General features: G+C 48.1%; 2 protein-coding genes across 2 annotated transcripts in view; both read left to right on the top strand.

The window, feature by feature from the left end:
• The first annotated feature begins 30,998 nt into the window (after positions 1-30,998).
• Positions 30,999-62,800, top strand: LOC142246483 (programmed cell death 1 ligand 1-like). Its single transcript, XM_075319545.1, has 4 exons — positions 30,999-31,849; positions 35,596-35,925; positions 43,197-43,472; positions 62,610-62,800. Exons 1-4 carry the CDS (start codon positions 31,804-31,806, stop codon positions 62,615-62,617), a joined length of 660 nt encoding a protein of 219 aa, XP_075175660.1. The 5' UTR covers positions 30,999-31,803; the 3' UTR covers positions 62,618-62,800.
• Positions 62,801-68,627: 5,827 nt separating this feature from the next.
• Positions 68,628-72,089, top strand: part of LOC142246482 (uncharacterized) — a 54,452-nt gene continuing 50,990 nt past the window's right edge. Inside the window, exon 1 of the mRNA XM_075319544.1 lies at positions 68,628-68,674. The gene's annotated coding sequence lies outside the window, so the exon portion shown is untranslated. The remainder of the gene's footprint in view (positions 68,675-72,089) is intronic.

The raw sequence follows: 72,089 nt of genomic DNA, 5'->3' as shown, positions 1-72,089 counted from the left end.
CATCAGTCCATTCTCCTTACCCAGCCTTTCCTCAACTCCCGCCCTCAGGAATTTCTTGCATTCCCACTTCAGGTGTCCGGGTAGGCCGCAGAAAAAGCAGTGAATTGTGCTTTTCCTGTTACCCCCCCCTGAATTCTTGTTTTTAGAATTCAACACCGGTCTTTTGTTGTTTTTGATTTGTTTTTCCTGGGATACCAATGTGTCAGTGTTCCCTTCTATCATGGCTATTTCTGATTTTACCTGATTTTGCTTCATTCGTCTACGTATTCTATCAATAAATGATGTGGCCTCTTGTAGACTTTCCATTCTAGAAGCTATTTCGAATGAAGCAGGGTCCAAATATTTAAACTTTTTAACAAAGGCCTTGACCATGGAAGGCGGTTCTTGATCAGATCCGATTTCCATTATCATTCTGTAGGCCTGTTCAAATTTGACTACAAAGACAAATGGACGCCTTCCATAATGCGGACATTTTTGAGTCACATTCGGATAAATATAATCTAACAAATGAACAGAGAAACAAGATTTTCAGGGTATGGCTTCCCTCCCACATGGCAAAAAGGTTACAAGCAACACCTAGGACTGACGAACACAATGACCTGATCCATGACACAAAGGAAGATAGGTTGAGACAGTTGATTCTCTTTACCACAGGAGAGTCTATCCCAACAGTCGAATTGTTAGAAAACCTTAAGACACACATACAGGAGGATCCATTTGTCTTTGTAGTCAAATTTGAACAGGCCTACAGAATGATAACGGAAATCGGATCTGATCAAGAACCGCCTTCCATGGTCAAGGCCTTTGTTAAAAAGTTTAAATATTTGGACCCTGCTTCATTCGAAATAGCTTCTAGAATGGAAAGTCTACAAGAGGCCACATCATTTATTGATAGAATACGTAGACGAATGAAGCAAAATCAGGTAAAATCAGAAATAGCCATGATAGAAGGGAACACTGACACATTGGTATCCCAGGAAAAACAAATCAAAAACAACAAAAGACCGGTGTTGAATTCTAAAAACAAGAATTCAGGGGGGGGTAACAGGAAAAGCACAATTCACTGCTTTTTCTGCGGCCTACCCGGACACCTGAAGTGGGAATGCAAGAAATTCCTGAGGGCGGGAGTTGAGGAAAGGCTGGGTAAGGAGAATGGACTGATGCCAAACACATCCAGTGCACCTCCCCCATCTTCAGCACCTCCACCTTTATACACGCCCACTCATACTGACAACAGAAATAACCAACCACCATTATACACGCCCACTCATACTGACAACAGAAATAACCAATCACCATATGCACCTCTGACCAGACAGATAAGAGAAATGACCATACAGGGATTGCATGGAAGGGGCAAGACACCTGCTGCTCTTCTCCCTTCTCCATCATCCTGACTGGCAAAGCCGGTCCCCAGGCTCCATCCACTGGAATTTGTTACTCGAGTTTCAATGGATAGCTGTGGTCGACCATTTTTAAAGGTAAATCTTGAAGGTCAGGAAGTAACATTTCTCCTTGATACAGGTGCGCAATTGAGTGTCACAAATGTTGATTTACATTTAAAGCCAGATTCCCCTGTATGTACAATTGTTGGTTTCAGTGGTAAAAATGGAACAAAGGTGACTTTAGCGCAGGATGTTTCTTTGGAAATACCTGTTTTTTTTAAAACGAAAATGGATATTTGGTGTTGTCAGGATACTGAGAATATAATTGGCACTGATTTTATGGAAAAGCATGGCTGGATTATTGATTTGGGTAACAAAACAGTTTGGAAAGATTCTAACGGTTGTAAGGCGGTAGTTATTGATCCAGATGAATATAGTCATGTCGGGACCATTTGTTTGACCGATGTAGTGTCAGCAGATCATTTGTGGCCTGAAACTGGTGGTGACGAAGTATTGACTGAGTTAGTACAGCGGTTTCCTTCTTTATGGGCTCAGTACAGGAATGAGGTTGGAACAATGAAGGATGTAGTTGTCAAAATTGAAGGCCGAGACCCACCTCCACAGCGTCAGTATAAGTTGCCTCCGGAGTCAGTTGCTCCGATGTCGAAGATTATACAGGAATTGTTGGCTCAAGGTGTGATACGTAAGGCAAATTCTGTTTGTAACAATCCATTGTGGTGTGTTCTGAAAAGCGATGGTAGCTATAGGATGTTGTTGGACTTGAGGATGTTCAATAAGTGTACTCCCAATGTAGCACCGATTGTAGCTGATACACATGACATGATGTCGAGATTGGATGCTAAGGCAAGGTATTTCTCAGTGTTGGATATCAGTAATGGTTTTTTCAGTATACCGATTGAGCAAAGTTGCCAATATAAGCTTGCATTCAACCACCTCGATCAGCAATATGTATGCTGTAGGCTTCCTCAGGGGACAAAACGTTCGCTAGCGCCTGATGAAAAATGCTTGGCGACATACTTGCCCCCTGAGGAAGCCTACAGCATACATATTGCTGATCGAGGTGGTTGAATGCAAGCTTATATTGGCAACTTTGCTCAATCGGTATACTGAAAAAACCATTACTGATATCCAACACTGAGAAATACCTTGCCTTAGCATCCAATCTCGACATCATGTCATGTGTATCAGCTACAATCGGTGCTACATTGGGAGTACACTTATTGAACATCCTCAAGTCCAACAACATCCTATAGCTACCATCGCTTTTCAGAACACACCACAATGGATTGTTACAAACAGAATTTGCCTTACGTATCACACCTTGAGCCAACAATTCCTGTATAATCTTCGACATCGGCGCAACTGACTCCGGAGGCAACTTATACTGACGCTGTGGAGGTGGGTCTCGGCCTTCAATTTTGACAACTACATCCTTCATTGTTCCAACCTCATTCCTGTACTGAGCCCATAAAGAAGGAAACCGCTGTACTAACTCAGTCAATACTTCGTCACCACCAGTTTCAGGCCACAAATGATCTGCTGACACTACATCGGTCAAACAAATGGTCCCGACATGACTATATTCATCTGGATCAATAACTACCGCCTTACAACCGTTAGAATCTTTCCAAACTGTTTTGTTACCCAAATCAATAATCCAGCCATGCTTTTCCATAAAATCAGTGCCAATTATATTCTCAGTATCCTGACAACACCAAATATCCATTTTCGTTTTCAAAAAACCAGGTATTTCCAAAGAAACATCCTGCGCTAAAGTCACCTTTGTTCCATTTTTACCACTGAAACCAACAATTGTACATACAGGGGAATCTGGCTTTAAATGTAAATCAACATTTGTGACACTCAATTGCGCACCTGTATCAAGGAGAAATGTTACTTCCTGACCTTCAAGATTTACCTTTAAAAATGGTCGACCACAGCTATCCATTGAAACTCGAGTAACAAATTCCAGTGGATGGAGCCTGGGGACCGGCTTTGCCAGTCAGGATGATGGAGAAGGGAGAAGAGCAGCAGGTGTCTTGCCCCTTCCATGCAATCCCTGTATGGTCATTTCTCTTATCTGTCTGGTCAGAGGTGCATATGGTGATTGGTTATTTCTGTTGTCAGTATGAGTGGGCGTGTATAATGGTGGTTGGTTATTTCTGTTGTCAGTATGAGTGGGCGTGTATAAAGGTGGAGGTGCTGAAGATGGGGGAGGTGCACTGGATGTGTTTGGCATCAGTCCATTCTCCTTACCCAGCCTTTCCTCAACTCCCGCCCTCAGGAATTTCTTGCATTCCCACTTCAGGTGTCCGGGTAGGCCGCAGAAAAAGCAGTGAATTGTGCTTTTCCTGTTACCCCCCCCTGAATTCTTGTTTTTAGAATTCAACACCGGTCTTTTGTTGTTTTTGATTTGTTTTTCCTGGGATACCAATGTGTCAGTGTTCCCTTCTATCATGGCTATTTCTGATTTTACCTGATTTTGCTTCATTCGTCTACGTATTCTATCAATAAATGATGTGGCCTCTTGTAGACTTTCCATTCTAGAAGCTATTTCGAATGAAGCAGGGTCCAAATATTTAAACTTTTTAACAAAGGCCTTGACCATGGAAGGCGGTTCTTGATCAGATCCGATTTCCATTATCATTCTGTAGGCCTGTTCAAATTTGACCACAAAGACAAATGGATCCTCCTGTATGTGTGTCTTAAGGTTTTCTAACAATTCGACTGTTGGGATAGACTCTCCTGTGGTAAAGAGAATCAACTGTCTCAACCTATCTTCCTTTGTGTCATGGATCAGGTCATTGTGTTCGTCAGTCCTAGGTGTTGCTTGTAACCTTTTTGCCATGTGGGAGGGAAGCCATACCCTGAAAATCTTGTTTCTCTGTTCATTTGTTAGATTATATTTATCCGAATGTGACTCAAAAATGTCCGCATTATGGAAGGCGTCCATTTTATCATCATATTTGGGTATGTCTTTAATGATTTTCATTAATTGGTCATGGATTTTAATGTTAAGACGGGCGGCCTTATCATGTAACTTCTTTTTCCGAAGTTCCTCCTCATTCAGAGTCCCGTCCTCGGCCGTATCCAGCCCGTCCGGTACGTCTGAACCTAAACCTGATGCAGGTGACTGGGAAGGATCTGTCTTGTTCTGTCTCGTATTAACAGATACATATTTAATATCTTTCCGTAGTTTTGATATTAAATCTGCTCTTGTATCCAACTGATCCTCCAGATGTTCGATATGTTCTGCTAATATCGAACAATTTGGACAATCTGTTGTCTCTGCATCTGTGACGTGTGTGTCTGTTGTATTGGGCGTGTCTGTTGTTATGGGTGTGTCAGTCACCATGCAGATAGTGTGTGCATATGGCTGTGCCCCACCCACCATGGAGTTGTAAGTGTATACCATACCCAATAAATTCTGTATCTTTTTCTGTAACCGATTCACAGTAAAAAACTTCTTATCTAACTTAGTATTCTCAAGTTCACATTGCCGGTACAGATTTGACCATAACTGTGCGTCACTATGTGTATGATCAAATGAATACTCTACATGACAGTTACTAAAATAATCATGAATAAAATCCATTTCTCACCAATATGTGATGCTTGTCCTTGAATGGCTTCAACCGTCTTATGGATAGATGGTCCTGAGATGGCTCCAACCGTCTTTTGGATGGATGGTCCTGAGATGGCTCCAACCGTCAAGGCTTGACACATACGACCTCCTTGCAGCTTGTCACGTTAAACCTCTCTTAGGTTATCGCTGTGGACACAGTGTATCGTCGTTTGCCTGCAGCACTTGGACAGAAATTACTCACAAACTCACAGACCCCCCTTCTTGGACAAAGGGCAGGGAATGACGTGAGAGAAAAAAGAGTCCTTATCGCTGTGAATAGGCAGCGTGAAAAAAATCACCTCGCACAGAAAACAGCTGTGTTTCACAATCATTCAGGCTGGTGCTCGCCAAATGTTAAATAATGGGTTTAGGGCGACAACTGCATAGCCAGTATATAAATGATTGGAGCGAAGATAGGTCAAAAACATATTATGGATTTATTCAGATAAGAATTGGAGGGTTACAGTCATTAGAGAAAAATAACTGTCTTGGCTTGAGTTAATAGATGGATAGACAGATAGAAAAAATAACAGTTCATTTATCTTACATCGCTGTAGTGTGTAAGCCGTCTCGGGATGATCTGTAGATGGTCTGGTCGGATGAGTCCGTCTTTCTCCTCCCTCCTTCTCCTCCTTCTCCTCAACCTTTGAAGTGTGGGCTTCTTTTATAACCCAAACCCCTCCTCCTGATTGCCCTTATCTCTTTACATGGTAACACAAAAAGTAACTATCCTAATTTAGTTGAGCATTACATCATGTCACGTGGTACGTTTTACCCGCGAAATAAGTGTACTTGCGCACTAGAGACTTGTAACAAAACCTACTTCAACTTATATATATAAACCCTTTGAAGCTCGCTGAACTTTGACCTTAAAGAAACAGTAAGAAGTTCTCATAGCTATTTCAGCTCTTAGCCCAACATTCCAAACAGAATATAGCAATATGCTGACAACTTTGATGAACAATGTCAGATGGCTTTGATGAACAACTAGCAGATGGCCTTGGTTTTACCATCTCAAACTCTTGGTTAACATTTTCCAACTTACAGACTCTCCTTAAAGGGATGGGCGAAATATACATACATTATATGAATGCATGTAATCCAGTCTATGAATCAAATCTCCATAAACTCACTATTTTACCGACCCACCCTGTGACTCCCCGCTCCAGGCTCTTCTGCCGGTACTTATACCTCTGTGGCTGAGTTACACACAGTGCAGGCAGCTTTCTCCTCAGAAGACGTCTCATGGCTTTCCTATTTCTTCTCCTGTCCCTTCTGTTCCTGCAGACATGTAAGTGTTAATGTGTTGTGTGTGGATTTGTGTTCTTAGAAGTCGGGGGTCAGTCACCCCAATGTTAGGGCTCAGGAGCTGAGGTGGCTCCTTCCAGAGAAGAACATCTACCTCTAAGCAAGGACCAGAGCTTGCTCTGATTGAAATACTTCTTTCAATCTCTGAAAGTGATTTTCGAAGAAGGATGGCAACCCCATGGCCATCCCCCTTCGACACAATCATGGGGACCTCCTGAAGATCCCAGTCACTACCATCTTATTTCTCCTGTGAAGTTGTGTAAGAAATGCATTTGAAGAGGGATGGTGACCCCCATGGCCATCCCCCTTCGACATGATTATGGGGACCTTCTGAAGATCTCAGTCACTACTATATTATTTCTCCTGTGAAGCTGCTGCAAAAAATTCAACAAAAAGTTATAGAAATGTCTTATGTACCCTAAAATTTGTATCCAAGCTCTTACATGGCTCCATTAGTCGAGAAATAAAAAAGTTTTGGATCTCAGAAAACTGCACAAACCATATTTTTGCTAATTACAGGGCTTGTCCGGTAATTTTATATCAATGACCTATCTTTAGAATAGGTCATCTATATCAGATTTTTGGGGTTAATATTCGGTGCCGGAAAGGGAAAGCGGGGTTAATGCTGCGCTGCCGCCGAATGAAGAAAATGTTGATTATTAATAATTGATACTTGATGTATTGTTGATTCCGCCTTTGGCCCTGAAGAAGGGGGACTGGATCCCTGAAACGCGTAGACCTATGAAATAAAAGAAAATTATTAATAATCAACAATTTCTTGATTCGGTGGTAGCGTGGCATTAACCCTGCTTTTCCTCTCCAGCACCGAATATTAACCCACGTGGGCCATTACGTTACAAGCCTTCATAGGGGTTGTGACTTTCACAACCTCAATAGATGAGTGCAATATCGTGCATACTGCATTTTAATATCTGGTAAGACCCTATTTGTGCTCCTTTTTCCTCAGCTTTGCTTAGATTTTTGAGGGTGTGACACTCATCACCCCGCGGATCAGCTGTTTGTGGTGCTGTGGCTGCCAGATCTGCTAAGTTGTGGACAGAAACGAAACAGCCACGCTCCGCCAACTGTATAGGGGCTGTGGTGGGGTCCTGCACACCCACCCCCAGTGATTCCAATACACTACACAGTTTAAGGAGCGATGCTGTTTTACTATGCAACTGGGCACATTAAGTCACCAGTGCCTCCAGGAACAGCTGATGGGTGGGGTGATGGGTGTCGCTCCCCTATCAATCTGATATTGATGAATAATCATTCTAGAAGTACACGACAACCCTTTTAATAACCAGGTGACATATTATATGTAACATCACATATTTATAGACATGGTGACTGTAATCACTTGTTTATCAGCTTCTCAGCAGATCGGAATGGAAGTACAGTTTGATTGTAATCCGAATCAACAGCGTCAGTTGATCTGCGTAATTGAATCATTCTGCCCTTTCCCCATTGAGGTTCAATGGTCAAGAGATGGAATACCACTGCAAAGTACCGTTATTGCTGGTAATCCCCAGAGAAACCCGGATGGAACCTACACTGGGACGAGCACCCTGACAGTGACACCCACTGAGGAGAACAAAGGGCGCTCCTTCTCATGTAAAATCCCACAAAAGTGTCTACAGAAACTTCTCTATTAAGACTTCCAACTGGTGTAAGGTAAGATCATGACTAAAGGGGCCACTTGGGACTTCACAATTGTTGGCCAATGCTAAGCTGAGTAGCTGACTCTTGGTGTCCACATAAATCATCTCTATGAAGGTACCGCAGTTCTCTAACGAGTCTCCTTAATTATTTATCAGGCAGGTTTCCTTACATAAGTACCTGTTATATGGCCAGGGATTCCTGTAATAAATGTACCTGGGAAGATCACCAGATCAATAAGATCCACAGTAAAAGTGGTGTCTACAGTACAAATTCCTTCGTAGGTGTCGTCTATTTCAGCTTTTAAACCTAAAAAGAAAAACACAAAGATGTGAGAGCGGCTACAAGTGAGGATCAGGCGATGGTCAAACATGACAATCCATTCAAACTTTTTGCTACCTCTATCCTGGTCCCATCCTCTAATAATGTCCACTCATCCTGGTCACTTTCTTTTATAAACTACCTCTTCCTGGCTCCTATCCTGTAACAGTGTCCTCCATCCTGGCCCCTTTCTTTTATAAATTATTTCTTCCTGGCTCCTATCCTGTAACAGTGTCCTCCATCCTGGCCCCTTTGTTTTATAAATCATTCCTTCCTGGCTCCTATCCTGTAACAGTGTAACAGTGTCCTCCATTCTGACCCTTTCTTTTATAAACTATCTTTTCCTGGCTCCTATCCTGTAACAGTGTCCTCCATACTGGCCCCTTTCTTTTATAAAATATCGCCTCCTAGCTCCTCTCCTGTAACAGTGTCCTCCATCCTGGCCCCTTTGTTTTATAAATTATTCCTTCCTGACTCCTATCCTGTAACATTGTAACAGTGTCCTCCATTCTGACCCTTTCTTTTATAAACTATCTTTTCCTGGCTCCTATCCTGTAACAGTGTCCTCCATACTGGCCCCTTTCTTTTATAAACTATCCCTTCCTGGCCCCTATCCTGTAACAGTGTCCTCCATTCTGGCCCCTTTCTTTTTATAAACTATCCCTTACTGGCTCCTATCCTGTAACAATGTCCTCCATCCTGGCCCCTTTCATTAATACACAATACTTTCCTGGCTCCTATACTGTAACAGTGTCTTCCATCCTGGCTCCTTTCTTTTATAAAATATCCCTTCCTGGCTCCTCTCCTGTAACATTGTCCTCCATACTGACCCCTTTCTTTTACAAACTATCCCTTCCTGGCTCCTATCCTGTAACAATGTCCTCCATCCTGGTCCCTTTCATTAATAAATTATACTTTCCTGGCTCCTATACTGTAACAGTGTCTTCCATCCTGGCCCCTTTCTTTTATAAAATATCCCTTCCTGGCTATTATTCTGTAACATTGTCCTCCATCCTGACCCCTTTCTTTTATAAATCCCTTCCTGGCTCCTCTCTTGTAACAGTGTCCTCCATCCTGACCCCTTTCTTTTATAAATTACCATTTCCTGGCTCCTGTCCTGTAACAGTGTCCTCCATACTGACCCCTTTCTTTTACAAACTATCCCTTCCTGGCTCCTCTCCTGTAACAGTGTCCTCCATCCTGACCCCTTTCTTTTATAAAGTACCCCTTCCTGGCTCCTGTCCTGTAACAGTGTCCTCCATACTGACCCCTTTCTTTTACAAACTATCCCTTCCTGGCTCCTATCCTGTAATATTGTTCTTCATCCTGGCCCCTTTCTTTTATAAACTATCCCTTCCTGGCTCTCCTTGCTCCTCCATACCATTGGAACAGTAAATGCCATGTGCCGTGGTTTACCATGGAGGCAACTTGTGAGACGTGGAACGCACGATGAGCAACAAATACGGGGCCCAAAGTCTTGATCTCCATATTTGCACTGAAAATGCATTACATATCTTTTCTTCCCCATTGGTGTTCTGCTCCTTTTCTGTGATTTTAGAGTAATTTTGCCACATATATCCATAAACTGTTGGGAAGGTTTATGCAACTGACAAGTTACAGAACGTCCTATGGCACAAGAACAACAACAGAATTACCATAAAATGTCGAATAATAACAGTATAAAGTAAAAGAAAATTTAACGATAAAAATACACCTGATATTCACTTAGGACAGGAGATAATGAAGGTTTTTGGTTTGTAACCCATAAAATCCCAAAGTTCGCAAATCCATAAGGTTAGTCAAAGTATAAAAAACAAATCGACTTCATAAGAACAGAGCAAAGTTATAACAATCCAGCAGCTAAAAGGCAAAAGTAATTTATGAAGGGGCAATGGTGGCAAAAATGATTGGAAACCCCAAAATTATGGAAATTTGGTGCCCGATAGGAAAATTCTGATTGCAGATTTGGAATCGGCACACAAACATGGTTTAATAACCCCCAGGACTCGTCTGATGACATCTTTGCTGATCAGTGATCTGGGTTTTCTTCTAGGACAATAGAGCACGAAGGAAAAAGGAAGATGGAGGACGTTCCTGGGATTCCTTCATCAAAAGTGGTGCTATATGCTGAAGGCAATGAGAGGGATATCTGATCTCTGCGTCTGATCAGACGCGAATATATAGAAATAAGATGCTTCCTTACGATATGTTACAATGTTGGGGTTACAAAATAAAAAATTCTCAAATGCATTCATTACAAAACCTGTTTCTGTGCAGATATTATACACACGTCTAAGGAGTACTTTGCACGTTGCGACATCGCACCTGCGATATCGTCGGGGGTCAAATCGAAAGAGACACACATCCGGCCCCGGTAAGGACGTTGCAGCATGTAAAGCCTAGATGAGCCGATAAACGATCGCAAAAGCGTTGTAAATCGGTGATCTGTGTAGCGTCGGCCATTTTCATAATGTCGGTACGATGTTGTTCCTCGTTCCTGCAGCAGCACACATCGCTGTGTGTGAAGCCGCAGGAGGGAGGAACATCTCCTTACCTGCCTCCACCGGCTATGCGGAAGGAAGGAGGTGGGTGGGATGTTTACGTCCCGCTCATCTCCGCCCCTCCGCTTCTATTGGCCGCCTGCCGTGTGATGTCGCTGTGACGCCGCACAACCCACCCCCTTAGGAGGGAGGCGGGTCGCCGGCCAGAGCGACGTCGCAGGGCAGGTAAGTGCGTGTGAAGCTGCCGTAGCGATAATGTTCGCTACGGCAGCTATCACAAGATATCGCATGTGCGACGGGGGTGGGTAATATCATGCTTGGCATCGCTAGCATCGGCTAGCAATGTCGCAGCGTGCAAAGTACCCCTTAGATTTATCACATATGGGACTCCCAACAGAGCGAATAGTGACCGCGGTACATGAGGAAACTGACAGACTGAGCGCTCTCACTCCATCAGCCCATCAATCTCCCATCTTGGTTGCTATGGCAATTTGAGGCCTAGTTACAATGGCCACTGTGTCTGCCATGTACCTTTGCCTATTAGATCCATTTAAAAGTGACAGAGTCAGGTAATACCCAGCACTACAGAAGCATCCTAGTGTATCCCATCCCTTATCATCAAGATCTCGAGGAGGTAATACATATTGGAATATTTATAGTTTCCCAAACATTATTTTTTGCATAAACACGATCGACCCCATGAGGCCAATGAGTTGCCATGTCACCTGGCAGCCTGATGTAGAGCGTCCATGGCGGCCATGTTGGTGCTTCTACGAAGCTCAGGAACAGGCTGAGCTTCACAAGAAAACCTGTTTAGACCACTGTGAAATACTGTGGTACAAGATTTTTTGTTTAAGTTTTGTAAAAAATAATAATTGGAGTCACTGGCCTCCTTTACTTCAGTTAACAATAAAGAAATGTTGACTTGTGGTTCCAGCACCGACGATGTCAGTGTGATGTGAGCCTGAGCTCCTCTTCCGTTGCCAGCATGTTACAGCATTATAGCGCCGGTCTCTCTGCTCCAGCAAACATCACGGCGTTGGGTGAACCGTGATCCTTCACTCCTGCTGTCAGTTTTTAAGGATTGATACCTGGCCTCTACTGCCCCTCAGCTTGAAAAGATGCTACCAAAATGGTGCCGACTTCTTCACCAGAGGGACAGAGCCCGGGCATGGAGGATAATGATGAGGGTGTTCTCCGCTCCAGCTCAGCCTAACCATATTGAACTGAGGTGGGTGAACCTCTATGGGTTGTTACTCGCTGGCAGGTTACTGCCAAATTACTCCCTGAAATCACACCAGGAGTCAAACTGTTTCTTGATGGCCACTGTTTTTTGTGACATGGCTTTTGTGGTTTCTGCTGTCCCATTCCCAGAGAAAAAAGTGTGAACAGCACTGTTGTAATGCCCCTGAACTAGTCAGAGTGTCACAGGGCACTGCACGTCTTTTCTTGTCTGGTGCAGGACTCCATCCCTCATGGTTCTGGGATCCTAACTTTTGGTATTGCTCCATCAGCATGCAAATGCTAACCGCACCTCACACCACACCCTGTCAGGCACACCAGTGGGTGGTCTAGCTGGAACAGGGCTACCCGCCTAGGGGTTAGACAGACTGGTGGGAGGGGCAGAGTTAGTGCAATGGTAGCCCTCAGTGAGTGAGGAGAGAAGTTCTCCGGCACTCATAAACACCCCAATAAGAAAACCAGAGAAATAGATGTATTCTTGTTTTTTTTATTCAATTGTTATTGTAACAAAGTCCGAAAAAAATTCTTTTGACGTTTCGTCCCCTGGCCTTTATCAAAATCGGACCATCAGATGGACTGACAATAGAGATTAGGGTTTCGGTTCGCAAGAAAATGTCAATCGAAGCCTGTAATGTTGTTGGTAATATAGATGGATATGTGAAGCAGTGAAGAGGTGGATCACATGACTAGAGTTGAGCGCGGTTCGAGGTTCTCCAGTTCGCGGCTCGAGTGATTTTGGGGGCTGTTCTAGATCGAACTAGAACTCGAGCTTTTTGCTAAAGCTCGATAGTTCTAGATACGTTCGAGAACGGTTCTAGCAGCAAAAAGACAAGATAATTACTAGCTGGCTTTCCGCTGTAATAGTGTAAGTCATTCTGTGACTCACACTATTATGAAATTTCAGCGTATAGTGTGCGGGAACAGCGCATTCAGATCACTGCTGTTTGGATAATGGCGATCGCCATTTTTTTTTTTCCCTTGTCTTCCTTCCCTAAGCGCGCGCGTGTAGTGGGGCGGGCCAGCATGTCAGCCAATCCCAGACACACACACAGCTAAGTGGACTTTTAGCCAGAGAAGCAACGGCATGTGTGATAGGATGTCCATGTCACATGTCCATGCATTATAAAAAAGGACATTTTCCTCCAGCACGCCATTATCTGCCTTCTGCGTCTTGGTGTCAGTCACCGCTGGTGTAGCTCCTGTCTCCGATACTGCTGTGTACGCTCTATACACAGCGCTATACAGAATAGGGATAGAAGTTTCTATTAGTCCTTGTAAGGGCTAATACCGGCAGGGTCAGAGCCATAGGTGACAGTCAGGTCCGTGAAAACAGATTTTAACAGCTACACAAGATGACAGCGTCTGTGTAGCTAAGGTCAGGGATTTCCTCCCTGCATTTCCCCATTAGGAGGGATAGAAAGGGAGGCTTCCTTTCCCCTACCCAGACCCACAACCCTGCCACTGTACCCTCCTGCCCTTTGCACACTCAAACTCATTGTTACTAAGCCATTATACTAGCAAACACTGAGTAAACTTAGTGGCATCCTAAAAGTGGCTGTTGGACTTCCATTAGTGTCCCACTGGTGCAAACCTATGTGCAGCACCTCTGCATTGCACACTCAAACTCATTGTTACTAAGCCATTATACTAACAAACTATGCTGCCAGTTTAAGGGCCGTAGTTGCATTGTCAGGGATAGTTATTGTTGTTTATTCTGCTGTTAATAAAGATAGACCACCGCTGCACTCTACACCACCTCTCAATTTTTACTACCACATTTTAAGTGCACAATCTTGTTGCAATCAAAATGAGTGGCAAAATGACAGATGCTGGTGGAAAGGGTAAGAGGCGTGTTTGAAAAGGAAAAAAAGGGTTTGTCCGTGGGGAAGGTGGCAAAGCTCCATTAACATCTGCTGAAGATAGACCATCTTCCAGCAAAAGTAAGATGTCTACTACTTACCGTGGACAATCCGATGTGCTCCCTTTTTTACGGACACGAACAACTGGAACAAAGGTAGATGATGGCCAAAAAAAGAAAATGCTTGAATGGATCTCAAGTGGTCCAACAAGTGCCCTCTCCTCCACCTCAACTACCGCATCAAAAAACACCAGTCCTCTGAGTTGTCATCCCAATCACACTTGCTTTCTCCCAGCTCTGAAGTCTCCATCCGCCCTGCACAGTATGGTGGAACTGAGATGGCTGAGTCTGCAGAGCTGTTCAGTCACACTATAGCCTGGGAATCAGAGGTCTGCTCCCAAGCTACAGTGAGTACAGACCAGGAAATGGTCTGCAGTGATGCCCAGAACCTTTGTGACTCAGATTCAGGCCGTGATGACCAAGTTTCTGAGCATAATGTTGACCCTTATTCACAAACTGAAACACCTGTTGTAATAGACAATGAGGAACATACTGATGACGATGAGACGCAGATACCAGATTGGGATGACAACTTAAATATTCGGTCAGGGCAAGAAGAGGCTCGGTCTGAGGGTCAGGGGATTGCAAACACAACAATTGATGAGGAAGTTCTAGATCCCACCTACTGTCAACCCACAGTCAGGCCCTCGAGGAGGTCAACAGAGACGGTGGAGGAGGATGCAACTGACGACAAAGTTACCTTGCGCCTTCCTGGACAGAGCCGGAGTACTGGTAGCACGTCTACAACTGCATCCTCAGCCACCACTGTGCCTCTGAGCACTAGTCGGGGTGGATCAGCAGGTCGCATGCCCTCTAAGCCTTGCCTAGCCTGGTCCTTTTTTGACATAGCAAAAGATCGCCCAAATTATGTGATCTGTAAAATTTGTCGTGATTATGTTAGTAGAGGGCAAAACCTCAGCAGTTTGACAACTTCTTCCATGAATGGTCACATGAATAAATATCATATGTCCCAGTGGGAAGCTCACCGTGCTGCAATGCGGCCTAGCGGAGCGAACCATCCACCGCCTGCCCCTTCCAGTGCATCCGCGCGCTCTTCATCTTCTAGGACTGTGGGGACAGCTGTCACACCTGGTTTTCCACGCACAACTTCCACCACTGTAACCGCAACAGGCAGTTTGCTTGGTAGGTCGTCAGTTGGTTTGGAAGGGGAAACAAGTGTGTGTGTACAGCTCTCTCAGACATCGATAGCACCAATGTTGGATGAAGGCAAAATCATGTCTACGCCTGCACTTTCCTCACAAACCTGCATTTTTCCAGGGACACCCTACTCAACACCGTCTACACACAGCAGCCAGATCTCTGTCCCTCAGATGTGGACAAATAAAAGGCCATTTCCTGCGACCCATGACAAAGCTAAGAGGTTGACTTTATCCCTCTGTAAGTGACTCGCCCACCCCAGGGCTATGGGACACCCGTTGCCGGGCCGGACTAGTCCGCTGGTAGTCAGTGGTGGCTGGGCCCGGCTCCGTGGCCCTGGTGGGTGTCAGTAGAATATGTGGCTTGATGAATAAAGTTTGTGTTCGTGACGCCACCTGTGGTCTGCGGCTATTAAGCCGCCGCTGCTGTGTGAGGCCTCCGGGGTGATGATATGGCAGCAATGGTGGTACTGCTCGCCACAGGTGGAGCGGAGCCCCGGGGACACTGTTAGTGCTCGTGAAAGTCTATGGTGTTGTGTGGCTAACACGGTGCAGGGCCGACAGGCAATGAAAGAACCAGGCACAAACAACAGTCTCTTTACCTTCTCCTCTTTTACTTTAGGAACAGTCCAATCCTGGGAGACCGTTACAGGTGGTGAAGGGGATCCGGTCGGCCTGGAAGTACTTGGGGTGATCTTTCTGGCCAGCTGAGTATGAGGCCTACTCCTGTTCCTTTCTTTACTACGATAGGACCCTGCTTCTCTGGATCCAGCAATGGCCCTCTTTGCTGCTGGGACCGGTGGTACGTCCCTTTCCCTCTGTGGTAGGCTGCACAGGCCCTCTCTGGTGCTTCTCTGCTGGAGTCCACACCGGGCCCTGATGCTGCAGCTGTACCTTCGGGCTGTTTATGGGCCAGGTGCTTGCAGCTCTCCTGCCCTTCGGATTCGGTAACCAGGGAGTATTTTAAGCCCTGGTGGCCACAGACTCCGATGTCCGAGTCTCTTCTCTGCCTCTCTGCTACTCCTGCTTCCCTGGGCCAAGCTGTTCCAGCTCCAGGCCCCAGATCCACAGGACAGCACACTCTTCGTCTGCTTCCTTTTACTTCTCTCTACAGACTGAACACCACTTCCTCCCTCAGGTCAGACTTAAGGAATGCTCCCTGGAATTCCAGGTTCAGAGCTCCCCCTGCTGGCCGGAGGGAGAACTGCGTTGGATGTTAAACTTGCTGGCCAATGGACCTCCCAATTACCTCCAGGCTCAGCATTAACCCTTTGGGAGGGCAATGCTGTTGTGGCGACCAGGTCCTGGGGCGCCACATAAGCTCTTGGCTACCGAAATGCTGCCTTTCCGCCTGGTGGACACACGATTTTAGAGACCTTATGTCTGTCGCTGTGCCCCAGTACCAGATGCTCAGTCGCCACTACTTCTCTAAGAAAGGTGTGCCCGCGCTACACCAGCATGTCGCACACAACATCACCGCTTCCTTGAGAAACTCTGTGTGTCAACGGGTGCATTTCACCACCGATACTTGGACCAGTAAGCATGGACAGGGACGTTACATGTCGCTGACTGGGCACTGGGTAACTATGGTGATAGATGGTGAAGGGTCTGCTGCACAAGTCTTGCCGTCCCCACAACTTGTGTGTCAATCCTCTGTCTGTCCAAGTCCCGCCACTGCTTCTGCCTCCTCCACCTCGTCTGGGTCCTCCACCTCCGCCCCAAGCCTGCGTCAAGCCACCAGCGTTCTCACTGCGCAGAAGGAATCACGCACCCCTCATTACTATGCTGGCAGCAGAGCGCAACGACATCAGGTGGTCTTTAGCTTGACATGTCTTGGAAATAGGAGTCACACAGCGGCTGAGTTGTGGGCAGCTCTGGAGACTGAGTTTAATAAATGGTTGTCTCCACTCAACCTGCAGCCTGGTAAGGCCGTGTGCGACAATGCTGCAAACCTGGGTGCGGCCCTTCGCCTGGTCAAGGTGACACACGTGCCTTGTATGGCTCACGTGTTGAACCTTGTTGTCCAGCAATTTTTAACACACTATCCCGGCCTAGATGGCCTTCTGACCAGGGCACGAAAACTCTCTGCTCACTTCCGCCGTTCAACCGCCGCAGCTGAGAGACTTGCATCGCTCCAGAAGTCTTTCGGCCTGCCGGTTCATCGCCTGAAATGCGATGTGGCGACACGCTGGAATTCGACTCTCCACATGTTACAGCGACTGTGGCAGCACCGCCGAGCCCTGGTGCAATACTTCATGACGTATAGCCTGGGCCAACGAGATGCAGAGGTGGGGAAGATCACCCTGATGGAGTGGTCTCAGATCAAGGACCTATGCACCCTTCTGCACAGTTTCGACATGGCGACGAATATGTTTAGCGCTCACAATGCCATTATCAGCATGACAATTCCAGTCATTTACATGCTGGAGCACACGCTAAACACTATTCGGAGTCAGGGGGTGGGGCAACAGGAAGGGGAGGAACTACAGGAGGATTCATATGCGCAATACACAACAACATCACCAAGGTCCAGACGTTCATCATCACCAATGCGGCAGGCATGGGACCATGGGGGACAGGGATCAACAAGGGCGCATGGTAGCAGGCGAAATGTTGAGGAAGGTGCAGGAGAACATGTAGAAATGGAGGACGAACTGGCCATGGACATGGAAGACTCAGCGGATGAGGGAGACCTTGGTCAAATTTCAGTTGAAAGAGGTTGGGGGGAGATGTCAGAGGAAGAAAGAACGGTTAGCACCTCTATGCCACAAACACAGCGTGGACTTGGTCCGCATGGCTGCGCAAGACACATGAGCGCCTTCTTGCTGCACTACCTCCAACATGACCCTCATATTGTCAAAATTAGAAGTGATGATGACTACTGGCTTGCCACACTATTAGATCCCCGGTACAAGTCCAAATTTTGTGACATAATTCCAGCCATAGAAAGGGACGCACGTATGCAGGAGTATCAGCAGAAGCTGTTACTCGATCTTAGCTCGGCTTTTCCACCAAACAACCGTGCAGGTGCAGGGAGTGAATCTCCCAGTTGTAACTTGCCAAACATGGGACGGTCTCGTCATCTTCAACAGTGTACCCGTACCAGTAGGACCGTATCTGGTGCTGGTAACAGCAATTTTATTGAATCTTTTCATAATTTTTTTAGACCGTCCTTTGCAAGGCCACCAGAGACAACAAGTCTGACACATAGTCAACGGCTGGAGAGGATGATACAGGAGTATCTCCAAATGAACATCGATGCCATGACTTTGCAAATGGAGCCTTGCTCATTTTGGGCTTCAAATCTTGAAAAAATGGCCAGAGCTCTCCACTTACGCCTTGGAGATTTTGTCGTGTCCAGCTGCCAGCGTTGTCTCTGAACGTGTCTTCAGTGCTGCTGGGTGTGTGCTGACAGATAAGCGCACGCGTCTGTCCAGTGACAATGTGGACAGACTGACGTTCATCAAAATGAACAAGTCATGGATCCACAAGGAATTTACTACCCCTGTGTCATCCTGGGGAGAGTAAATGCTTGTGGATTTGGAATGTGCTTGATGCAAATCTAGCTGTGAAGTGTACAACTAGGGCACAAGTGCTGCCACTGAATGGGTGGGTGTGTGTGGGGCCAAATTTTTTGAAAAAAGGGAGACTCCGCTTGGAGTCACCTTGCGGTGTTTTACATGATTTTAGAAGGGCGTGCCATGCCTCTATCTGTGTCTCCTCCTCTTTTTCCTTGTCCAGCTCTTTTGTTTTCGCATGAGTATATGTCCTTGTCACTTTCCCATGTGTTTGTGTTGTGTTGTGAGTTGTTTGTCACCTTTTGGACACCTTTGAGGGTGTTTTTATTTGTTTGTGATTGCCTGCCATTGTTTCCTATGCGGTTCGAGTTCGGTTCGTCGACCGTTCGCCGAACCGAACTCGAACGAGACGTCCGTTCGGCGAACCGAACTCGAGCCGAACTCGAGCCGAACCGCGACCGGTTCGCTCATCTCTACACATGACTATGAATTGACACAGCCTGCAATGAACCTGTAAAGGATGCGCGGCAGGATTCTCCATGACACTTTTCCTGACACTATGGCATAAGACCTCTTCATTTTGGGACTAATTCCTCCCTCCAGCCGTCTCATGTCCTCACATTTAATAGGAACCGTCTTATCCTATTTCCTTATTCTAAACATATTAATATAGAAAAATATTTTTCTAGTAATCCTGCAATGTGATGATAGTATATCCAGGTATCTTGGACATCAGAACCCCATTTAACACCTACACATTGTAATCCATGGTCCTCCCTTATTTTTGATCTACATATACCTTTACAGGTTCATTGCAGGCTGTGTGAATTCATAGTCATGTGATCCACCTCGTCACTGCTTCACATATCCATCTATATTACCAACCCCAATACAGGCTTTGATTGACATTTTCTTGCAAACCGAAACCCTAATCTCTATTGTCAGTCCATCTGATGGTCCGATTTTGATAAAGGCCAGGGGCCGAAACGTCAAAAGATTTTTTTTCGGACTTTGCTACAATAACAATTGAATAAAAACAAAACAAGAATACATCTATTTCTCTGGTTTTCTTATTGGGGTGTTTATGAGTGCCGGAGTACTTCTCTACTCATACATATTTTTCTCCTGAGCACCTTATTGGTGATGCAAGGTTATATTCAATTTACTCAGATAGTGAGGAGCTGGAGGGAGTTGGAGCTCCCTGGGAGACGTTGGCTAGGTCGCAGACGGTGGTCTGGGACCGAAGGAGTCAGAGACCCGGTCGCAGGGTATTGGAGAGAGGAGCCAGGCTTAGTTTTGGGGAACGGTTGGCACCGGAGTACCTAGTATCCGAACCGGTACCGAGCACGGCGGGGTACTGGACCCTAGATCAGGGAGTAGCTTCACGCAACCTGATAATTAACCTGTGGAGGATAGTCTCTTTATGAACGTTCCCCAAGAGCTCAGAGATCGAAGGCATCAACACAACGAGGGGGATAGGGCTTTCCAGCTTATGCGGCCCACTGAAATGTCAGCCATTGAGAGCACAGCTTCCCTACTTAACAGTGGGGAGCAGGACCCCGACAGCTTCGAGCATAGGGGTCACAGCGAACACCAAAATACAGTGCATGGAGGCAAAGTACAGGTTATCAGCAATACCAAATGGAGTGGATTCCCGGACGAGCTCCCCTGAAGTGGCAGCAACACCCAGAGACTTGGTTAACCTTTGTGTCAGAGTCTGCTTTGCAGTCGCATCACTACCAAAAGTGCCTGAGTGTGTCCTCCCCTGCTTCTAATCTGCACCACACTCCCCTACACCTCCATTCATCCAGAGTCGCGGGGCCTCCCTACCCGTGGAGGGAACGTCATCTGGCTGCCCCAACCCATCTCCCCCGGGTACTCCCATCGGCAGCGGCGGTACTCCCTTTACCGCGAACCACGGGTGGCATCACGAACTCTTATCCCCTGCAAATACCCCCTTCTCATTTGAAGTGGCCGTAAGCCCCCGTGTCCGGAGACCCTCGAGCCACAGCAGACCCCGGATCCGAGTAGTTCAACCGCTGCAGGGGCGGCACACTGTGATCATCACACCCACTGAGGAGGACATAATAGAGAACTTTTCCTGTAGAGTCCAACATAAGTATCTACAGGAACCGCTCCAGGAAGATCTCAATGTATAAAGATAAATTTATTATTAAAGGGTCAACTGGGACTTTGTAACTGATTAGCTGTAGTACCCAGAATAGTAACTGTCTCACTGTCTCTCTTCCACTCCCCCTCTCTCCCAGTCTCTGTCTGTCTCTCTGTCTGACTTTTTCCCTGTCTGTCTCTCTGTCTGACTTTTTCCCTGTTTGTCTTTCTGTCTGTCTGTCTCTGTCTATCTCTATATCTCTGTCTGTCTCTATCTCTCTGTCTGTCTCTGTGTGTCTGTCAGTCTGTCTGTCTCTGTCTATTTCTCTCTCTGTCTCTTTGTCTGCCTCTTTGTCTCTTTCTGTCGGTCTCTTTCTCTGTCTGTGTCTTTCCCTGTCTGTCCCTTTAACAGTCTCTTTCCCTGTTTTTCTGTCTCTATCTGTCTCTGTCTGTGTCTGCCTGTTTCTGTCTGTCTCTTTCCTTGTCTGCCTTTGTCTGCTGTTTTCCCTGTCTGTTGGCCTCTTTCCTTGTCTGCCTCTGTCTGTTTATCTATGTCTCTTTCTGTGTGTCTCTTTCCCTGTCTGTCTCTTTCACTGTCTCTGTCTGTCTATCTCTGTCTCTCTCTCTATCTGTTGCTATCCGTCTCTGTCACGCTCTCTCTCTCTGTCTGTTTCTCTCTCTCTCTGTCTGTCTCTCTCTCTATCCGTCTCTCCACCGATATCATATTGCCTCGCACATAAGCTTCTTATACTAAGAATGTCCTTTGTTGCCTATAGCAACCAATCACAGCTCCTATTAATGACCTGCAACTTCCAGCTCCATTGACTTTAATGTAGACAGGTTTTTTGGTGAATAACTGTAAAGCGTGGAGCTAAATTTTCCCCTCAAAACATAGTCTATGACGTTCCTGAAGTCACATAAGGCGTCTGTGCAAAATTTTGTAATTTTAAATGTGACGGCGCAGATTCCTTTAGCGGACATACACACACATACATACCTGCATACATACACTGAGCTTTATATATTAAATGGCCTGACTCCTGGCACCGCCATCACCAATATGAAGGTGCTGTGGTTCTCTAACGAGTCTCCGTTGTTCACCAGTCGGGTTTCCTTACTCTAGGTAGCATCTATAGGTGCAGGGATTTCTGTAACAAATCTGCCATGTAAGTTCCCAGGTGAAAAAGATCCACAGCAAAAGTGATGTCTGCAGTAGAGATTCCTTCCTAGGTGTCATTCCTTTCACCTCTGAAAACAAAAAAAGAAAAACATGAGATGAGAGCGGCCACATCTAAAGCCACGATTAAGCATACGATATCGTATGCGATGTGACCCTCCCCATCGTATGTGCGGCTTGTTCAATTTGTTGAACGTGTCGCACAAACGATTATTTGCCGTCACACGTACTTACCCTTCCATACGACCTCGATGTGGGCGGCGAACGTCCACTTCCTGGAGTGGGAGGGACGTTTGGCGTCACATCGATGTGACGCGGCAGCCGGGAAATAGAAGCGGAGGGGCGGAGATGAGCGGGACCTAAACATCCCGCCCACCTCCTTTCTTCCGCATAGCCGGCGGGAGCCGCACGACGCAGGTAAGATCTGTTCATCGTTCCCGGGGTGTCACACACTGCGATGTGTGCTACCTCGGGAACATTGAACAACCTCACGTTCAATTTTTAGCAATTGAACGACGTGTATGCGATGAACAGTTTTTCGTTCAATCGCAATCACACGTAGGTTATACACGCTACAATCTTACTTACGATGCCGGATGTACGTCACTTACGACGTGACCCCGCCGACACATTGTAAGATTTATTGTAGCGTGTAAAGCCCGCTTTAGAATCAGAGACGGTGACTCTGGAGAAGTCTCTTCTCTATAGTTCTGTTCTTCCATTTCTGCAGACAGAAGCTCGGCCTGGATCATCGATGTAGGTTCTGACCCTGTGATCAGGGTCTTGCTGGGGTGTCTGGGGCACAAAGGGGAAATCGACTCTAGGGGTCCACACTACAGCGATATACAAATACCTGTTAGCCGTTATCTTGGTTATAGTGGAGCGTTGGCTGTAGAGTACAGGCGGCTCCGGTACATCTCCTGTGCGTACACCATAACTCTGGTGTACAATTATGATAGTTTACATACAGTGTGTCCACCCATATCCTGTCCACCGCCAGAAACTTGAGAACGGCGGCAGCTATAGGCATAAAAGTGGTGTCTAGGTATAGTAAAGTATCCATGCGCTACGCAATGAAACCACCTATAGCGCCAACTGGTGGAAAACAACGGAGTTAGTATTTTTATCTCGAAAACGGAACAAGATAGAGAAAAAAAGTGAAATACAAAGTTGTAGGGCATCATCAATTCAATACGAATCGACACCTTGCATACAGAAATGCTATGATATGAAACCCATGACCCCTCAAAACATTGAATGCTGGTCACGCATATGGCGCTCATTTAACTTTGATGCTGAAAGTGGTCAGCGTCAGCTGCAATGCACATCTGGCCTCTGCACAGCATACTGTATCTTGCTGCACGTTGTGCAATATGGTAAGTGAGACGTTTGCACAAGCATCTGTGATACGTCATCGTAGGTCCTGCAATGTTGGTGGAGGAGTCACATACACCTGCTGTTTGATGTGACCTCACAGAAAGAAGTCCAATGGGGTGAGGTTAGGCAAGCGTGGAGGCCACTCCACACAGCCACCATACCCAATGACTTGTAGGAAGGTCTCCATGACATATCGCTTCACGTCCGCAGCCTTGTGAGTTTTACACGTTCTAATCATAGCATTTCTGTATGCAAGGTGTGGATTCGTATTGAATTGATGATGCCCTACAACTTTGTATTTCACTTTTTTCTCTATTTCGTTCCGTTTTTGAGATAAAAATGTTAACTCTGTTGTTTTCCACCAGGTGGTGCTATAGGTGGTTTCATTGCGTGGCGCATGGATACTTTACTAGACCTAAACACCACTTCTATGCCTATAGCTCCCGCCATTCTCAAGTTAATGGCGGTGGACAGGATATGGGTGGACACTCTGTAGATTACGTATATTATTGATTGGAGGAAGTTCACTCCATTCATCCTCTGTGTTGCTGCCAGGAAAACCAAGCACTGCCACTGGCAGCCTCATCGGGATGGAACAGAGCAGTGGTTGAACATGACGATCCATCCTACTTTTTCTCACTGAAGAACCCCTTTAAGTAAATCTTTGAGCTTTGTAATAGTATGCGACAAGGAGAGGTTAAACTTCCATGTATTTAAAGGTAACCTAACACCTGCCCCATGTCCCATAAATCTGCCCCATGTCTTTATCCCACTCTTTCTACTGTTTCCAACAAGATCCTTTCTACTGTTTTCAGTCTCGTTATGTAATTTGTCCGTCGGAGAATTTTTTTTCTGACATCTCAATACAGAATAACCACGACATGATGGGGAACAACATCCAATGTGGCTGTAGAAAAAGGTATAAAAAAATAAATGATCTGTGTTTTCTTGTAGGACAATAGAGCAGCCAAGGATGTTACTGTGAGGACCGGAGAACGAGGAAAAAGGAAGATGGAAGAAGAAAGATGGAAAAAGGAAGCTGGAAAAAGGAAGATGGAAAAAGGAAGATGGAAAAAGGAAGATGGAAAAAGGAAGATGGAAAAAGGAAGATGGAGGACGTTCCTGGGATTTCGTCATCATGTGCAAAGTTATAACTGAAGGCAATGAGCGGGATATCTGATCTCCGCACTGCGCCTTATCTGATGGGAATATATAGGAATAAGATGTTTCCTCACAATAGCATTGCAGTTACATGTCGCTATGTCTATAAGGAATTAACACAGAAAATACCAAATATGTCTCAGAAGAAACCATTACGAATCCTGTTTCTGTGCAGACATTACACCGTTGCCTATTGGCTCCTTTCCGGGGCACTTATAACTGACAGGTTCCGGTAATACTCTGTACTACAAAGGTCATGCAGTGCATCTCCTCTACGAAATGACTTATATTGATGCATCTACTTCTGGCTTTGACTCAAAAAAAATTTAGCAAAAAGTACAGTGAGGTTTTACCAAAAAATGTTCATAAAACCTTTCTTAATCCTATAACGCCACAACGAATACATCAACTGAGTCCGCTCCGCACAAGGCAGATGCTGGCTAAGTTACGTAGCCGATATCTGCCTCTAAAAGCTCTACTATTAACCCCTTTAATAGTGCTGTCAATCACTGATAACATCATTTAAGATGCACAATCCAATCTAGGGATCTAGTTTTGTGCTGATCTAACCCTCAAAGTGCCAATGTCACCTGGAAACCTGTTGAAGAGGCTCCATGGCAGCCATGTTGGTGCATCTATGCACCCCAGAAACAGGCTGAACTTCATAGCAGAACATTAGTAAAGCTATATACTGCAATACTATTGTATAGCAATATATACCATAGATATAAAGCAGCATGTAAAAGTTTGGGCACCCCTGGTCAAAATTACTGTTATTGTGAAAAGTTAAGCAAGTTGAAGATGAAATGATCTCTAAAAGGCAGAAAGGTAAAGATGATACTTTTTTTTGCATAAAATACAAAAGAAATTACCTTTAGCATTTTAAAAATTATAAAAAGGAAAATAGACCAAAGCCAAAGTTTTGACACCCTTGGAGATCTGTGTGCTTAGATCCCTTTGACTGAGGTTTCAGACCTTAATTAGCCTGTTAGGGTTATGACCTTGCTACTATCATGGTTAGGAAAGGCCGGGTCATGCAAACCCAGCCTCCTCTAACCTTTTGCCAAAAAACAGCCGCCATGGGCTCTTCTAAGTCTTTTACATATTATTTCATCTTCAACTCGCTTCTCTGTTCCCAATAACAGCAATTTTGACCAGGTGTGTCCAAACTTTTACATTCCACTGGATATTGTAGTACAAGGGATCGAATGATCCCAGTTTCAAGTTGACTATGAAGATTGTAAAGCTTTTAAAATATTAAAAAGCAAAAAAATAAATAAAATCTTCTGCCTTCTTTTCTACAGTTATAACCCCCCCCACCCCCCAAGAAATGCAATGTACAAGGGATCAAATGATTACAGTTTCAAGTCCACTATGGCAAATATAAAGCTTGCAAAAATATTGCAAATACAACAGAAAGCAAACTAAGTCACACAATCCCGAGGCTTGTTCTGGTACAAACTGTGCAAAACTCGTCCTCTGTGTTCTTGGATGAGGCTGAGCTGATCCCGACCAAGTCTAACAGCCGCAGAGAGAGAACAGTGCCTGGAGCCGAGTGCACCTGACAACACCCAATGTGATTATTCTCCTATTTCTTACATTTCTTGGTTTTTATTATTGGAGAAAAGGAGGTGGCGAGTCTAATTTTTTTTGCAATATTTTTACCAACTTTACATTTGCCATAGTGAACTTGAAACTGTGATCATTTGATCCCTTGTACTACAAAATACAGTGACATGTAAAAGAATGAGAGAATGTTTTCAGGCACTTTTTTTCCTTTCTGCACAGTGACGTTCCCTTCATATCATTAGTATTTGGTGGCATTGCCCTAACACTGTGTGACTTGGGTGAACATTTTTGGTTCTTCCACAAGCTTCTCACAATAGTTGGTGGAATTTGGGACGATTCCTCCTGACAGATCTCGTGTAGCTGAGCCATGTTTGGTGTTCGCTCGGGCCTTTATTTATGGACCTTTGCCCATAAATTTTCCATAGTTTTGAGATCAGGACTTTGTGATGGCCACTCCAAAACATTCCCTTTGTTCTCCTTAAGACACTGTGTAACCAGTTTGGCAGTAGCTTTGGGTCATTGTCCATTTGGAAGACCCATTTCCACCCAAGCTTTAAGTTCCTGGCTGATGTCTTGAGATGTTCTTCAGTGTTGCCACATAATCTTCTTTCCTCATGATGCCATCTATTTTGTGAAGTCACCAGTCCCTCTTGCAGCAAAACAACCCCACACCATGATGCTTCCGCCCCCGTGTGTCACAGTTGGGATGGTGTTCTTAGGCTTCAAAGCTTCTCCCTTTTTCCTCCAAACGTAATGATGGTCATTATGGCCAAACAGTTCAATTTTAGTTTCATCAGACCACAGGACGTCTCCAAAAATTAAAGTCTTTGTGCCTGTTGCATTTACAAACATTAATCTGGCTTTTTTTTCTGTTTCTTTTGGAGTAATGGCTTCTTCCTGACTGAGTGGCTTTTCAGCCACAGTTGATACAGTACTTGTCTCACTGTGGATAATGACTCAATCTTACCAGCTTCCGCCAGCATCTTCACAAGGCCTTTTGCTTTTGTTCTTGGGTTGATCTGCACATGTCTGACCAAAACACGATCATCTCTGGTACACAGAACCCTTCCCCTTCCTGAGCGGTATGATGGCTGGACATTCCCATCTTGTTTGTACTTGCGTATAATTGTTTGTACAGATTAACGAGGCTCCTTCTGCTTTTGGAAATTGCACCCAAGGATGAACCAGACTTGTGTAAGTCCACAATTCTCATCTTGTGATACTGACTGATTTCTCTTGACTTTCCCATGATGCTACACAAAGAAGCCGTGTGTTTCAGTTGTGCATTAAAATATATCCACAGGTGTGTCTCTAATTAACTCAGATGTTGCCAATAAACCTATCAGAAGCTTCCAAAGACATGACATCATCATATGGGCGGTCCCATATTGTTTAAAGGCACAGTACACTTAAGGGCCATTTAGACGCTGCGACATCTCTAACGATATATCGTCGGGATCACAGTGTTTGTGACGCACATCCGACGTTGTTAGCGACATCGCAGCGTGTGACAGGCTGGAGTGACCTTAAACGATCACAAAAGAGGCAAAAATCGTTTGTCTGAGAGAGGTCGTTTATTTATGAAAAATCGTTGTCTGGTCAGTAGCGATGTTGTTCCTCGTTCCTGCGGCATCACCCATCGCTATGTGTAACACCGCAGGAGTGACGAACATTTCTTTACCTGCCTCAGCCGGCAATGGGGAAGGAAGGTGATGGGCGGCATGTTCCAGCTGCTCATCTCCGCCCCTCCTTTGCTATTGGACGGCTGCCGTGTGACGTCGCTGTGACGCCACATGAACCGCCCCCTTAGAAAGGAGGCGGTTCGCTGGCAACAGCGACGTCAGTCAGGGAAGGTAAGTCCATGTGACGGGCGTTAGCGATGTTATGCGCCACGGATAGCGATTTGCCCGTGACGCACAAATGGCGGGGGCGGGTACGCTCGTTAGCGATATCGGTACCGATATCGCAGCGTGTAAAGTACCCTTTAGTGTATGGAAATGTTTGACTTTGCAGAAAAGTAATAAAAATGCCTTAAAACATTCCCTCTCTATCATTATTCCGGCACTTGGCAAATAGAAATAATTTTGGTTCCTAATTGACCTAAAACAGGAAAGATTTATTCTGATTTTATGTCAGATAATGAGAATAACCTGCAGATGTGTCTGTATAGAGCGGAGGGAAAAACCTGCAGATGTGTCTGTATAGAGCGAAGGGAAAAACCTGCAGATGTGTCTTTATAGAGAGTGGAGGGAAAAGCCTGCAGATGTGTCTGTATAGAGAGCAGAGGGAAACACCTGCAGATGAGTCTGTATAGAGAGCGGAGGGAAAAACCTGCAGATGTTTCTGTATAGAGAGCGGAGGGAAAAACCTGCAGATGTGTCTTTATAGAGAGCGTAGGGAAAAACCTGCATATGTATCTGTATAGAGAGCGGAAGGAAAAACCTGCAGATGTGTCTTTATAGAGAACGGAGGGAAAAACCTGCAGATGTGTCTTAATAGAGAGCGGAGGGAAAAACCTGAAGATGTGTCTTTATAGAGAACGGAGGGAAAAACCGGCAGATGTGTCTTTATAGAGAGCAGAGGGAAAAACCTGCAGATGTATCTGTATAGAGAACGGAGGGAAAAACCTGCAGATGTGTCTTTATAGAGAGCGGAGGGAAAAACCTGCAGATGTATCTGTATAGAGAGCGGAGGGAAAAACCTGCAGATGTATCTGTATAGAGAGCGGAAGGAAAAACCTGCAGATGTATCTGTATAGAGAACGGAGGGAAAAACCTGCAGATGTGTCTTTATAGAGAGCGGAGGGAAAAACCTGCAGATGAGTCTTAATAGAGAGCAGAGGGAAAAACCTGAAGATGCGTCTGTATAGAGAGCAGAAGGAAAAACCGGCAGATGTGTCTTAATAGAGAGCAGAGGGAAAAACCTGCAAGTTTTTCACTCAGAGATGTTTTTGACTCTATCAGGGTCATTTACCAGAATGTGCCCGTTGATACGCGACTTTTACATAATGAATATGTGGCGCCCCTGAGGCTCCAGTCGCCACAGAGGTACTGCACCTCAGGCTGAGGTGTGGTATCCGATTCCCGGGTAAGGAGGAGGTCGCAGCTCGTTGCACACAAGCACAGACACACTCTTTATTTAGCAACACACCATCAGGCCATGATTCTTACACAGCCAGCTTGGAGGTGGGGTTAGCTAGTGGGTGGACACTCAGAACTGTGTGGAGAAAGTGAAACTAGTCAGAACACCTCAGGAAGAGACTGGAGTAGGACATGGAGGAGACTGGTCTCAGGGGACTGGAGCTGAAGAAGCTCACCCTAGGACCAAAAGGAGAGAAGGGGTCCCAGAGCCCTCGGGAAGTGCGCCATACACCTGTGGTCTCATTCCACAAATGGCATACCAGAGTGGAGGGACTTGGTTGCATCGGGGCACCGGTCACTAGACTAGTAGAGAATAACCAACAAGCTCAACTAGTAAACCGGAGGCTAAGGATACTGCAAGTACTGAAGCCAACACCGCACACATCCAGTGAAAAGGTTACCACATAGGGCCAAGGGACAGAGCTTCAAGCCACCTGATGGTCCGTGGACACCGGCTCAGGGCACTGTGTGTGAAGGCGCAGGGCAGGAGGGAGAAGCCAGTGGAAGAAGACAACCAGGGAAGGAACATAAAGAGGTGCACCGGGTTGTACCTCAAAACTATCCGGGGATCGACTGGAGCCCATCACAGTGGGACCCAGCACTCTGGGGCAACATCTGTAAACCTGGAACTTTCAACAGTGAGTAAAATCTTGAGACTACAGTTAGGTCCAGAAATATTTGGACAGTGACACAATTTTGGCGAGTTGGGCTCTGCATGCCACCACATTGGATTTGAAATGAAACCTCTACAACAGAATTCAAGTGCAGATTGTAACGTTTAATTTGAAGGTTTGAACAAAAATATCTGATAGAAATTGTAGGAATTGTCACATTTCTTTACAAACACTCCACATTTTAGGAGGTCAAAAGTAATTGGACAAATAAACCAAACCCAAACAAAATATTTTTATTTTCAATATTTTGTTGCGAATCCTTTGGAGGCAATCACTGCCTTAAGTCTGGAACCCATGGACATCACCAAACGCTGGGTTTCCTCCTTCTTAATGCTTTGCCAGGCCTTTACAGCCGCAGCCTTCAGGTCTTGCTTGTTTGTGGGTCTTTCCGTCTTAAGTCTGGATTTGAGCAAGTGAAATGCATGCTCAATTGGGTTAAGATCTGGTGATTGACTTGGCCATTGCAGAATGTTCCACTTTTTTGCACTCATGAACTCCTGGGTAGCTTTGGCTGTATGCTTGGGGTCATTGTCCATCTGTACTATGAAGCGCCGTCCGATCAACTTTGCGGCATTTGGCTGAATCTGGGCTGAAAGTATATCCCGGTACACTTCAGAATTCATCCGGCTACTCTTGTCTGCTGTTATGTCATCAATAAACACAAGTGACCCAGTGCCATTGAAAGCCATGCATGCCCATGCCATCACGTTGCCTCCACCATGTTTTACAGAGGATGTGGTGTGCCTTGGATCATGTGCCGTTCCCTTTCTTCTCCAAACTTTTTTCTTCCCATCATTCTGGTACAGGTTGATCTTGGTCTCATCTGTCCATAGAATACTTTTCCAGAACTGAGCTGGCTTCATGAGGTGTTTTTCAGCAAATTTAACTCTGGCCTGTCTATTTTTGGAATTGATGAATGGTTTGCATCTAGATGTGAACCCTTTGTATTTACTTTCATGGAGTCTTCTCTTTACTGTTGACTTAGAGACAGATACACCTACTTCACTGAGAGTGTTCTGGACTTCAGTTGATGTTGTGAACGGGTTCTTCTTCACCAAAGAAAGTATGCGGCGATCATCCACCACTGTTGTCATCCGTGGACGCCCAGGCCTTTTTGAGTTCCCAAGCTCACCAGTCAATTCCTTTTTTCTCAGAATGTACCCGACTGTTGATTTTGCTACTCCAAGCATGTCTGCTATCTCTCTGGTGGATTTTTTCTTTTTTTTCAGCCTCCGGATGTTCTGCTTCACCTCAATTGAGAGTTCCTTAGACCGCATGTTGTCTGGTCACAGCAACAGCTTCCAAATGCAAAACCACACACCTGTAATCAACCCCAGACCTTTTAACTACTTCATTGATTACAGGTTAACGAGGGAGACGCCTTCAGAGTTAATTGAAGCCCTTAGAGTCCCTTGTCCAATTACTTTTGGTCCCTTGAAAAAGAGGAGGCTATGCATTACAGAGCTATGATTCCTAAACCCTTTCTCCGATTTGGATGTGAAAACTCTCATATTGCAGCTGGGAGTGTGCACTTTCAGCCCATATTATATATATATAATTGTATTTCTGAACATGTTTTTGTAAACAGCTAAAATAACAAAACTTGTGTCACTGTCCAAATATTTCTGGACCTAACTGTATGAATCATCTGGTGTCTTTTCTACACAATACAGTCCCAATTATTAATAGATTGTTAGCATTATATGAAGATATCTACCAAGGTTAAATACTGAGAATTCTTTTAAATAAATGCTTAATCTTGGTTTGTGTCCAAATGAGCTTTGACAATTGGAAATATGTCTCCCAGTGACAAAACAGTAAATTATTAAATTGTATCAACCCCGTGGCTCTTCGCTCTTCGCTCCAGGCTCTTCTGCCAGAATTTATACCTCTGTGACTGTTACACACAATGCAGGCAGCTTCCCACTGAGAAGACATCTTATGGCTTTCCTGGGTGTTCTCCTGTCCCTTCTGTTCCACCAGACATGTAAGTGTTAATGTGTTGTGTGTGGATTTGTGTTCTTAGAAGTCGGGGGTCAGTCACCCAAATGTTAGGGCTCAGGATCTGAGGTGGCTCCTTCCAGAGCAGAACATCTACCTCTAGCAGCAAGGACCAGAGCTTGATCCAACTGAAATACTTCTTTCAATCTCTGACAGTGGTTTTCGAAGAAGGATGGCAACCCCATGGCCATCCCCCTTCGACACAATCATGGGGACCTCCTGAAGATCCCAGTCACTACCATCTTATTTCTCATGTGAAGTTGTGTAAGAAATGCAATAAGAAGTGATGAAAATGTCTTATGTGCCCCAAAATTTGTATCTAAACAAGCTCTTACATAGCTTCATTAGCCGAGAAATAAAAAGTTTTGGATCTCAAAAAGTGCACAAACCATTTTTTTTTCAACATTGTGAATTTTTTGTCAGGTCATTTTTAACCACACAACGAACGCTGTTAAAAGGAAACCAATAAAACAATTTTTAGTATTTGGTATATGGAAAAATGAATTCTGTGATTCAAAACTATAACTCATTCTACAAAAATCAGGACTTGTACTTCTGCTTCGATGAAAATGACAAAACTTCCAACATGTTGGGTAATTCAGTCTGATCACTGTACAGATATTGTTTCTTACAACTGAACGTCGTCACAACAGATCCTTTAAAGGTCCATGATTAAGGGTGATTCTTTTCATCTGAAACGTGTAGCGCTGGTCATGTCATTTGCGGTACCTGCATGCTGAAATAAACCTGTCCTGGTGTCCTTCACCTGAAGAGCTGCATTTCTTCTGTTTTTTTCGTATCCATTGGGCTGTGGCAGTGCCTATCCGTGCTCGAGGGGAGAAATTAGGAATGAGCACAAACACGGTGAGCTGATCAACTATTGGATTGTGGGATCCATTGTCATCAGTTAACGGTATATTCTAAGTTGGGACACAAACAGTATCAAGGATGTCAGCGTGTCTGGGCTGGGCTCACACGTTTGATTATTTGGTCTCGATCTTTGTAAAATCTACAATCTTATTTTGTATTTTTTGTTATATTTTCAATAACTAATTGTAACACACGCGGCCAATGTACGAGCAGCGAGCAGGATTAGTAGACCCACTGGACCACAGGGGGACACGAACCTACCCCTTAAAGGGAGGGCAAAAACTAAGTGCCCACTGCGAGGTGGATGCCACATACCGCTCCCAGGGCAGGGATCAGGACTTTAGCAGCTGACCCCCAGGACAGGTGACAGACTCAGGAATAGAAGAGTACAGGTGTGGTGACTGAGACAGGGTGGACAGGCGGGTACAGACAGGAATGGTGGGCACGGCAGGAACAGATAGGTATGGGAAGGCAGGCACTGGATACAAGCTCAGGACCTGACAAATAGCTAGGTTGCAGACTGAAACACTAACTGACTAACTAGAGGCATTGCGCAGGCACCTTCCTTAATGGGAGGATACCTTAAATACTCTGTGCTTCTCAGCCTGTGGCATTTCCTGGAAATAACACGCTGGCTGGAGGATGGGTGGTGTGTGCACGCATCTTAGATACACTATCCTGTGCAGCATGTACAGGGCCCGGGAGGGGAAGGAGGCAGCAGAACACGTGTATGGCGGGAGACGTGCGGGGGAGGATGACACCCAGCCGGTGATGAGAAAAGGCCGCTTTACACGCTGCGATATCGTACCCGATATCGCTAGCGTGCGTACCTGCCCCCATCGGTTGTGCGACACTGGCAAATCGCTGCCCGTGTCGTACAACATCGCCCGGACCCGTCACACATACTTACCTGCCTAGCGACGTCACTGTGACTGGCGTACCGCCTCCTTTCTAAGGGGGCGGTTCGTTCGGCGTCACAGCGACGTCACTAAGTGGCCGCCCAATCAAAGCTGAGGGGCGGAGATGAGCGGGACTTAACATCCCGCCCACCTCCTTCCTTCCTCATTGCGGGCGGGACGCAGGTAAGGTGAGGTTCGCCGTTCCAGCAGTGTCACACGTAGCGATGTGTGCTGCCGCTGGAACGACGAACTACATCGTGCCTTAAGCAGCAACGATATTCGAGAAGAGACCCCCTGTCACCGATGAGCGATTTTGCACGTTTTTCCGACGATGCAAAATCGCTCATAGGTGTCACACGCAACAACATCGCTAATGAGGCCGGAGGTGCGTCACAAATTCCGTGACCCCAACGACATCGCATTAGCGATATCGTAGCATGTAAAGCGGCCTTAAGTCGACGTCGCTGTAGAGACGCCGACTCCAAACTAAGGTCCATAAAACTCATCGCTAAACTTTTATGTATGTCAGACAAATATAGAGAAAAGAGGATTTTATTCTGGTCTAAACCTTTTGGGTTCTGGGTAACTAGAAAGTATTAACTAGAAATAGGGAATAAAATGAGCATTTTCTTTCAATATTTAGTCTATTTTCTCCTATATGGAACCTTATGATGCAAAAAAATCACCTGACAACACAATTCTCCATATCATTACGATCATCGTGACACCAAATACGTAAAGTTTTATTTATATTTTAGTAGTTAAAAAAATCAGAAATTTGAAAAAAACAAAAGTTTGGTTTGTGCGGCCATTTTTCAACCTCCATAACTTTTTTATTTCTATTGATGGAGCTGTGTGAGCAGTGGCTTTCTTCCATGGTGAGATGCAGGTTCATCATTTGTGGTACGTGGGACATTTTGATCACATTTTATTGTATTTTATTGGGGGGAGGCACGGTGGCCAAAAAACAGCAATTCCGACCTTTTATTTCTTCATTGTTATAGATTGTACTTTGAAGGATGCAGCAAAATGTTTATTTTTTATTTTTGTTTATTTTTTCAATTTCTTAATTTTTGACATTATAGATAGGGGGTTATTTTAAACTATTTAAACCTTTTTTACAAACTACATTTAAAAACATTTTAATATTTTTTTATCATTTTTTTAGTTTGACTGGTGAACTTAAACCTTTGATTAATGAATTACATGTTCTATATACTGCAGAAAAATAGTATTTTGAGGAGAAAAGAGAAGGAGGGACTCAGCTCCGATGCCAGGGTAGAAAAATATATCCAATGAAAATAAAATGTAGAAACTTTATTCGATGATTAAAAAATCCAAAATTTCAACGATTCCATAAAAACGTCATGGCTTGACGCGTTTCGGACAGTAAAAGTATGAGTAAAGTTCTTAATCATAAGCCTTATGATTAGGAACTTAAACTTATGATTAAGGACTTTACTCATACTTTTACTGTCCGAAACGCGTCAAGCCATGGCGTTTTTATGGAATCGTTGAAATTTTGGATTTTTTAATCCTCGAATAAAGTTTCTACATTTTATTTTCGTTGGATATATTTTTCTACTCTGGCATCGGTGCTGAGTCCCTCCTTCTCTTTTTTCCTCAACGTTCTTACGGACTTGCCTGTCTGGTGGACTACGTGCATCCCATCCAAACTGAGACAGCACATATACGGGTGAGCTGATACTATTTTTCTGAGAAAAAAGTATTACAGTATTTAGGGAATGTAGTTGTCTCCTGTGAAGTGCAGATAAAGCCACAGGCTGAGCCTCATTGAAGTATACACATGCCGGTGATGGGGGACCCATAGGACCCGGTGATGATGGTGTTGGGAGTCCTATTGGTGCCTGATCCCTTTCACTGGCTTAAAACATGAATACTTAGTAGTCAGTATATAAATAACTGGTGATTATATCATGAGTATATGTGTGATTGTCCGCAGTGTCGTCACTGAAGCTGATTGGATCCTGCATATATGTCGGCAGGCTGGGATCTGATGCTTGGCTTCCTTGCCTGTTCTCCGTGGACAAACCTCCTGTAGATCTCAATCATCTCACAATATTCTGGAGTTTTCTAGATAAGGAAATCCTGAGCTACGATAAAACTGTGCGGACAACATCTCCCAGATATTCCCTGTGCACAGAGGCATTACTAACTGGTGTAGCTGATCTGACTATTTCTAATGTGCAACTACCTGATGTAGGAACATACAGGTGCTCAGTGATCTACAACTTGGAGAGGAAGGAGGAGAAGGTCCTGTTTAAGGCTACAGGTAAGTCCATTACTTTATTTTGTATATTCAGTCTGGAGCAAGAGCGTCACCTGTAGAAATGTCGACTCTTAGGGGCACTTTGCACACTGCGACATCGCAGGCCGATGCTGCGATGCCGAGTGCGATAGTCCCCGCCCCCGTCGCAGCAGCGATATGTGGTGATAGCTGGCGTAGCGAAAATTATCGCTACGCCAGCTTCACACACACACTCACCTGCCGTGCGACGTCCCTGTGGCCGGCGACCCGCCTCCTTGTTAAGGGGGCGGGTCGTGCGGCGTCACTGTGACGTCACACGGCAGGCGGCCAATCGGAGCGGAGGGGCGGAGATGAGCAGGATGTAAACATCCTGCCCACCTCCTTCCTTCCGCATAACCTACGTAAGCCGCAGTGACGCCGGTAGGAGATGTTCCTCGCTCCTGCGACTTCACACACAGCGATGTGTGCTGCCGCAGGAGCGAGGAACAACATCGGACCGTCGCGTCAGCGTAATCATGGATTACGCCGACGCTGCACCGATGATACGATTACGACGCTTTTGCGCTCATTAATCGTATCATCTAGGCTTCACACACTGCGATGTCGCATGCGATGCCGGAAGTGCGTCATTTTCAATTTGACCCCACCGACATCGCACCTGCGATGTTGCAGTGTGCAAAGCCCGCCTTAGGCGGGCTTTGCACGTTGCGACATCGCAAGCCGATGCTGCGATGTCGCACGCGATAGTCCCCGCCCTCGTCGCAGGTACGATATTTTGTGATAGCTGGCGTAGCGAAAATTATCGCTACGCTAGCTTCACATGCACTCACCTGCCCTGCGACCGTCGCTCTGGCCGGCAACCCGCCTCCTTGTTAAGGGGGCGAGTCGTGCGGCGTCACTGCGACGTCACACAGCAGGCGCCCAATTGGATCAGAGGGGCGGAGATGAGTGGGATGTAAACATCTCGCCCACCTCCTTCCTTCCGCATATTCTACGGAAGCCGCGGTGACGCCGGTAGGAGATGTTCCTCGCTCCTGCGACTTCACACACAGCGATGTGTGCTGCCGCAGGAGCGAGGAACAACATCGGACCGTCGCGTCAGCGTAATTATGGATTACGCCGACGCTGCACCGATGATACGATTATGACGCTTTTGCGCTCGTTAATCGTATCATCTAGGCTTTACACACTACGATATCGTCTGCGATGGCGGATGTGCGTCACTTTCAATTTGACCCCACCGACATCGCAGCTGCGATGTCGTAGTGTGCAAAGTACCCCTTACAGCCTTGGCTGCTATCAGTGAGGTAATTAACCCTAGAATGCATACCTGGGGCCTTGCAGGCCTGCTAGGTCACTTGTTTTCTATGGTAGATTTCTATAGTTGCGCGTTCTAGGGTTAATGGTTGTCTGCAGTGGTGTATCTACAATGGAGCAAGTGGGACATTTGCTCCGAGTGCAGCAAGCAGGTGGTAATCAGATTACCTAGTGCGGCGGTCCAAGGTGTCTACTAGGTGACAAAATGTATGGGATTTGGCTACTCTCTGAGCCAGTTGTGAAAATGACAGCCAGCTCAGAGAACATTTCAGATACCGGCTTCCTAAAATCAAAATGTGCTTGTGTCTTTTCGATGCAAGTACAATTTAAGCGCTAAACAATGGCACTTCTAGATCAGAGCAATATCAGCAGCGTGATAAGGTCACATGATCATACTGCTGACATCACTCCTGCGGCACAAAGGAGGAAGATGGCAGTAAGGTAAGAGCTCCAATGGAGCCAAACTTACCAGGAAGTTTTCTTTAGGGGGATCTTGTGAGGGGACGGTAGGAAGGGACACGTGTGAGGGGACAGTGTGGAGGGGATAGTTGGATATAATGTTAAGAGGACTCTATTGGAGGAATAGTGTGCGTAGACAGAATAGGGGAGAATAGTGTGAAGGGACTGTATTAGGGGTAATGATGTGTTAGGACCAAGAGGACGGGTAGGCCCAGGAGGTGGATCCACTGGGCTGAACACCTCACCGAGGGCAAGGTGCCTGGTAGCCGGAGCACTACAGGTAGCAGGACAGTCCGTTCAGAGGAGTGGAGTGAAGGAGTCCCTGGGACCACGGAGTCTCTGAAGGTAGTCCGGGTGACGGAGCTCAGGTTCGGAGGCCGAGATGACGTCAGGCAGAATCCGGAACCAACGGAGCGAGGAGGTGGGTCACCACACGGATCCAGGGATCGGAGATGGTAGGGACTGACGGGATGGCAGACAGTCACCGTTCGGGGATCAGGAGTCGTCAGGACCGGTTGGCGAGACGGGGGCGACTCTACAAGAGAGATAGGTGAGTATGGCACAAGACACAAGGAGACCTGACTCCTAGCTTAGCAAACATGAAGAACAGGCCCCGCCCACTTGGAAAGGATCCCCCTATATACCCTGTACCTGATTCTTCAATATCCTGTTGGAGGACACTGGCCCTTTAAGAGAGGGTCAATGACCGCGCGCCCTAATGCGCATGCGCGAGGCCCGGGTGCCAGAAGCCAGAGCAGGATGCGGTGTACAGGAGGCAGGAGTGCCGGGCTGGCTCAGGACAGCGGAGGAACGCCGGGACCGGGGACCGGGTTGCCTGGAGGACGCAGGTGAGGGAGCATGGAGGCTGAGGAGCGGGGGACCGGGGAGCATGGCACGGGAGTGGGGAAGCGAGGTCCCGGAGCATGGCAGAGGAGCCGGGAAGCATGGCAGGGGAGCCAGGGAGCGTGGCAGGAGAACCGGGGAGCATGGCACGGGCACCGGGGAGCATGACATGATGTGAGGAGACGGAAGACGGCTCGGTGGAACTGAGGTGGACCGGGACAGGGTAGTGGCCCGCCGGTACTGACCCGGGGAACCGACCCGGAAACCGGAGCACAAAGGGGGGTACTCAGACCCTGAAGCTAGGTCCAGAAGCTACTGGGGACTAGCTAATTAACTGATTGAGGCTAGGACTTTAGGTCCTTTCCCACCCAAAGTCCCGATTGAAGACAACAGACCACTGAGGGGGATAGAAAGCCACCACCACGGCAAAGAGATCCCACGGGCCAGCGTCTGCGGGCAAAGGGCTCTCCCGATATACACAAGGCCGGGGAGTGGACTCCCGATGCTGAAGCGCAGGCAGTCCACCGATACACAACACGGTGCAGGAGAAAGGCAGAGACCACCAACCGGGTGGGGACCAGAAGCAGCCGGCTGCGGGCACCGACCACTATCATCTTGGTTTACCAGAGACTTGTGTGTGTTACTAATCGTGAGTACAACAGTGCCCTCCGGCCGCGCACCTCCCTGCACCGCCCATCACACAGAACCCAACGGGTCCCAGGGCCACCATCCCTACCCACGGAGAGGTTAACATCTTGTTGCACAACATCTCCCCCGGGTACCCAGTAACCGCAGCGGTGGTGTCCACCTTTACCACAACCCGTGGGTGGCGTCACAAACTCAAACACGGCTCCGGCCGTACACCTACGTCTCCTTAAAGTGCCAGTCCCCTTTCAGATCGGAGTGGACCACGGGGGCCCCTGGGTCTGGAGACGCTCGAACCACCACCCAGCGAGTCCGGATCCGAGCGACTCGGTTGCCGCCGAGCGCGGGGCGGTACAGAGACAGTATGAGGGGAATGCTGTGAGGAGACATTGTGGGAGGGATTAGTGTTAGGGGACAGTATTGAGGAAATAATATGAGGAGACAGTGGAAGGGATGTGAGCAGACAGTATGGGGGAATAATGTGAGGAGATATGGGGGAATAGTGTGAGGGGACAGTATTGGGGAAATATTGTAAGGAGAGAGTATGGAGGAATAGTGAATGGAGATGTAGAGCCCCTGAAATCATCAGGGTGTTACAAGGTTCTGCATCCCCACAAGGATGCAGGGCCTACCCCCTTAAGGACCCAGAACCCCAGTGCCGGTACCAACTAAAAAACCCAGGTAATCCCAGTTTTTCCCAACAATCCCCCATACAATGGTACCCAGCTAGGGTGGGACCAATGCATGGCCGCCTAGAGTTGGAGCCACTCCAGTCTACTAGTTGACCAGGTGGGAAGGGCAGAATGTGGAGAGTAGTCAGGAAGACAGTAGTGAGAAGGGAGTCTGCAGTGAAAGGGAGCAGACACGAGAGTTGACAGCAGGAGTGTGAAGGTGGAAGCGAAGTAAAGTCCTGGCTCGGGTTAATGGTGACCTGGTACCCAGGAGAAGTGGTTGCCGGTGGAGTATGGTGGAGTACTCCCGGAACTACGCACCAACGTGGTACAGGACCCTAGGACAGGAAAGAGCTTCAAGCCGACCTGTTAACACCTGCACAGCAAAGGGGACCATCAAGGACCTTGCTGACAATAGAGAATCCGAAGACTCAGTAGCATTGGGAGAACCGGGGACAGGACCAGAGACTCCAACCCAACAGGGTTCACGCTACCGTCAGGCGGACAGAAGTGGACAAACCACACAACGGGGACCCCCAGTGTTCTATACCACGGGGACCCACTTACCAGAGACAGGTGCAGGGGAAGAAGGTACCAGAGAACCAGACTCGCACTGGAACGAAGGGGACCTGGAGGCGAAACCAGCCGGCCTTGGGCAACCAGTTAACATCTTCAGTAGTGAGTAAACCAGTTGCACTGAACTCCTGTGTGGACTACCTTCTTCCGACGCCCACCGCACCATACACCCGCTGGGGCAAAACTCTACTTGCGGAGGGACTACCATTCTAGCTGCCAATTCCACCAGCCCCAGTAGAGGCATTCTGCAGCGGCGGCTCCCTACACTTAGCTGCAACACCACAAGTGGTGTCACAAGTGAACATTATCTTATTCTCTCCTATAAATATCCCCATTACAAAATGGGCCCAGGGCACGGAACCGGGTAATGGCCTCCACCGTGACATTCCAAGACGTACACTGCCCGGAACCGAGTAGCCCATATCCCTGGGTGCTACAGAGACATTATGGGGAAAAATAGTGTGGGGGACAGAATTGGAGGAAATAATAAGGGAGGACAATATCGGGGAAGGGGAAATATGAGGAGACAGTATGTGGGAAATAGTTTGACAAGTCCTGAGATGTAGCCAGCGCTGGTTGCATGTTTCGGCCATTCAGGCTGCTCACAGTAGTAGCAGTAAAGTTTGAAACTTTTTTTGTGACATTGAGTCTATGTATACTTGTTGTACAGCTAAGCAGCAAATATATTAACTCCCTGCTGTGAGCTTTTGGCACGGCCACACTCTATTTAAACTCCCAGCAGTATGGTGAGTGTTGCAGTTTTCACTCCATTAGCCAGCAGCTAGTCTGAGGATGTAATTGTGACGCCCTGGACTAGCCAGGTAGTCACAGTTAGGCCCTTCCTTGCACTACACCCATCACCAAATAAGGTGACAGCAACCTACCTATTAAACCCTAGTCACCTCCCTCTGGGTTTGATGTCCACACCAGGTGGGTGGAGCCAGGCGGTTGGCCACGCCCACCGAGGAGTTCACATGCCCAAAGGCAGGAAAACACGTCAGATGGATTAGATCAGTTTAGGAGAGGAGGAGAGCAGTTGTGTAGTGAAAAGGAGTAAATCTGTCAGTGTCCTGGGTAGGCGCCCGGGCACTTTGGCTGGGAGGCAGACGGTGGTGGCCGTCTGCAGGAGCCGAGAAGACAGCCCGGTGGAACTGTAGGTAGCCGGGACAGGGTAGTGGCCTGCCGCTACCGAACCAGGGAACCAGCTGGAAACCGGAGCACAAGTGGGGGTACTCAGACCCTGAAACGCGGTCCCGAATCTACCGGACCCCTTTAATTAATTTCCCACCCAAAGTCCCGAAAGAAGGCAACAGCTCACCGATTCCGGATAACGACCACCGCCAAGGGCCAAGAGATCCAACGGGCCAGCGCCTGCGGGCAAACGGGCTCTCCCGGCGTACACGCTGGGGAGTGGGACTCCAGTCACTGAAGCGCGGTTGTCCAATTCTACAAAAAGCTGCAGAAGAAAGACGGACACCATCAACCCGTTTGGGGACCGAAGCAACCGGCTGTGGGCACCGACCATCCTCCATTTGGTTTACCAAAGACTCCTGTGTGTTTGTCAGAGTGAGTACCACTGTGCCTGCGGGCCGTGCACCGACACTGCACCACATCAATGGGTCCCGGGGCAACCACCCTCTGCCCATGGAGGGGTTAACATCATGAGCTGCCCCCAACATCTCTCCCCGGGGTGCCCAGTAACCGGCAGCGGTGGTGACTACATCCAACACAACCCGTGGGTGGCATCACGAACTCCAATCTAAACAAAAACCCCTCTCAACACGCCAGCCGCCTTTCAGAGCGATGTGACCCCCGGTCCAGAGACGCTCGAGCCACCGACACACGAGCCCGGATCCGAGCGGCTCGGCGGCAGCCGAGTGCGGGGCGGTACATAATGTCATGTTAGAAGCATAGACACAATACAGGGCTTGGTGCAAAAACCTAAAAAAACATCACTATGGGGAGATAAGGTATGCACACCAGTGACTATGTAAGGGGAATACATGAAATAGCAGAAACTGCTGTGTGAATACTGACTTGAAAAATCCAATAGCTATACGCAAGAGTGAATATGTGAAAAATGGAATTTTCAGTAGCTAAATTTCTCTTGATTCATATGTTCATGGCAGTAATGCAGATTCCATTTTTGATATTTTCACTCTTACATATAGCTATTGGATTTTTCAAGTCAGTATTCACACAGCAGTTTCTGCTATTTCATGTATTCCCCTTACATAGTCACTGGTGTGCATACCTTATCTCCCCATAATACTATACAGGGCTTGTCCTTTGCTTTTATATTGATGATCTATTTTTAATATAGGTCATCAATATCAGATTTTTTGGGGTGCAACACTCATCATGCTCACTGATCAGCCGTTTGTGGTGCTGTGGCTGCCAGATGTGCTAAATCGCAATGCAAAACAGCCAAGCTCCGCCAGCTGTATAGGGGCTGCGGCGGGGTCCTGCACACCCACCACTATTGATTTAAATACTCTACACAGTTTAAGGAGCGATGCTGTTTTACTCTGCAACTGAGCACATTCAGTCTTTCGGAAAAATGCTTGAGTTTCCCACTGACTTACAGAATACGCTTTACTTGAATCAAGCTCGTTGGAGCGTCCGACCTGCTTGATTCGAGTAAAGCGCACTCAAGCATTTTAGTGCTCGCTCAACAATTGTCATCAATATAACAGTAACGGACAACCCTTTTAATAACCCGGTCACACATTATGTCACATCACAGATTTACAGACATGGTGACTGTAATCACTTGTTTATCAGATTCTCTGCAGGAGGAAATCCATCTGCCCATTCATTACTTAGTCTCTTGTTTCAACCCTGAACCAGTTGTGGTTAAATGGTTCAGAAGTGAAGAAAAAAATGAGAATAACATTATTACTGGTGATCCCTGGAGAAACCCAGATAAACCTTACATTGTGAAAAGCACCGTGAGAGTGACACTTACTGAGGAGGACAGAAAGCGAATCTTCTCATGTAGCGTCCTACATAAGTATCTACAGGAACTGCTCCAGGAAGACTTCTGTCTGGTGTCTGAAGGTAAACTTATTATTAAAGGGGTCACCTGGGACTTCACAGTAGATGACCTGTTCAAAAGGTGGATATCTGACCTTCCTGGCTCCTGTCCTGTAACATTATCCTCCACCCTGACCCCTTTCTTTTATAAACTACCTCTTCCTGGTTCCTGTCCTGTAACAGTATCCTCCACCCTGACCCCTTTCTTTTATAAACTACCCCTTCCTGGCTCCTGTTCTCTAACAGTATCCTCCGCCCTGACCCCTTTCTTTTATAAACTACCCCTTCCTGGCTCCTGTTCTCTAACAGTATCCTCCGCCCTGACCCCTTTCTTTTATAAATTACCCCTTCCTGGTTCCTGTCCTGTAACAGTATCCTCCATACTGGCCCCTTTCTTTTATAAACTACCCCTTCCTGGCTCCTGTTCTCTAACAGTATCCTCCATACTGGCCCCTTTCTTTTATAAATTACCCCTTCCTGGTTCCTGTCCTGTAACAGTATCCTCCATACTGACCCCTTTCTTTTATAAACTACCCCTTCCTGGTTCCTGTCCTGTAACAGTATCCTCCACCCTGACCCCTTTCTTTTATAAACTACCCCTTCCTGGTTCCTGTCTTGTAACAGTATCCTCCATACTGACCCCTTTCTTTTATAAACTACCCCTTCCTGGTTCCTGTCCTGTAACAGTATCCTCCATACTGACCCCTTTCTTTTATAAACTACCCCTTCTTGGTTCCTGTCATGTAACAGTATCCTCCATACTGACCCCTTTCTTTTATAAACTACCCCTTCCTGGTTCCTGTCCTGTAACAGTATCCTCCATACTGACCCCTTTCTTTTATAAACTACCCCTTCTTGGTTCCTGTCATGTAACAGTATCCTCCATACTGACCCCTTTCTTTTATAAACTACCCCTTCCTGGTTCCTGTCCTGTAACAGTATCCTCCACCCTGACCCCTTTCTTTTATAAACTACCCCTTCCTGGTTCCTGTCCTGGAACAGTATCCTCCATACTGACCCCTTTCTTTTATAAACTACCCCTTCCTGGTTCCTGTCCTGTAACAGTATCCTCCATCCTGGCCCCTTTATTTTATAAATTACCCCTTCCTGGTTCCTGTCCTGTAACAGTATCCTCCATACTGACCCCTTTCTTTTATAAACTACCCCTTCTTGGTTCCTGTCCTGTAACAGTGTCCTCCATCCTGGCCGCTTTCTTTTATAAACTACCCTTTCCTGGCTCCTATCCTGTAACTATTATTTGTCCCCTGATTCCAATTCTGTTTTCAGAAATCGGGCAGGGATTTTGAGTAACGCACGTTTAAATTTATGAAAATTGATATTTTTACCAGACTTTAAATATAAATTTTAGTTTTTATAATTATTTTTTAAAACATGTGTTTAAAAATTTGTTAAATTTTCTGGAATATTTAGTCGCGGGTTCATCCCGCTTTAGTCTCTAATAATAGTCTGCGAGCATTTTTGGGCTCCATTTCCCTTTACAATGGCCTTTAAGTAGCCCAATGTCCTGATGAAACCACTCCCCGTCACTCACATCTCCATTTATCGGGGAAAAAAATCTAAATGTGAATCCAGGAAATGTACAGGTGATTCTCAATAAATTAAAATGTCATTAAAAAGTTAATTTATTTCAGTAATTCAACACAAAAAGTGACATCTGCTGCCTCTCTGCAGTGTCTAGGATAACCCTTTTCTGCCTATGGCTTCTAGTACCTCTGCTACCTGTCTATGGCTTTCTGTTCCTCTGCTATCCGTCTGCAGTTTTCTGTCTACCTGTGGTCTCCAGTACCTCTGCTACCTCTCTCCCACTACCTGCCTTTCCGGGTTAAATACATAAAACTTAGTAGCTCTGTTCCTCTTGCTCTTTAAAACTCACCTCTAAAGCCACACACTGCCTGTAATGGATGTCACAACGCCCTGTATACATGACTGGTGGTGACAGCTAGTGGTTCTGTTTGTTATTGTCAAGTTTGCAGTGACTGTACTAGAGGAATATATACATACAAGTTCATCTCAATAAATTAGAATATTATCAAAAAGTGAATTTATTTCAGCAATTCAATACAAAAAGGAAACACATATATTATATAGAGTCATTACACACAAAGGGATCTATTTCTATATATTATATAGAGTCATTACACACAGAGGGATCTATTCCTATACATTATATAGAGTCATTACAGACAGAGGGATCTATTCCTATATATTATATAGTGTCATTACACAGAAAGGGATCTATTTCTATATATTATATAGAGTCATTACACACAGAGGGATCTATTCCTATACATTATATAGAGTCATTACACACAGAGGGATCTATTTCAATATATTATATAGAGTCATTACACACAGGGATCTATTCCTATATATTATATAGAGTCATTACACACACAGGGATCTATTCCTATATATTATATAGAGTCATTACACACAGAGGGATCTATTTATATATATTATAAAGAGTCATTACACACAGAAGGATCTATTTTTATATATTATATACAGTCATTACACACAGAGGGATCTATTCCAATATATTATATAGAGTCATTACACACAGAGGGATCTATTCCTATATATTATATAGAGTCATTACACACAGAGTGATCTATTCCTATATATTATATAGAGTCATTAGACACAGAGGGATCTATTCCAATATATTATATAGTCATTTCACACAGAGGGATCTATTCCTATATATTATATAGAGTCATTACACACAGAGTGATCTATTCCTATATATTATATACAGTCATTATGTGGCACCCTGGACAAGCCAAGTCGTCACAGGTACTACAACAACACACCCCACACCCCGGCTAGGCACACCGAAGCCAGACACAAATCCTTGTTGCCTCCCTCCAGGAGCTGATGTCCACACCAGGGGGTGGAGCCAGGAGGTTGGCCCCACCCACCGAGGAGTTCACGGTCCTGGAGGCGGGAAAAGGAAGAGAGAGGAGTTGGAGAGAGGAGAGAGTGAAGTAGCAAAAGAGGAGACTGACCGCGTTCGGGTGCGTGGCCCGGACGCATACAGAAAGGTTGGCAGACGGTGGTGACCGTCTGCAGGAGAGGCCGATTGGAGTGAACCGTAAGGACCGGGGACGGGCGGTGGCCCGCCGGTACCGGATCGGGAAGCAAAGAGAAGCCAGCACCATTTGGCAGGGCTTACGGACCCCGACCAGCTCACACCGTGAAGGGAAATACAGTCACCGCCAAGGCTACAGTTCCCAGGGCCAGAGCCTGCGGGCAAAAGGGGCTCCTTCAGCATCCATCTAAGCTGGGGAGCGGGTTACCGGTGGGAAGCCATCAGTACCAAGAACACATCCAAGGTGCAGGGAAAGACAGTTACCATCAACCTATCGGGAGCAGAAACCACCGCAGCCGTCAGTGGGTCCCGTCCATCCAGCCGTGTGTTTTACCAAAGACTTTGTATCCGTCATTGGCTGAGTGAGTACCACTGTGCCGTGCGGCACCGCGCTGCACCGCGACCCTGCACCTCACCAGGTCCCGTAACCCACCTGCCACCTACCTCCCTCACCGGGCCCCGGGACAACCAAACCCCTACCCATGGAGGAGAAAACAACAACTACGCTGCTCCCTGTCATCGCTCCCGGGATCCCCGTCCAGAGCAGCGGTGGTGTCACAACCTCACCACAATCGTGGGTGGCGTCACGGACAATAAATCCCCAACATCATTCCCCTTTTCACTCACGGGCGAGGAGTGCCGCTCGGGTTCCTGGATGCAGCCCACCGCTCGAGCCACCGAGCAGCGAGCTGAAGCAGCAGCAGTGCCGGACCCGAGCGTGGTGAGCGCAGCGTCCTCCTCCCCGCCCACGACAACTTGGCGTCACGAACAGGATCCTACCACTCTGCCGTCTGGTAGAGGTGCGCCTTGTGACCGCCGGAGGTGTCCGGCCGAAAATTTTGAGAAGCCGCCATTTTGGGCGCGAAAAGTCCCCGCTCGAGCATTTCCTCGAGCAGTAGAGGCGCGAACGCTGAAACCCCGCCCCTGTAGAGGAGGAGCCGAAAAAAGACTAAGGGGGATGGATGGCGTCTGGCCGCATGTAGCTGGTGGCTATAAAAGCAGGGACGCCAGGACCCTGCGGCCATCTTGTGGTTCCTGGAAGAGGCCGCCGCAGCGATGTACCAACCGTCCCGCAGCACCGTAGCCCCCGCGCCCGGGACCGCGGCGTGGGTGGAGGTCCGGACCGCACAGCTACAACAACGGCTGCAGATCCGGGTGCAGCTCCTCTTGAAGGAGTGGGAGGCCGACATGGCGGAGGTGGTGGCGGCCATACGGAGACGCGAGGAGGAGGGAGTTCTGGAAAGGCGGATAAGTGACCCACGCCCCTGTACCCCTAGCGGGTCGGTCATCACGGCCGAGGGGCCCGGTCTACGCCCGCTCGCCCTGCTACCTCCCCCGATACCCGTGTTGGCTGCCGCTGCCCCATCACTAGGCCCGCTACCATCACAACCGGTAGCGGTACCCCGCCAATCCGCCCCGGCGGACCGGTCTGCAACAGAAGTCCGTGACCGTTCAGAACCGCTTCCGTGGAAGAAGCCAAAGGCTAGGCCCGTTAGTGGAGATCTACCGGAGGCACCTGAGACCGTGCCTGGCCCCGCATCGCTCCCGGCAGCCCGTCTCGTGCAGGAGGAGGCGGAGGTTCAGCGGGAGAGGATCCCTGTGCCCGTTCCCTACACCTCGGCTGAGGGTGCGCCGGGTCGCCGCTGTAAGGCAGCACACCAGGCCAAGTCACCATGGGACCTTCCACCCAAATTGCCAGTGGTGGGCAGCGTCAAGGAGGTCTCGCGGGGCCCGACCCGTGCGCAGGGGCCCGCAGCAGCCCCGTATTGGGACTGGGAGCCAACACCGCTGGGCCAAGAGATTGCGGAAAGGGAGAGGAGGAAGGCGGAGCTGGTCGCCCGCACGATTCGGGAGAAAGAAAGTCTCCGCCAGGCCACCTTCCGTGTACGGGGCCCACCCTATAAGGGGCAGGTGAGGAGGTTTGACGTCCGTCGAGGGTACGGATTTATATATGAGCCGGGCCTGGAGGCCGAAGTCTTTATAGCCCGACGGGACGTCAATGCCCACCTGCCGGAGGACCACCCGGGCCGCAACCTGATGCCGGGGGATCTGGTCCAATACACCAGGCACTGCAGGGAGAGGGGTTGGTTCGCCCTAGACGCGAAGCTGAGAGGCAGTCAGGAGGCCCGAGTCTCGGCCCAACCCCCTCCTCCGGCCGACACCGTGGAACTGGAGTGAGTCAGCGGTCCACCGTTGTCAGCAGTTGTCCCCGTTGGGACCACCAGTTTAAAAGTTTTGAATGATAAGTAAATCAACCGACGAAGTCATCTGATTGGAAACCGTGATTGAACCGGCCTTGCCGGCAACTAGTCCCCGTAGGGACTTTCTGCAACCGATGCGTAGGAACTGCTACGGACAAGCCCGAGAACTTGCAGGGCAACCACAAACTTGTGGCTTGTAAATAAAAATGTTGGCTAAGCCGTTATCGCCTCCGGAGAGGCAGGTTTGGAGGATGGGCCTGGAGGAAAGGGATGGCCCAGGCCCGCCATTACCGTAACTGGTGGCGATCCTCCGGGGGTACGCGGGTCCCCTGAAAGAGACCGTACCCGCTCGGGCAACTTGGTTCAGGACTGGGGTCAAGGGGTGCTGCCCACTTCTTGGGGGCAGCATCAGGGCCAGGTTGTTTGGGTGGGGGAAGAGCGGAAGCCGTTACCGTTAATAAAAATGTATATATATTGCTGTTGCAACGTTCAAGTGTCCTTACAAATATGCTTGTGTTTTTACATGTTCTTACTGTTTTCTATCTTTGCAGTTAAGAAAAATAAAACCGGTGATGGACGGGCAGCCCGCGGACGGTCTGCATTTTACTAAGGGGGAATGTGGCGCCCTGGACAAGCCAGGTCGTCACAGGTACTACAACAACACACCCCACACCCCGGCTAGGCACACCGAAGCCAGACACAAATCCTTGTTGCCTCCCTCCAGGGGCTGATGTCCACACCAGGGGGTGGAGCCAGGTGGTTGGCCCCACCCACCGAGAAGTTCACGGTCCTGGAGGCGGGAAAAGGAAGAGAGATGAGTTGGAGAGAGGAGAGAGTGAAGTAGCAAAAGAGGAGACTGACCGTGTTCGGGTGCGTGGCCCGGACGCATACAGCAAGGTTGGCAGACGGTGGTGACCGTCTGCAGGAGAGGCCGATTGGAGTGACCCTTAAGGACCGGGGACGGGCGGTGGCCCGCCGGTACCGGATCGGGAAGCAAAGAGAAGCCAGCACTATTTGGCAGGGCTTACGGACCCCGACCAGGCTTGGAGTCGCCGTAAAACCGGTCAAATCCGTTAGCGAAGGGAACCTCCTGGGTTTCCCAGCAGTCAAGACCCGATAGAAGGCAACAGCTCACACCGTGACGGGAAATACAGTCACCGCCAAGGCTACAGTTCCCAGGGCCAGGGCCTGCGGGCAAAAGGGGCTCCTTCAGCATCCATCTAAGCTGGGGAGCGGGTTACCAGTGGGAAGCCATCAGTACCAAGAATACATCCAAGGTGCAGGTAAAGACAGTTACCATCAACCTACCGGGAGCAGAAACCACCGCAGCCGTCAGTGGGCCCCGTCCATCCAGCCGTGTGTTTTACCAAAGACTTTGTATCTGTCATTGGCTGAGTGAGTACCACTGTGCCGTGCGGCACCGTGCTGCCCCCGGGACCCTGCACCTCACCAGGTCCCGTAACCCACCTGCCCCCTACCTCCCTCACCGGGCCCCGGGACAACCAACTTCCTACCCACGGAGGGGAAAACAACAACTACGCTGCACCCTGTCATCGCTCCCGGGATCCCCGTCCAGAGCAGCGGTGGTGTCACAACCTCACCACAACCGTGGGTGGCGTCACAGACAATAAATCCCCAACATCATTCCCCTTTTCACTCACAGGCGAGGAGCGCCGCTCGGGTCCCCGGATCCGGCCCACCGCTCAAGCCAGGGGCGGACTGGCCCACCAGGAGGTTGTGAGAACCCCCGGTGGGCCCCTGCTATTGATGGCCACGCCCCCTAGGCCCCGTCCCCCTACCCCCCTTGGGCCCCTATGGATATGTGTGAGAGGCCCCCCCTCCCCCCGGCCGGTAATTTCACTAATCATATCGGCACATTGCCGATATGATTAGTGACAATCCCATTGCCTCTGCAGCGGCAAGCAGGGAGAGCGATCTCCAGCTCTGCCTGCTGTCACTGTCAGTGCCGCGCGGCTCTGACTCATCTGCACAGCCAGCGACACTGCAAGAGGAAGCAGTCTCAGAGCGATGACTGCTTCCTTCCTGTGCAGGTGCTGGCAGCATCGCGCTGCGCAGGACGGACCCGGCGTCGCCCCAGGCCAGGCTGCAGGAGCAGCAGCACGTGAGTATAGAAGGCGGGGGCCCCGGGGGGGGGTGCGGGGGCCCAGGGGGGGTGTACGGGGGCCCAGGGGGGGGGGAAAGGGGGCCCCGGGGGGGTGCGGGGGCCCAGGGGGGTGTACTGGGGCCCAGGGGGGCAAGCAGGGGCCCCAGGGGGGTGCGAGGGCCCAGGGGGGGGTGTACGGGGGCCCAGGGGGCAAGCAGGGTCCCCGGGAGGGTGCGGGGGCCCAGGGGGGGTGTACGGGGGCCCAGGGGGGCAAGCAGGGGCCCGGGGGGGGTGCGGGGGCCCGAGAAGTGAGCAGGGGCCCCGGGGGGAGTGCGGGGGCCCAGGGGGGGTGTACGGGGGCCCAGGGGGCAAGCAAGGGCCTGGGGAGGTGGGGTGCGGGGGCCTGAGAAGCGAGCAGGGGCCCCAGGAGGGGTGCGGGGGCCCAAGGGGGGTGTACGGGGGCCCAGGGGGGCAAGCAGGGGCCCGGGGGGGATGCGGGGGCCCGGGGGTGGTGTACGGGGGCCCAGGGGGGGCAAGCAGGGGCCCGGGGGGGGGGGGATGCAGGGGCCCAAGAAGCGAGCAGGGACCCCGGGGGGAGTGCGGGGGCCCAGGGGGGGTGTACGGGGGCCCAGAGGGGCAAGCAGGGGCCAGAGGGGTGGGGTGCGGGGGCCCAGGGGGGCAAGCAGGGGCCCGGGGGGGTGGGGTGCGGGGGCCCAGGGGGGCAAGCAGGGGCCCGGGGGGGGGGGGTGCGGGGGCCCAGAGGGGCAAGGGGGGGTGCGGGGCCCGGGAAGCGAGCAGGGGCCCAAGGGGGTGTACGGGGGCCCAGGGAGGCAAGCAGGGGCCCGGTGGGGTGCGGGGGCCCGGTGGGGTGCGGGGGCCCAGGGGTGGTGGACGGGGGCCCAGGGGGACAAGCAGGGGCCCGGTGGGGAGGGGCGGTTGGGCATGTGGAGACTGTGGGCAATCAGATCAGTAACATTAACCCTTATTCCATTCAAATGTCTGCACAGTCAGGGGTGGGATTCAGCCGGTTCTATCTGGTTCTGGAGAACCGGTTGTTAAAATAGCAGCCGGTTCCCAGAACCAGCAAGAAACAGCTCCAGCGATCCGGTTCCCTGTATTCATTTGTGTTAGTGTCTCTTTAAGACACTGACACAAATGAATCCCTGTACCTCCTAATGGGCCGCACTTCAGGGTTCAGTGGACCCTGACCCGGCTTGCAGCGACGTGCTGACGCTGCAGAGGTCACGGCAGTATGGGGAGGTAGCTCCTCCTCCTGCCATCTGTCAGCATCAGGCCCTGTGCACACTAGACGTTTTTGCTGCGTTTTTAAGCGTTTTTTACCGCGTTTTTTTGCAGAAAACTGTGACATTGCTTCCCAGCAATGTCTATGGGTTTTCAGAAGTGCTGTCCGCACACAGCGCTTTTTTGCGTTTTCACTGCGTTTTCCACCCATTGAGTTCAATGAGATGTTCAAAAACGCAATAAAAAACACATATTGCAAATATAGCTGCGTTTCTATGACTAAAAACGCGGCTGTAAACGCAAGGGGTGGGTTGTACAGTGACGTGTACAGGAAAAGGATTCCTTCTGTTGGTAAACACAGAAGCGTGAATCCTCCCAGTACCGGCACCGCTGCTTCCATCTCCCGTCCGGCGCCATGTCCGCTCCCGTGCGGCACCCTGTACGAGCAGGAGATGGAAGCAGCTGCGAAGTCAAAAGTGAACAGTAGAAAAAAAAAATGTCATACTCACCTGTCTGCAGCCTCCCGGTGCCACGTCCGCTCCCAGCTCTTCTCCCGGTACCGCCACCCCTGCTCCGGGTGTGTGCAGACGGCCGGGACACCTCCGATAGCTGCAGGACCTGGCGCTGATCACCTGATGCGGTCACCTGACGGAATCAGCTGACAGTGACAGTGGTGACGCCGGCTTTTTACTACCCGGCTGGCTAAACTATCAGCTGATGCCGTCAGGAGACTTCATCAGCTGATTACCGCCGGGTCCTGCATTGATCGGTCTGACAGGAGTCTGCACTGAAGTGTGTCGTTTGGGTTTTTTTTTTTTTTTGCACTGATGCATCAGCTGATTGTATAAACGGCTTTAATACAATCAGCTGCTGTGTGATGGAATTCACATCCTTGATCCTGACACATCATCAGATCACTTTGCCTTCCAGCAAACCGATCAGAGGATATTGGATCCGGATTGGACGGCGCGGGACCCTTGACCCAGGATTACTGTGGAGGAGGGGGGTTCTTTAATTCAATAAAGATAGAGTCACTAATTGTGTTGTGTTTTATTTCTAATAAAAATATTTTTCTTTGTGTTGTGTTTTTTTTTTATCTTTACTAGAAATTCATGGTGGCCATGTCTAATATTGGCGTGACACCATGTATTTCGGACTTAGGGCCACTTGATAATATACAGCTAGCCCTAACCCCATTATTACCCAGCAAGCCACCCGACATCAGGGCAGCTGGAAGAGTTGGATACAGCGCCAGAAGATGGCGCTTCTATGAAAACGCCATTTTCTGGGGTGGCTGCGGACTGCAATTCGCAGAGGGGGTGCCCAGAAATCTTGGGCACCCTGCACTGCGGATTCCAATCCCCAGCCGCCTAGTTGTACCTGGCTGGACTCAAAAATTGGGCGAAGCCCACGTCATTTTTTTTTTAATTATTTAATGAAATTCATGAAATAAAAAAAAAAAAAAAGGGCTTCTCTATATTTTTGGTTCCCAGCCGGGTACACATAGGCAGCTGGGGATTGGGGGCAGTCCATAGCTGCCTGCTGTACCTGGCTAGCATACAAAAATATGGCGAAGCCCACGTCATTTTTTTGGAGGGCAAAAAACTCCTGCATACAGTCCTGGATGGAGCATGCTGAGCCTTGTGGTTCTGCAGCTGCTGTCTGCTCTCCTGCATACACTAGTGGAGAATGAAGAACATATTGAAGAAGGAAATGACATCAGACCTTTTTTTCAACAATCTTTAATGGCATTGTTCACCGATAAAAAAACGCATAAAAAAGCAGTGAGCAAAAACGCAGCCAAAACGCATCGCGTTTTTACCGCGGGTGCGTTTTTGTGCCTTTTTTGCGGCCAAAAACGCACAAAAAATGCGGTGTGAAAAAAGCACCTAGTGTGCACATACCCTTAGTGTGCAGAGAGCCGCGGAGGACGGAAGACAGAGGAGAGGCCACCGGTGCTTGGAGCAGGTAAGCGCTCAGAGAGCCGAAGATGCAGGGAGAGGGGCCACATAAGATGGCAGCTATATGTGCCTATATGGGGAGAGGGGCCACATTAAGATGGCAGCTATATGTGACTATGGGGAGAGGCCACATAAGATGGCAGCTATATGTGGCTATATGGGGAGAGGGGCCACATTAAGATGGCAGCTATATGTGGCTATATGGGGAGAGGGGCCACATTAATATGGCAGCTATATGTGGCTATATGGGGAGAGGCCACATGAGATGGGAGCTATATGGGGAGAGGGGCCACATTAAGATGGCAGCTATATGTGGCTATATGGGGAGAGGCCACATGAGATGGGAGCTATATGGGGAGAGGGGCCACATTAAGATGGCAGCTATATGTGGCTATATGGGGAGAGGAGCCGCATTAAGATGGCAGCTATATAGGGAGAGGGGCCACATAAGATGGGAGCTATATGGGAAAAGGAGCAGATGGGATGGGATCTGCTGAGGAAAGAGGCCATAATGGGATGGGATCTGCAGGGGAAAGAGGCCATAATGGGATGGGATCTGCAGGGGAAAGAGGCCATAATGGGATGAGATCTGTATGGGGAAGGTCGTCTGTTCCAATTTTAGCAGGGCTCCTTTAGTAATAATTTTTAAAAACTGTATAAAAATCATTTAATACAATAAGACTGACAGTGACTGGAACAACTGATGCTGGACAGGACAGTGACGATACAGGAGGGGAAGGAGATTTTACTTTAAATTACTTGTATTTTTTGGTTGAGGAAATTGCGTGAAAATGGGTGTGGCTAACAGAATGGGTGTGGTTACAAAATGGGTGTGGTTACAGAATGGGTGTGGTTTTAAAATGGGCGGGGTTTACAGAGAACCTGATAAAAAATTTAATCCCACCCCTGCTATATACAGTACGGTAACTGCATGGTGCTGGTGGGCCCCAAGATTGTTTTTTTCCTGGTGGGCCCCAGGTACTCCAGTCCGCCGCTGGCTCGAGCCACCGAGCAGCGAGCTGAAGCAGCAGCAGTGCCGGATCCGAGCGTGGTGAGCGCAGCGTCCTCCTCCCCGCCCGCGACAATTACACACAGAGGGATCTATTCCTATATATTATATAGAGTCATTACACACAGAGGGATCTATTCCTATATATTAGAGTCATTACACACAGAGGGATCTATTCCTATATATTATATACAGTCATTACACACAGAAGAATCTATTCCTATATATTATATAGAGTCATTACACACAGAAGAATCTATTCCTATATATTATATACAGTCATTACACACAGAAGAATCTATTCCTATATATTATATACAGTCATTACAGACAGAGGGATCTATTCCTATATATTATATACAGTCATGACACACAGAGGGATCTATTCCTATATATTATATAGAGTCATTACACACAGAGGGATCTATTCTTATATATTATTTACAGTCATTACACACAGAGGGATCTATTCCTATATATTATATAGAGTCATTACACACAGAGGGATGTATTCCTATTAGAGTTGAGCGCGGTTCGCGGTTCGAGGTTCTCCAGTTCGCGGCTCGAGTGATTTTGGGGGCTGTTCTAGATCGAACTAGAACTCGAGCTTTTTGCTAAAGCTCGATAGTTCTAGATACGATCGAGAACGGTTCTAGCAGCAAAAAGACCAGCTAATTCCTAGCTGGCTTTCCGCTGTAATAGTGTGAGTCACTCTGTGACTCACACTATTATGACATTTCAGTGTATAGTGTGCGGGAACAGCGCATTCAGATCACTGCTGTATGGATAATGGCGATTGCCATTTTTTTTTTTTTTTTCCTTGTCTTCCTTCCCTAAGCGCGCGCGTGTAGTGGGGCGGGCCAGCATGTCAGCCAATCCCAGACACACACACAGCTAAGTGGACTTTTAGCCAGAGAAGCAACGGCATGTGTGATAGGATGTCCATGTCACGTGTCCCTGCATTATAAAAACGAGTATCTGCCCGTCCGGACGCCATTATCTCTTCTGCGTCTGGGTGTCAGTCACCGCTGGCGCAGCTCCTGTCTCCGATACTGCTGTGTACGCTCTATACACAGCGCTGTACAGAATAGGGATAGAAGTTTCTATCAGTCCTTTTAAGGGCTAATACCGGCAGGGTCAGAGCCATAGGTGACAGGTCCGTGAAAACAGAGTTTAACAGCTACACAAGATGACAGCGTCTGTGTAGCTAAGGTCAGGGATTTCCTCGCTGCATTTCCCCATTAGGAGGGATAGAAAGGCAGGCTTCCTTTCCTCTACCCAGAGACCCACAACCCTGCCACTGTACCCTCCTGCCCTTTGCTAGTATAATGGCTTAGTAGAAATGAGCTTGAGTGTGCAAACACTGAGTGAACTTAGTGGCATCCTAAACGAGGCTGTTGGACTTCTGTATTGTCCCACTATTGCCAAGATATTTGCAGCACGTCTGCCTGCATTGCACACTCAAACTCATTGTTACTAAGCCATTATACTAGCAAACACTGAGTGAACTTAGTGGCATCCTAAACGTGGCTATTGGACTTCTGTATTGTCCCACTAGTGCAAAGATATTTGCAGCACGTCTGCCTGCATTGCAAACTCAAACTCATTGTTACTAAGCCATTATACTAGCAAACACTGAGTGAACTTAGTGGCATCCTAAACGTGGCTATTGGACTTCTGTATTGTCCCACTATTGCCAAGATATTTGCAGCACCTCTGCCTGCATTGCACACTCAAACTCATTGCTACTAAGCCATTATACTAGCAAACACTGAGTGAACTTAGTGGCATCCTAAACGTGTCTGTTGGACTTCTGTATTGTCCCACAAGTGCAAAGATATTTGCAGCACGTCTGCCTGCATTGCATACTCAAACTCATTGTTACTAAGCCATTATACTAGCAATTTATGCTGCCAGTTTAAGGTCCGTAGTTGCATTGTCAGAGATAGTTATTGTTGTTTATTCTGCTCTTAATAAAGATAGACCACTGCTGCAATCTACACCACCTCTCAATTTTTACTACCACATTTTAAGTGCACAATCTTGTCGCAATCAAAATGAGTGGCAAAATGACAGATGCTGGTGGAAAGAGGAAGAGGCGTGTTGGAAAAGGAAAAAAAAGGGTTTGTCCGTGGGGAAGGTGGCAAAGCTCCATTAACATCTGCTGAAGATAGACCATCTACCAGCAAAAGTAAGATGTCTACCGTGGACAATCTGATGTGCTCCCTTTTTTACAGACACGAACAACTGGAACAAAGGTAGATGATGGCCAAAAAAGGAAAATGCTTGAATGGATCTCAAGTGGTCCAACAAGTGCCCTCTCCGCTTCCTCAGCTACCGCATCCAAAAAACACCAGTCCTCTGAGTTGTCATCCCAATCAAACTTGCTTTCTCCCAGCTCTGAAGTCTCCATCCGCCCTGCACAGTATGGTGGAACTGAGATGGCTGAGTCTGCAGAGCTGTTCAGTCACACTATAGCCTGGGAATCAGAGGTCTGCTCCCAAGCTACAGTGAGTACAGACCAGGAAATGGTCTGCAGTGATGCCCAGAACCTTTGTGACTCTGATTCAGGCCGTGAGGACCAAGTTTCAGAGCATAATGTTGACCCTTTTTCACAAACTGTAACACCTGTTGTTATAGACAATGAGGAACATACTGATGACGATGAGACGCAGATACCAGATTGGGATGACAACTTAAATATTCGGTCAGGGCAAGGAGAGGCTCGGTCTGAGGGTGAGGGGAGTGCAAACACAACAATTGATGAGGAAGTTCTAGATCCCACCTACTGTCAACCCACAGTCAGGCACTCGAGGAGGTCAACAGAGGCGGTGGTGGAGGATGCAACCGACGACGAAGTTACCTTGCGCCTTCCTGGACAGAGTCGGAGCACTGGTAGCACGTCTACAACTGCATCCTCAGCCACCACTCTGCCTCTGAGCACTAGTCGGGGGGGCTCAGCAGGTCGCATGCCCTCTAAGCCTTGCCTAGCCTGGTCCTTTTTTGACATAGAAAAAGATCACCCAAATTATGTGATCTGTAAAATTTGTCGTGATTCTGTTAGTAGAGGGCAAAACCTCAGCAGTTTGACAACTTCTTCCATGAATCGTCACATGAATAAATATCATATGTCCCAGTGGGAAGCTCACCGTGCTGCAATGCGGCCTAGCGGAGCGAACCATCGACCGCCAGCCCCTTCCAGTGCATCCGCGCGCTCTTCATCTTCTAGGACTGTGGGGACAGCTGTCACACCTGGTTTTCCACGCACAACTTCCACCACTGTAACCGCAACAGGCAGTTTGCTTGGTAGGTCATCAGTTGGTTTGGAAGGGGAAACAAGTGCGTGTGTACAGCTCTCAGACATCGATAGCACCAACGTTGGATGAAGGCAACATCATGTCTCCGCCTGCACTTTCCTCACAAACCTGCATTTTTCCAGGGACACCCTACTCAACACCGTCTCCACACAGCAGCCAGATCTCTGTCCCTCAGATGTGGACAAATAAAAGGCCATTTCCTGCGACCCATGACAAAGCTAAGAGGTTGACTTTATCCCTCTGTAAGCTCTTGGCTACCGAAATGTTGCCTTTCCGCCTGGTGGACACACAGGATTTTAGAGACCTTATGTCTGTCCCTGTGCCTCAGTACCAGATGCCCAGTCGCCACTACTTCTCTAAGAAAGGTGTGCCCGCGCTACACCAGCATGTCGCACACAACATCACCGCTTCCTTGAGAAACTCTGTGTGTGAACGGGTGCATTTCACCACCGATACTTGGACCAGTAAGCATGGACAGGGACGTTACATGTCGCTGACTGGGCACTGGGTAACTATGGTGATAGATGGTGAAGGGTCTGCTGCACAAGTCTTGCCGTCCCCACGACTTGTGTGTCAATCCTCTGTCTGTCCAAGTTCCGCCACTGCTTCTGCCTCTTCCACCTCATCTGGGTCCTCCACCTCCGCCCCAAGCCTGCCTGGTCAGGCCACCAGCATTCTCACTGCGCAGAAGGAATCACGCACCCCTCATTACTATGCTGGCAGCAGAGTGCAACAGCATCAGGCGGTCTTTAGCTTGACATGTCTTGGGAATAGGAGTCACACAGCTGAGGAGTTGTGGTCAGCTCTGCGTTCCGAGTTTAATAAATGGTTGTCTCCACTCAACCTGCAGCCTGGTAAGGCCGTGTGCGACAATGCTGCAAACCTGGGTGCGGCCCTTCGCCTGGGCAAGGTGACACACGTGCCTTGTATGGCTCACGTGTTGAACCTTGTCGTCCAGCAATTTTTAACACACTATCCTGGCCTAGATGGCCTTCTGACCAGGGCACGAAAACTGTCTGCTCACTTCCGCCGTTCAAGTGCCGCAGCTGAGCGACTTGCATCGCTCCAGAAGTCTTTCGGCCTGCCGGTTCATCGCCTGAAATGCGATGTGGCGACACGCTGGAATTCGACTCTCCACATGTTACAGCGACTGTGGCAGCACCGCCGAGCCCTGGTGCAATACGTCATGACGTATAGCCTGGGCCAACGAGATGCAGAGGTGGGGAAGATCACGACGAATATGTTTAGCGCTGACAATGCCATTATCAGCATGACAATTCCAGTCATTTACATGCTGGAGCACACGCTAAACACTATTCGGAGTCAGGGGGTGGGACAACAGGAAGGGGAGGAACTACAGGAGGATTCATATGCGCAAGACACAACAACATCACCAAGGTCCAGACGTTCATCATCACCAACGCAGCAGGCATGGGACCCTGGGGGACAGGGATCAACAAGGGCGCATAGTAGCAGGCGAAATGTTGAGGAAGGTGCAGGAGAACATGAAGAAATGGAGGACGAACTGTCCATGGACATGGAAGACTCAGCGGATGAGGGAGACCTTGGTCAAATTTCAGTTGAAAGAGGTTGGGGGGAGATGTCAGAGGAAGAAAGAACGGTTACCACCTCTATGCCACAAACACAGCGTGGACTTGGTCCGCATGGCTGCGCAAGACACATGAGCGCCTTCTTGCTGCACTACCTCCAACATGACCCTCGTATTGTCAAAATTAGAAGTGATGATGACTACTGGCTTGCCACACTATTAGATCCCCGGTACAAGTCCAAATTTTGTGACATAATTCCAGCCATAGAAAGGGACGCACGTATGCAGGAGTATCAGCAGAAGCTGTTACTCGATCTTAGCTCGGCTTTTCCACCAAACAACCGTGCAGGTGCAGGGAGTGAATCTCACAGTTGTAACTTGACAAACATGGGACGGTCTCGTCATCTTCAACAGTCTACCCGTACCAGTAGCACCGTATCTGGTGCTGGTAACAGCAATTTTATTGAATCTTTTCATAATTTTTTTAGACCCTCCTTTGCAAGCCCACCAGAGACAAGAAGTCTGATGACACATAGTCAACGGCTGGAGAGGATGATACAGGAGTATCTCCAAATGAACATCGATGCCATGACTTTGCAAATGGAGCCTTGCTCATTTTGGGCTTCAAATCTTGAAAAATGGCGAGAGCTCTCCACTTACGCCTTGGAGATTTTGTCGTGTCCAGCTGCCAGCGTTGTCTCTGAACGTGTCTTCAGTGCTGCTGGGTGTGTGCTGACAGATAAGCGCACGCGTCTGTCCAGTGACAATGTGGACAGACTAACGTTCATCAAAATGAACAAGTCATGGATCCACAAGGAATTTACTACCCCTGTGTCATCCTGGGGAGAGTAAATGCTTGTGGATTTGGAATGTGCTTGATGCAAATCAAAACATCCTGTTTGCAACTAGGGCACAAGTGCTGCCACTGAATGGGTGGGTGTCTGTGTGGGGCCCAATTTTTGGAAAAAAGGGAGACTCCGCTTGGAGTAACCCTTGCTTGCTGTGTTTTTAAAAAAAGATCCAAGATGAACAAGTCATGGTTCAGCAAAGACTTTGCTACCTACCCCAGTGTCATCCTGAGGACGGTTAATTATGGTGTATTTTTGAATGTGCTTGATGCAAATCTAGCTGTGAAGTGTACAACTAGGGCACAAGTGCTGCCACTGAATGGGTGGGTGTGTGTGGGGCACAATTTTTGGAAAAAAAGGGAGACTCCACTTGGAGTAACCCTTGCTTGCTGTGTTTTTTAAAAATGATCCAAGATGAACAGAGCTGGGATCAGGAAAGACTTTGCTACCTACCCTGGTGTCATCCTGGGGACGGTTAAGTATGGCGTAGTTTTTGAATGTGCTTGATGCAAATCTAGCTGTGAAGTGTACATCTAGGGCACAACTGCTGCCACTGAAGGGGTGGGTGTCTGAGTGGCCCAATTTTTGGAAAAAAGGGAGACTCCGCATGGAGTAACCCTTGCTTGCTGTGTTTTTTAAAAGGAGCCATGATGAACAAGTCATGGTTCAGCAAAGACTTTGCTACCTACCCCGGTGTCATCCTGGGGACGGTTAAGTATGGCATTTTTTTTAATGTGCTTGATGCAAATCTAGCTGTGAAGTGTACAACTAGGGCACAAGTGCTGCCACTGAAGGGGTGGGTGTGTGTGGGGCACAATTTTTGGAAAAAAAAGGGAGACTCCGCTTGGAGTAAACCTTACTTACATTGTTTTTAAAAATGATCCAAGATGAACAGAGCTGGGATCAGGAAAGACTTAGCTACCTACCCCGGTGTCATCCTGGGGACGGTTAAGTATGGCGTATTTTTGAATGTGCTTGATGCAAATCTAGCTGTGAAGTGTACAACTGGGGCACAACTGCTGCCACTGAAGGGGTGGGTGTGTGTGGGGCCCAATTTTTGGAAAAAAGGGAGACTCTGCTTGGAGTCACCTTGCGGTGTTTTACATGATTTTAGAAGGGCGTGCCATGCCTATATCTGTGTGTCCTCCTCTTTTTCCTTGTCCAGCTCTTTTGTTTTCGCATGAGTATATGTCCTTGTCACTTTCCCATGTGTTTGTGTTGTGTTGTGAGTTGTTTGTCACCTTTTGGACACCTTTGAGGGTGTTTTCTAGGTGTTTTTATGTGTTTGTGATTGCCTGCCATAGTTTCCTATGCGGTTCGAGTTCGGTTCGTCGAACGTTCGACGAACCGAACTCGAACGAGACCTCCGTTCGGCGAACCGAACTCGAGCCAAACCGGGACCGGTTCGCTCATCTCTAATTCCTATATATTATATAGAGTCATTGCACACAGAGGGATCTATTCCTATGTATTATATAGCGTCATTACACAGAGGGATCTATTCCTAGATATTATATAGTCATTACACACAGAGGGATCTATTCCTATATATTATATAGTCATTACACACAGAGGGATCTATTTCTATATATTATATAGCGTCATTACACACAGAGTAATCTATTCCTATATATTATATAGAGTCATTACACACAGAGGGATCTATTTCTATATATTATATAGCGTCATTACACACAGAGTAATCTATTCCTATATATTATATAGAGTCATTACACACAGAGGGATCTAGTTCACGTGTTTATTTCTGTTAATGTTGATGATTATGGCTTATAGACAATGATCTGTGTTCTCTTGTAGGACAATAGAGCAGCTGATGATGTTACTGTGGAGGCCGGAACACGAAGGAACAAGGAAGATGGAGGACGTTCCTGGGATTCCTTCATCACATGCGGTGCTATATACTGAAGGCAATGAGAGGGATATCTGATCTCCATACTGCGCCTTATCGGATGCGAATACATAGAAATAAGATGTTTCCTTACAATAAATTACAATGTTGAGGTTACAAAACAAAATAAAAAATTCTCAGATGAAACCATTAGAAAACCTGTTTCTCTGCAAATATTACCCACACGTTGTAGCGCCCCCCGATGTCCTATTGATCCTCGCTTAGATTTCTCACTTATGGGCCTCCCAGCAGAGCGAACAGTGACCGCAGTACATGAGGAACGTGACAGATTGAGAGCTCTCCCTCCATCAGTCCATTGGCCTCCATCTTGGTTGCTATGGCAATATGAGGCCTAGTAGCAATGGCCTCTGTGTCTACCATGTAACTTTAAGACTCACAGAGAAAAAAAAACGAACACAGGGGTCTAAACAAATTATATTTTTATTAGGTACACACAGGGCATAAAGCTTGTCTGGAAAATAGAGGGTCACAGAATGTGTATACAGACTGGATTGGTCACTTTATCAGATAAATGGTCGGGGTGGCATGTTTCTGATTAGCGGTGCTCTGCTCTCCTACAGAACCTATCCTGGGCCTCATATTTTCCTCCGGTGAACTCGTTTCCGGTTTATTCCTGTGTGGTGGGGGAGGGGCCTGCTCTTTGGAGCCTCGTTCCGGGTGATTGCATTGCTTTATCTGGGAGCTATTTCACCCGGAATAGTTCCTGTGTCATGATTGACTCCTGGCTGGAGCTGAGCCTTTTTTTTAGTTTCACTTCTGATACAGGTCACGTTAGGGGTTAATCCTTCCTGCCTCGTTCTGGAGGTCAGGCTGCTTTATTAGGGCACTGTTTCTCTTGGACTTCGCCAGTGATACTTCTGGCTCTGCTGTGTTCTGCTCTTGAGTGACCTGTTGTCTGCCCTGCCCCCTCCTGACCTCCGTGTTCACCTGACCTGTTAACCTCCTCTGTTGTCTGTTTCCATCAGTGTCTCTCCCTGTTCGTTCCTTATCTGTTTACCTTAATTCTGTCTTGTCTTCCCACTCCCCCTCACTTCTAGGCTCTGATTTCCCGGCTACTGACTATTTGCTTCCCTCTGACTATGTTTAGACTTTGCCCTTGTGTATTTACAAGACCTCATGTTGTGACACGGCTTTCTGACGATTCTACTGCCATCTGGTGGGCTTGACTAGTATTACCTCTGCTAGCGAATTCACTGCTCATACGTTTCCTCCATTTTACGCCCCCTAGTGGTTTACCAGCTAACTACCTTCTCAGATAGTTTCAGGTATCCTCTCAGTCCCACATTACTGCGCTGTACTGCTATTGTACATCTTAGAGTACAGCGTGACATCCTGTTTTGTAGTGCACATCTCTAGTTCCCGTAACTGACTGATCCAATCATGTCCCGCTACCTAGTTCCTTGTACCCCGTCCTGTCTCCTCCCCTTCTCTGACTTGACTCCCTACCTCCCTGACCTTCGACTTGTTTTCTGACCGTGGCTTCGCTCTTTACCGTGTACCTGACGTGTCCTCTTGGCTACTAACCTCGGCTTGTACCCTGACCCCGACTTCACTCTCTCTCATGTAGCCAATGTGTCCTCTTGGCTACTAACCTCGGCTTGTACCCTGACCCCGACTCCACTCTCTCCCATGTAGCCGATGTGTCCTCTTGGCTACGAACCTCGGCTTGTACCCTGACCCTGCCTCCGCTCTCTTCCTGGTACTTGATGCGACTTCCTGGTTAACAGACCCTCGACTCGCTCATTGACTTCGGCTTCTCTCTCTCCCCCTGTTGCTGATGTGATCTCCTGGCTACTGACACCTGGCTTGTTCAACTACCCCACAGATCTCCTCCACTAGTGTATCTAGTGACTCCTAGTGGTTTAGCGTCTCATTACACCTGGGTTTTGATATCACAAGGGGTAAGTTTATATATAAGGTAAGAGCAATAGTGCTATAATAAATGCCTGACAATACAAGAATAAATATATACGGTATTATATACACAGTGTGTATATATATCTATATATATATAAAAAGACAAGAGAAACAACGAGTATATGTGCAAAAATAGACAAAATTTTATTTCACATGAAAAAAATCACAAGAGACAATTAAAAACATGATTAAGACATCACCAAAGTGAATCAACTGGAGGGGATGGAAGAATTGTTACACAGACAGGGTTGTTCTCAGAACAACACAAAGGTCATTCAAAAATGGATATAAATAAATCCTAGAAATAAATCGGCCGCAGTGTATCTAAATACAGTGAGAGTTCAGTCGGGCAGATCCGAGACCCTTGGTCAGTGTAAAATTGCAGCAAAAAAAAAAAAAAGGATAGAAATAAGTGTCAAAAATTAGGACACTAACCAGGACTATATAATAAGTAAATAGCTAAATAGAGCTAAACAGTCCAGTATAGGAGTAAAATCATCACATATAGGTTATATGTATAAGTGAACCATTCTAGCAAACTCTAACAAACTCCCAAATACGGACAGAGTATTACCTGGAGCTTTGATGTAACAGAATAAACACCTTCAATTTGAAAACCCCCCAGTGAGGAACCTGGACATCATCGACGCGCGTTTCGCATGGTGGAACAGCTTTTTCAAGATAGAGAAGCACTATATTTATGTGGTAATAAATATAAAGTGACAATTGCAATGAGGTAATGTAAAGAAAAAAGAAAAATAGGTAATGGTATGTGCATAAGTGTATATATGAGGTAGTTGGGGAGTAAGGGAAAAAATTCCCCAATTGAACATGTATCAAATGCCGCTCATCATTAGTTACGAGTACTGAGCACCCGAGCATGGTAGTGCTCCCTCATCACTAGTTATGAGTACCGAGCACCCAAGCATGGTAGTGCCCGCTCATCACTAGTTATGAGTACCGAGCTCCTGAGCATGATAGTGCCCGCTCATCACTAGTTACGAGTACGGAGCACCCGAGCATGGTAGTGCCCGCTCATCCCTAGTTATGAGTAATGAGCATCTGAGCATGGTAGTGCTCCCTCATCACTAGTTATGAGTACAAATCCCGTGAGCATGGTAGTGCCCGCTCATCACTAGTTACGAGTACTGAGCACCCGAGCATGGTAGTGCCTGCTCATCACTAGTTATGAGTACCGAGCTCCTGAGCATGGTAGTACTTGCTCATCACTGGTAATGAACTCTGACACCAAAAGTATCTCCAAGATAATGGCCAAGAGGTTGGTTTCTGTTCTCTCTCATTATTTCACTTTATCAGGCTGGGCTTTATTAAAGGTTATTCGTGGGCCTCCCCAGCCTGAGAATACCAGCCCCCAGCTGTCAGGCTTTATTTTGGCTGGATATCCAAATTAGGGGGGACTGCATGCCATTTTCCTATTATATAAATCATTTTTTAAAAAGCCGCATGGGGTCCCCTGTATTTTGATACACAGCCAAGATATCACACACAGCTGGGGGCTGTAGCCTGTAGCCGTCTGCTTTATCTGCGCTTGGTATCAATATAAGAGGACCTTACGCCATTTTTTCCTATTTATTTATTTTTACACTCTACAATCAAAGACGCCGACATGCCAGCAGTGTGATTTGAACCAATCACAGACACTGTCACAAAGGGTGGGCGTGGGAAGCAGTGAATATGCATGAATGTTAATGAGCGAACCCAGGAGTAGTGTGATAGCAGCGCGGGAGACTTGGTAAGTATAACTATCTCGTTTTTTGCCTCCTTTTACTTTTTAGTGGACAAGTGCAGGATTTCAGAGCAGGAACTACACATCGCATGAGGCTGGGACGATAATAGGCGGTGAAAACAATGGTAAGGAAGTGCAGAGGCAGGGATAAAAAAGGTCAAAGTGGCAACAGATTCCCTTTAACCCTTTCTCATAGCTCGGTCACCTGTTTTTACAGGCTCTACTTAAACCGGCCACTGGATGGCAACATTTCCCCAAAAAACATTATTATCGTCAACATCATATACGCCATACATCAATATATACATAAATCTGCTTGTGGCTTCAGGGGTGGAATCCGACCTCCTCCCTTAGGCCGGCTTCTCACTTGCGAGTTTCTCGCAGTAGTGCAGTGTGAGAAAATCCCGCATTGGAATCGGACACATGTTAGTGAATGATTCAGCTCTCATCTGCGATTTTTTTTCTCAGTCCAGATCGGACTGAGAAAAAAAATCGCAGCATGCTGCGTTTTGCCGAGTTTCTCCTGCGAGTCTTTCCAATGCAAGTCTATGGGAGCGTGTAAATAATCGGATGTCACTGGACAGGCACTCACACCATCCTAGTGAAATCCGATTTTCTAAATACATTTCTCGCATGTTTCCTAAAACACTGGAAACGAGTGATGTCTCACAATGTCTGTCAATCTCTATCTCTGTCAGTCGGTCTCTCCCTCTCGGTCTCTATTCTCTTTCTGTCGATCGGTCTGTCGGTCGGTCGGTCTCTCTCTCTGTCGGTCTCTCTCTCTGTCCATGTCGGTCTATCCCCCCCCCCCTCATACTCACTGATCCCCGATCACCAGCGCGGCGCTGCACGGCGTTCACACTGCTCCGGCGGCTTCTCCTCTTTTGAAAATGCCGGCCGTTCATTAATCAATCTCGTATTCCCTGCTTTCCCCGCCCACCGGCGCCTATGATTGGTTGCAGTCAGACACGCCCCCACGCTGAGTGACAGCCGTCTCACTGCAACCAATCAAAGCAGCCGGTGGGCATGTCTATGCTGTGCAGTAAAATAAATAAATAAATAAATAATTTTAAAAAACAGCGTGCGGTCCCCCCAGCCAGATAAAGCCATACGGCTGAAGGCTGGTATTCTCAGGATGGGGAGCTCCACGTTATGGGGAGCCCCCCAGCCTAACAATATCAGCCAGCAGCCGCCCAGAATGGCCGCATCCATTAGATGCGATAGTTCTGGGACTGTACCCGGCTCTTCCCGATTTTCCCTGGTGCGTTGGCAATCAGGGTAATAAGGAGTTAATGGCAGCCCATAGCTGCCACTAAATCCTAGATTAATCATTGCAGGCATCTATGAGACACCCCCAATGATTAACCTGTAAATTAAAGTTAATAAACACAAACAGTAAAAAAATCCTTTATTTGAAATAATAAACAATAACAAAGACCCTCGTTCACCACTTTATTAAGTACCCAAAAAACCCATCCATGTCATAATCCACGGAGGTCCCGCGTTGCTCTCAGCTCTGCTACATGAAGGTGACAGGAGCTGCAGAAGAACACCGCCGCTCCTGTCAGCTCCACGCAGCAACTGAGGTGAGCCGCGCAATCAGCTGAGCTGTCACTGAGGTTACTCGCGGCCACCGCTGGATCCTCCAACTGTGACAGCAAGTCGCCCGAGTGACAGCGATGAAGTCACAGGTGAGTTGCGGTCACGGGGTGAGAATACAACTAGCCACGGGTAACCTGAGTGACAGCAGCGGTAATCACGCTGCTCAATTCAGTCACTCAGGGGATTAGCGGTCATTGGTGAGTCCTTCACGGGTGACCGCTAGTCAGTACGCGACACAGACAGAGCCGCGGTAGGAGGATGAAGTCGGGTGAAGTTCACCTGAGTTCATTCTGATCGTGCGGCTCTGTCTGTGTCTGCTGTCATCTGCCATTTCCAGCCTTAACAATGTTGTCTGCACAGGCAGAAATATCCTACCATGGCGCTGCTGGCATTGGGGAAATACGTCCTGGGAGCGTCGCCCTGCCACCGTATACTTTATATACTCTGCACATACATACACAGTATAAATACTAGAGAAGAGACGATATTTTAGGATCATGGAGAGAGGAGGGATCTGCAACAAGTGAGGAAAGAGTTAAGTCAGCTGAACTCAAATAAACTTGGAAAAAGAAACTGAAAGTAGAACTGATTTCAAAGTTTTGAAAAAAAGCAAAACACTTCGCCTTCTGGATAAAATGGAGGAGGGCGTAGGGTCATTCCTCTTCTTCCTGGCTCTGTGTGGCTCGGGTCAGTATATGATTGTATAGGGGACGGCGCTGAATAAGGGGGGACAATGCTGGTATTGTGGGGACCTGCACTTCTGGAGGTTATAGCTGCAGACGTAGGCGGTGGCGGAGGGAGGGGGGCTTCATAGACCCTGGGAGTCTCCGGGACTCTCCTTACGGGTGCGGTCCCTCCATGATTATCGAGTTTGCTGAGTGTTAATTATTATTTGTGCTCAGGAAAAGCTTCTTTGATCATCGTGTCAGATGCAGCCGTCTCTGCCGGTCTGTGTCACTGTATCGTTACGTCTGTGTACATGTATAGATGAGGCACCATGGGTGTACCCATGATCAAAACTAGGGGGGGCAAGCCATGGTCGTTCAGGTTGTAAAATATTAGAACGGAAAAGGTGAAGGAGCCCCCCAGAGAGAGCCTAACGTTCAATCTGCCCTCACTGAGTGCCCGCTCACTTTATGTAGTGACGGGAGCTGTCAGATTGTGTCAGATCCATATTGATGGACACATCACTCACGAGCACCAGCGATACCGGCCGAATAACGAATAATGCGAATAGTAATGATTGCACTCGCTCATCAGTGATCACTAATATACACCTATTGGGAAACATGGAATTTATGGGTCTCTAGGCTGGGGGTCGCTTCCTCTCAATTTCATTTCCTACAGAAATTACTTAACATATCCATGTAGGAGCCTCGATGTCTTCTAAATGTAAATAAGCAAACTAATAAATTATAACTGGAAGAAATTCCAACGATTAGTTGTTTTAAAGAAAAAGGTGCGTTCACATGCTGCGTATTTCTGCATTTATGCAGCACAGGACCTGGAGCAGGACCTTAGACAGCACCATGTGACCGGGCAAAAGAACCGGTCACATAGCCCCCCCACAAACACATACTGTATACAACCCCCCATAGGGCTCCCATCTCATATACAGTCCCCCCTTAGGGCTCCCATCTCATATACAGTCCAACCATAGCGCTCCTGTGACGCCCTGGACTAGCCAGGTTATCACAGGTAGTCCCTTACACAAACACCTTTCCCTAAAAAGGTACCAGCAGCCAACCTACAAAACCCTTGTTACCTCCCTCAGGGTTTGATGTTTACACCAGGGGGGCGGAGCAAGGTGGTTGGCCACGCCCACCGAGGAGTACACAGGCCCTGAGGCAGGAAAAACAGAGAGTTCAGTTCAGTGCAGTGGAGAAGTGAAGTTGAGTCTGTTAGGAGTCAAGTTCAAGTGCAGCAGGCCTGAGGTGTCAGGTCTGCAGCATTAACACTGACCGGTGTCAGGGTCGTAGGCCTGATACCGTGGCAAGGAGGCAGACGGTGGTGGCCACCTGCAGGAGGTGGAACCGTAAGGGACCGGGAGCGGGTAGTGGCCCGCCGGTACCAAACCGGGGAACCGATTGGAAACCTGAGCACCAGGAGGGGTATTCAGACCCAGTACGAGGCCCAGAAACAACTGGACCGAGTCGAATCAACTGATTCAGGAGACTGGACTTTAGGCCCTTTCCCACCTAAGACCCGACTGAAGACAACAGCCCAACGATAGGGGTAGAAAGCCACCGCCTAGGCATCAAGACCCCACGGGCCAACGTCTGCGGGCAAACGAGCTCTACTGGCACACACAAGGCTGGGGAGCGGACTACCGTTGCACAGGCATAGGAGTCATCATTTTTACAACAAGTGAGGTGCAGGAGAAAGGCGGAAACTCCCAACCTAAAAAGGGGAGAAGCGCAGCCGGCTGCGGGCACCGTCCACCATTTTGTTTAGTTTACCAGAGACTTCAGCGTGTTTGTAATAGTGAGTACAACAGTACCTTCGGGCCGCGCACCGCGCCGCACCAACACGCCACCACGCATCCATCCCCCGCCTCAGCACCTCCCTCGGTCCCCCAGGACCATCATCCCCCTACCCACGGAGGGGTCAACACCAAGCTGAGCAACACCGTCCCCGGGAGCCTAGTCAACGGCAGCGGTGGTGTCCATCCATTCACCATGACCCGTGGGTGGCATCACGAGCTTAAATCCTCAAAAACAACCGCGGCTCCGGCCGTGGACCTCCCCACCGAAGTCCCTACACGTTGCGCCAGCAACTCCCTTTCAGAGCGACGTGACCCCCGGGTCCGTGAGGAGCTCGAGCCACCCACCGACGAGCACGGATCCGAGTGGCTCAGCAGCCGGCCGAGCCCCGGGGCGGTACACTCCCATATCATATACAGCCCCTCCACAGGGCTCCCATATTCAGCCCCCCCATCATATACAATAGCTCCCCAGGCCCCCAGACTGTCTGATTTAATATTTACATTTTTTTTTTACTTGTGGCAGCACCTCAGTCTCCCCAGCTGGTGACTATGCCGGCCGCTCTGCACTGGAGGACTCGACACAACGGGACACAGAGTGATGATGTCAATGTCATCACTCCATTCCAGTCCAGTCCCCGCTGTGCTGATTTGCAGTGCAGAGCGGCCGGCAGGCACCGAGGACGGGATTTTAAAGCTCCTACTAGGAGCGGCTGCGGGAGCAGCGTTCAGCCTGCCCTGCGGTACTAGTGGGTTGCGGGTGCCGATGCACCATGCCACCCTGTCCTCTCCTCACCACCCGCGCTGCCTGTGTGCCACCCCCATGCCTGTAGCAGCTGGGCTGCTCGAATCAGGACCCGCTGTGTGGCTCGAGGGATCCTCCGGACCCGGGGGTCACGCGGACACGCCAAATGAAAAAGAGGACGTAGTTGTACGGGCTTGGCCGTACTCGGTTCGTGATGCCACCCTTGGTGTGTGGTGAGGTGGGACACCACCGCTGCTGTTGTGGGACACACGGGGGAGATGTAAGGGCAGCTGGATGTTAACCCCTCCTTGGGTAGGGATGGTTGCCCCAGGGCCCAGTGTCTCTGTGCAGGGTATGGCGATGGCAGGGACCTGCACACCCGGACGTACCAGGGAGATGTTTGGTTACTCACTCTGAAATTAATCACACGAGTCTTTTGGTAAACCAAGGTGCTGGTGGCCGGCCACCGTGGCCGGTTGTATTCGGGTCCCCCACTCGGGTTGGTGGTCGCCGTCTGTTCCGCTGCACTAAGTTTGTGAGTGGTGTAGACTTCCCGGTCTGGAACACGGGAGTCCGCTCCTGGCCTTTTGTGTACCTGAGGAGCCGTGTCCGCTGACGCTGACCCGTGGGCTCTATGGGCCCGGGCGGTTGCCCTATCCCTCTCTGTGGGTGGTTGTCTGCTTTCGGGACTTTGGTTGGGACAGGACCTAAAATCCTGCCCTCAATTGGTTAATTAGCTAGGCCGTTGTTTCCGGTCCTGGCTTCAGGGTCCAAGTACCCCCTTCTGTGTTCGGTTTCCGGGTCGGGTCTCTGGTGTCTGTACCGGCGGGCTACGACCCTGCCCCGGTCCACCTCGGATCCCCGGCTGCAGTCTT

Source organism: Anomaloglossus baeobatrachus, chromosome 7, assembly GCF_048569485.1.
Source record: "Anomaloglossus baeobatrachus isolate aAnoBae1 chromosome 7, aAnoBae1.hap1, whole genome shotgun sequence".
In the NCBI taxonomy this organism is placed as follows: domain Eukaryota; kingdom Metazoa; phylum Chordata; class Amphibia; order Anura; family Aromobatidae; genus Anomaloglossus; species Anomaloglossus baeobatrachus.
This window is presented reverse-complemented; position numbering and strand designations above follow the sequence as displayed.

What these genes read in the sequence shown, in the direction of transcription:
- LOC142246483 (XM_075319545.1), top strand. Translation starts at nt 31,804, where the DNA reads ATGGCTTTCCTGGGTGTTCTCCTGTCCCTTCTGTTCCACCAGACAT. An exon ending in CCTTCTGTTCCACCAGACAT is followed by an intron (nt 31,850 to 35,595) that starts GTAAGTGTTAAT and finishes GATTGTCCGCAG; the next exon opens with TGTCGTCACTGAAGCTGATT. An exon ending in GGTCCTGTTTAAGGCTACAG is followed by an intron (nt 35,926 to 43,196) that starts GTAAGTCCATTA and finishes CTTGTTTATCAG; the next exon opens with ATTCTCTGCAGGAGGAAATC.